Here is a 72,089-nt window from a genome sequence, read left to right on the forward strand (position 1 = left end):
AAGAAACTTTTGTACATTTAAACCTATTAAAAATTATGAAGTTCATCACTCTGTTTTTTTCAAAAACTGTAAAACTTCTTAAACCTATCTCCTCCCACAATTTTTGCTCAGTTGACACCAAACTTGCTACAGAGCATCTTCAGACTGTCCTACAAAAACTTAAAGATTTTTGATTTATCAAAAATTGAGCCTACAGTGCATCAAAATGTTTGACTGTAAACAGTATTGTAAACATATACATGCAAATTCTTGGTAAATAAATCTTCAATGTTCATGAAAAAAAAATGACAAAATTCTAGAGTCATGGTAGATGATGTGTGGCAAATTTTATCTCAAAAACTGAATTTTTGACAGCATTTTGAATTTTGCTCTAATGTGAACAATTGTCAATGTCAATGTAAAAATGGCAATTTTAAACATCAGTTTTTCACTTATGAAGCAAATCAATCATTGTTACAAACAAATTACCAACATCTCCATGCTGTCTAGATGCAATGTGTGTATTTTCAGATTTTTGTTTCGATAACTGAATTTTTTACAGTGGTTTGAAATCTGCTTTTCCATGCATGGACAGCTGCTAAACCTGCACGTCTGGCTTAGTCAATTTGTGAAGCTACACATGAATTGTCACTGACTAATTAGCTCTGTGAGATAGAAATTGATTCTTAGTCTCAGAGGTTGTGAGTTCAAGCCTCAGCTGATGCAAAAGGCAGATTGTGTTGCTAAATTCCTAAATGTCTTCCAATTCTTCTGCTTGTTGCTCAGAATTGCCTAAAAATGCCCGGACCTGACCCATCACTGCGCAGCAGCTATAATTAGTATTAGTATTAGTATTATTACTACTACTAGTAGTACTTAATACATTGACAGCAGTTATGAATTTATATTGAGTAAGAGGCCTTTGATGCACTGTACCACAGAGGACGAGACCGACATACAGTTATCCTTTCATATGGTTCATATGATGGATTTTTGTCACTGACCCATGTAATGGATTTAAATCTGAGAAAGTAGAAGGATTTGGTGCAGCAGGTGTAGAGGGAAAAAAATATTTTGGAGAGTTTTCTAAATAAATTTACTGATACACTCATACAAACGGGCTAAATCTGAATTATATCCATGTATCTCTGTCCAGAATCATAAATAAACTACTTTCAACCTAAGCATTTTATTAAAATAAAATTATAATTACACAGTCTGGTCTTGTTTACAAAGTTGTATTAACTCTGACAGGAATTAAACACCTGATAAAAGGTTCATTATTGTTTACTCTTATGTCTATTCTTATTTGTATGCACACATTTTTATTTTGAGAGCTCACATGAAGTACTTCAGCTCCACAAATTTGTCATTTGTATGCAAGGTATCCATTTGAGAGCATGCATTTGTCATTTGTGCACACAAATAAGGCATTTCCCCCCTCACTTTCCCACTCTCTCTCTCTCTCTCTCTCTCTCTTTTTTTTTTTTTTTTTTAGAAATAAACTTAATTTAGAACAATTAAACATACAAATTTTCGCAGGAATATTGAATCTTGCATTCTTCTAGACAATGTAAACAGATTCAAAACAGATTCAAAACAAAATCAAAGTTTCAAGACTATAATTGAAAATATATATTTTTTAATAAATACATATTTAAAAAATTGAAAATAAAACAATAATACCTGTAGATGGTGAAAAATAAATGTATTTATGGCAATATTCGTGTATCAGTTAATATTTGCATAGGTTAAAACAGTTCTTTCATTTATTTAAAAACTATATTAAAGGGGGTTTCTCATTTTTCCATTTATATGAGTGAATGTGATATTTACCTTTAATTATAATGATATTGACCATATCAGATATTTTTTTGGAGGGGAAAAAAGTCCTCTGGGCAAATGTGTGTAAAACTCTTTGGCCTAAAATACATTCCAGTTAATAATAGTAATAATAATAATAATAATTAACACAATTATTATAATTTTCGACTTTAATCCTAATATGTACACGTTACAGTTGAACATAAACACATGCAGCCCCATATATTATATAATTAATATTTTCCAATGTTGTTTCACTTGAGAAAGTAGTTTGGGGACTGTGTATTTCACTCACGGCTCTGTTCGACTGCAAGAAGGTCTGACCGGGTAATACCGAAGGTCACCGGAAAATACCGAAAGCCGCGGTGCCTGCTGGGAAAGTACTTACTCGACAAGCCGCCATCTTTCTTTGTAGAGAGTTAGTAGGACAAAATAACAACCTGATTTAGATGATTATTTCTCCGAAATACAATCATTGAAGCTGTTCTTTTTGGTCAGTTATTGTAAATAATAAGTTTACAGAAGACCAGGTGGAACAGAAGTCCAGATATTGCCCACAGATCAGACATAAGACTCAGTAGTTTGGTGCAAGCGCTATATTGGTTGAGGTGGTCAACATGGGCCGATCTCGGAGCCGCAGCTCATCCCGGTCAAAACACTCCAAAAGCAGCAAGCACAGCAAGAAACGGAGCCGGTCTCGGTCGCGGTCCAGAGACAGGGAGAGGTCAAAGAAGCGGTCCAAGTCCCGAGAATCGAAAAGGAGCCGTCGCAGAGAATCTCGTTCTCGTTCCCGGTCCACCACAGCCTCTTCCCGCAGAGACAGAGCAGCTTCGCCGCCGGAGCGCATCGACATCTTCGGCAGGACGCTGAGCAAGAGAAATGCTCTGGACGAGAAGCAGAGGAAGGAGGAAGAAGAAAGACGGGTAGAAATGGAAAGGCAAAGGAAGATGTAAGTTTATTTTAATAAGAGACTCGGCACTTACAACGTTACATAACGTTGCCCGTATTGAACCGTAATATATGCTGAGCTAAATGCTAGGCTAACTACATTTAGTTGTATAGGTAGCGTTAGCTCTTGCACAAGCAAGCTAGCCGCCAAAGCATGCTAACGTTAGCTAGGCTCTACTAGGCCCCGGCTAACGTTACACAGGAAGACTATTATCCCTGTCAGAGCAGACAGCTGCACCGCAGGGGTCAGCTCATCATTTCAGCTCGTTTACCTTTAGTACCTTAGTACCTTTAGACCATTTGGGATTTTAAGACTACTGAAATGATATTTTCTTTTTTACTCAGATAATGATTCGTAATGTCAAAGATTTCGCATTTGTGAAGAGGGAGTGATCAGTTTGTTGTTTAGAGTCATTAAAATCTAAAAACAAATTAATCATCCCTGCAGTTCATGCCCATCTGCTATTGTCATTGACTGTCACTGACTGCATTGTCAGTGTAGCAGATACCAAGACAGGTCACTGGTCCTTAATGTAGGCTAATGCATTAAGCTTAGTGCTGTGTTGTGTGTCAACCACTGACTCTGATCAGATGATAATTCACAACAGCCACAGTTCTGTACGTCATATATTGAGCAACTATACCTAACGGTGTAAGGCGTCAGCAAAATAAATAAAATATAAAATCATGCCATAAATTGTACTCTGAGTATGTTCTGGGTGCTTGTCTGATTAAATAAGCACTTTTAAGCTCCTTACCCTCTATTCCTAACTTTTCCATAAGGTAGTTAGTAGATGTTGAATATTAGATCAATGCATAAATTAGTATGGAAATAACAGTTGGAAGCAGTCTTACAGAAGGAGGGGCACATACAACAAAATTACATTGTAGTCATCATATTTCCTAATGAAAACTAGAGCCTGACCGATCTGACTGATTGATCTGTTGGCCGTTATTGGCATAGATATCATATACAGTAGATACCTCGTTGACTGCTTCAGTCCCTTTCAGCGATGCGTCAACGTCGCCGCCATCTTGGGGAGGTCACTGCCGGCTGGCTAGTATTGTTGTGTACGGGGATAAGTCTTCAGCAAACTTGGCGTGCTCACTCAAAAGTCTCAAAGCGTAATTGGGTGCCAGTCCAAAATATTACAGCAAAGCAGAAAAACCAGACACCACTCACTAATAAGCATAATATTTTTTTAATATAGTGAATTGCACAGCAGCAGTCGAACAGACGCCTTTCAGCTCATAGCCGTCCTCAGCATTAGGAAATGGCCACTTTAGAATGAAAATGCAGACAGTACTTACTGACCCTCATGCCGACAAGAAGTCCAGTGTAGTTTTTAATCCACAAAACCTGTTTGGGGTATCGGAGGATAACAGCTAGGAGTGCTGTGTTTATATGGCAACTTGCGCGAGACTAGCTGATGGCTAGTTGTGGTGCTAGTTCTCGAGTCTCGCGCGAGTTGCCATGTGAACACAGCAAGCCTGCAGGGCAGTGAGAAATTGTGCTATGAAAGTGGAGTAAATTATGTCTTTTCAAGTCAATTTTGCATGCCGCGGCTTCAGGGCACTTGGATTACGACGGATGAGCCGTTCTGATGTTTTTGAAATGCATTAGTGGAGTTTTATTACATTTTCAAAATATGGGTTCCGTGCATTTCAAGTGTAGCTGTTATTCCGGCTAGCTGTTATCCTCCGATAGTTTTGTGGATTAAAAACTACACTGGACTTCTTGTCGGCATGAGGGTGAGTAAGTACTGTCTGTATTTTCAATCTAAAGTGGCCATTTCCTAACGCTGAGGACGGCTATGAGCTGAAACGCATCCGTTCGACTGCTGCTGTGCAATACACTATATTAAAAAGTATTATACTTATTAGTGAGTGCTGGGAGGTTTTTCTGCTTTGCTGTAATATATTGGACTGGCACCCAATTACACTTTGAGACTTTTGAGTGAGCACGCCAAGTTTGCTGAAGACTTATCCCCATACACAACAGTATTAGCCAGCCGGCAGTGACCTCCCCAAGATGGTGGCAACGTTGACGCACAGTAGCCACAGGAATGAGTCATCAATGATTATATATATCTATGGTTATTGGTTTATCACAGATATATCAGTATCAGCGTTTATGTTGGCCAATATGCACCGATATGAAAACTTTGTGTTTTAGAGACCATCATGCAAAAAAGATGCGTGGGATAATTTATAATTATTAAATCCCCAATGAAGTTTACTGTTTCAGTGCACTGATGTTATTTTTAACAGTGGAGTTTATTGTTAAACAGTAAAATTTCATGCCCCGTTATCTTTTTCACAAGTGTGTTTGATTCACAAGCCTACACTTGTTGTGAACCTCCTGCATTGAAAATTAAAGTATCCTCTCGAACCTGATTCTCTGGCCGGAATCATTTACTCCATAGTTGTCCTACCCAAACCAGTGTGTCCCTGAGGTCCCCTTCTTCACATTGCCCAAGCCGTGAGTTGCACATGTGCGTGTGTGTGTGCTGCTGATGTTACACAATGTCAATCATGCGGTGCGCTGGGAATTTGACCAGTGTTTTAAATTGGCATATTTTAGACTGACCGGCTTGAAAACCGGCCCAATTCCGAGCGCTGCCGATTAATCGGTGAAAGTGTAATCGTCACACATACAGCATTATCTGTCCCAGCAATGACAGAAAAAATTGTACATAGTTAATTTTCTTGAAGAACAATAAAAAGATTGTTGATAATGTTGGGGTACATTAATTAATATATTGATTTGGGGGAAATGTGGTGTATGGAAGATCGCTTGCCTGGTGTCAGTTAGGTACCTCAGTCCTTCTGAGCGACACTCAGCCTGTGGATGGGATGAGGCTGGTAACAGCCCCATTGCATGGGGGTCTGGTCTTCTCTGAATTGGGTTGTTTGCGTATGCATCCCAAAGTGGGTGGTAAACTCCATCTATGGCTAAATTCTAGGGCTGCATGGTTAATTGAATATGATCACAATTTTGGCTTCACACATTTAGATAATGTATGATAGTCTGCAATATTGATGTTTCAAATGAGTGCTCCGCTCGTAGAAAATTCTGTTGCATATTAAATCAAGCGCTTCCTAAACTAACAACTTCACTTTTGAAGAGCTCTGCACTCTGCAGCGGCAGCCTGTGAAAAACTTTCCCGACTGATGAAAACCATCCATCATCATCTGTTGTTAAGAAGTATTTTGTATTTAGAAGAGAACAAATCATGTGCAAGGAGTGCTCGACACTTGGATTTGCGCCACAAGGCAACTTGTGAAACCAGTAATAAAACCTCCACAATCTGCAGAATGATAAATGTATGAAAGCCAAGAAGAATGTCATCCATAGATATACAGTGATACTTATTCTACTATTCATTATTCTGTTCATTTGTTAATGTTATGTCACTTAACCCCCGTCCTCATCCAGCGACAAGACATCAGACATCCATGGTGGAGACACTGCAGAGAAAAAAAACAGTGGCAGATACTAGGGATGTAATGATATGGAAAATTTGATATCTCGATTATAGTGACCAAATTATCACGGTAAACGATAATATTGCGATATTTTTTTAAGCGCTGTAAAATGTCCAAAAAATAGATACATTGAAATAACTTCACTAAATCTTGTAACTTCCTTATCATACTAAAATGTTAACAGCCAAAATCTTATATTTAAATGAAACTTTCACATTAAAGGGGCAAGGGATTGGCACAGCAACAGAAAATTTTATTTTAAATTAACAAAATATGTAAACACATTGCAGGAGCAAAGCTTATTTGTCTGGTGCATTTTAACAGTCAGCAAAATATGTTAACAGTTTATATATTATTTATTTCTTAGCATGAGAGGAAAAATATATATAAAACAAAACAATGCAAGAGTAGAACAAAAGACATACAATATATAGAATAGATATCACAAATATGCAGGAGAAACCAAAAAAACCCTAAGGGCAATGGTCATCATTACACAGAATAATTCACACATGAGAATTTTGCATGTGAGTCAGAGGATTACCTGTATGACAAAAGGAGTGCATGCTCTTGGTCAAAGGTTAACACGGCAGCGTTTTATGTTGTTTCCTTGAGCTTATGTCAAGAAAGCATAACTGGCCATCTATATCGATTCTAGCTCGCCATACAATAACCATAATCATAGTGATTCAATCATAGTTGATCTCAATTAGCGTAACGTTACGTCGGTTTATATTCTGTCGTCCTGTGTTGTTGTTGTCCTGCGTGCCGCTATTACCACCTTCCGCCATGTTTTCATTCTTTGTGTTTACACATGCTACGCATTCACGCAGCGCCTGCATCGCAAGACTTGAATGAGGCTGTTATTACATATCCTGATAATCCACCGCAATAATGCAATTAATTTAAACATAAACGGTAATTCTTACCGTGTAAAAATTAACCGAAATTTACCGTAATATCGGTAATCGTTACATCCCTAGCAGATACATAGCCTATCCTTACACTGCACTGAATTTAGGTAAAGAAGAACCTTATTTTAAGTCTCACTTTGATGCAAAGATTAGTACATTAGCAAAGATGTGGCACAACAAGGAAGTAAAAGCAGTGCTTTGTTAATTTAAATGTGAGAGTGCAATAAAATGATTTAGTCCCCAAAAACCATTAACAACTGTGACAAAAAAATCATGCTCATGGTGATTATTGTTTTGAACATAGTCGTGCAGCCCAACTAAACTGTCATGAGACTGGCTACTGTTAATGTAAATCACTATCTTCAGCCCTTTATAGATAGTAATTGTGCAAATTTGCAGCAAAGCCCAATCAGTCTTTTTTCAGCATTGGCAGTATAAAAACAAAATCGGGGAGTACGGCAAAATGCTGCCTTCTTACTGTTGTTTATACAGAATTAGCCTTTTTCGGGGCAATGGGGGGTGTGAGCAAGTAACAAAATGTGTAGCTCAGCGTGTGATGTAAACAGTGACGTGGGAGGGAAGCTGCGGCTGGTCAGTCCTTCGGCAATTCTCTCATAAGTTGGCCCGTTCTTCACCATTCCTGTCATCTGACGGTTAATGGCCTCTTTGTTTGCGAGGGCAAGGAGGCTGCGCAACTCCTTGTCTCCTCAGTTGCTCATCTTTACAGTGTCTGTCAGGTTTGTGTTTCCCTCTTGCTACTAGCTGCTTGCTAATTCCCGCTAGCAGCTGTTTCCTGTTTATCCACATGTGGCATAATCAACAGCTCCTCCCACAAGTCATCAACAGCCCGTCCCGTTGTGGAAGGCCGCCTCGGTCTGTTTAAACTAAAAGGCTTCCGCCAATATGACTACCCTACGAGGCAGAAAATTGGGCACCTCAGATCAACTCGCCAGTCTGGCTCTGTGTGTCTAAACGCTTGCAGCTTGCCGGCAAAACGGCCCAACATTCACGGAAAATATGGCGGTGTAAAAGGGGCTTTCGAGAAGTTGCTTCCTAGCTTCCTGTTTTTGCAGTAAACTTAATGCAGAATCAAAAAGGACTATGCAAGCTATTTTGTGGGCACTTTAACTAATTTACATATTGAATGCGTGAAAAGAAGCCATGCTTATAGTATCTAAGTTGGTCGATTAGCCTTTCAGCAATGTGCTCTTCCTCATATCAAAACATTAAAGTGTCTGACTCTGCATCATTGGTTGGAAGAGCTGCTGCAGCAGTGAAGTTGCTGCTACATGAGGTGCTGATAAAAGTGCAACACTGTCACTACTCTGCATCTTAAAACACTGCAGTGGTTGCCACACATAATGACCACAGCCCGTTTATTGTCTGCTGGCAGGTTCTATCTGTTGGACAGGGAAGCAACTATTGTGAAAGTGTGTGTGGTGGCCAGAGGCACGCAGACACCTGAGATCTGAGGTGCTGCACCACACCTGGCCTCCTGAGTGGCTCTTTTTTACTGCTTAATGGCCACAGGGCCACTTAACCAGGTATACAGATGTAAATATCACGACACAGAGAGTTGGTAGATAAGCAGCGACTCAGGCCTGGGTTAAGTAGGGTCTCTGGTTTCCCAGTGGCTGACAGAACGAAATCAGATCTAGGCAGGGTAGGTTGTGTGTTTACAGCTGTGCCAGAAGCAATGTGACAAGACGCCTCCCAACTCCTAATAGCTTCCTGTTCAAAGCGGAGGGAAAAAACAATTTAAAAGCATTTTCAGTAAGTAAAGAGAATGACAGTTGACTTCCATCTGCAGTAAACCATCATTCTGCTGCTGCAGGCTCATTCATCCCAACAGGGTATAGAAAGCTGGTACAGTAAGTCAAATCACACACTTGGAACCCCTGGACTGTGCAAGTAGCCAACCTGTGATTTGGCCATAACATGGGTGGTTTCATTCTTAACACGTTAATGACTTGGTAAAAAATGTTACATACTTATGATGTGTTTTAGGTTGGAGCTTACGTGGTATCAAGATAGCACTGTGAATGGCAGCCTTAGCACTGCATTCTCTTGTATCTTTTCCTAATCTGCAGTAAGCACTGTTCCCCTGCAGCTTTTCATCCACCAGTTCATTGTTACTGCATCTTCTTTCATCATATCACCCTTTTCAACATTTAACAAACTCTAAAAAAGTCGAATTCCATACTATACACTAAAAGTATAGTACATATTAGCTGTGTACTAATTGTTATACAGGTTTCCAGGAACAATATAATCTTGCACTAATCAGTGTCAGTGAGAAGGCTACTTTTGGAGCTCATCACCATCCACATTTTATTTTAATGTTTAGCATTTGTGTTCATATCTTTGTTTTTGGATTGCATTTGTGAGACAACAGTTGCCTGTGTCTAAACTTTTGAATCTGCCCACTCTACTGCGTTTGAGTTGACTGATTCATCTGGCAAAGTGACATGAAACGGCGGTTTCTCTTGAAATTAAAAAAAAAAAGACCAATGAATCTTATTTCAGACTGAAGACATAGTGTAACAAGTTGACAGTTGTGTGTGTGACATCAAGGAAAGACAACCACTGCTTTACCTGACTCAGAATAATGTCAATCGAATCAGATTTGGCCGCTCAGTATGAATAATTGACTTGGTTCCTTTTCTCCATATAGAGATTACGAGTTTGAATGGGCTTTGATGGGTTTTTCAGGGTTACAGTGACATTCATGCAACATAGTAAACACACCAGGTTAGCCCTCTGAGCTAATGCTTGCCAACTATGCTAACAATGGATCAGAAATGTGCAACAGCATTTTTTGCTGGCACTAGATATCAACGAAAAGCCAGAGACTGTATCGCATTAAGTTTCTGTGAGCTGTAAGCTCATCACTTCTGAGCAGAAGATACCTTTTATATCAAGAGTCTGACTGGGTAATGCCTTTCTTCCTAGGCAGCTGCCTATGTCCCACTCAAGTCCTTTTTACACAGAGGTCACACTATAGGGCCACTATGAAGTCCCCTATTTACACCTCTGCTCTAGTATGTGATTTTAGACGGCATGCTGATATTGCAGAAGCAAAAGAGGCATGACAGCTGTGATATGTATCACAACAGTGTCTGCCTCTAATTTAATATATAACATAGGCATCAGTAGCACTTTCTAAATAATAAAAATGGCATAACGTGGCAATAATAATCATTTACCGTCTCTGTTATGGGGCAGCTGATCTCTGCTCGGAGGGTAAGGAGCTCCCGGACCTCATTGTTTTCCCAACTGGGGACATTTTTGGTGGCTGTTCTTCTTTGAGTTAGCTGCTAACTGTGACAAGCTACTTTCTAAATCTTCCATGGTGGTGTGGCATAACAAGTCGTCAAAATGTCACGCCCTGGCTGCCCATGGTCCCGTCCTGCCAGCTGTCCCACTTATATAGAGGTCATTTAAGCACTGTTACTACCTCTGATCCTGGCTTAATGGCGAGACAACACTGTCCCTCCATTCTGCAATTATATCTTTTTTTTTTTTTTTTTTACAGAAAGGCAAGGCGGCATAACAGTGAAATTCTTACCTTGAAAAGGCAGTGTGAAAGGCATTTCACACTCACCCTGGGTCTGGGTCCACAGCTACCTGTAGCAGCATAAAAATGAAGAGCCCTTTTTCTGCAGCTAAATCTGGGGACAAAAACCGGTCCAGTAGTACACTGCACACTGATGTAAAAAAGAACCAAAAATATTGCTGGACTTGAAGAACCTCAGCTGACTGAGACGCCTCTGACTACTGATTGAAGTCTCAGTGCGCAGCCCTAAAGACAACAGTATACATTTACAGCAAAATCAAAAATCATGCATGCATGCAATCTTATTAGTGTGAACACCATATAATCAAGACCTGCTTAGAGTCAGTCTGTAAATATAACGTGATGGACTATTAATCCCACATAACCCACTCTTAGTTTGCAGTCACTGTAATACAGCGACAGACTTGACAATGACCTTGATAGCACAGCAAAAGAGACGAGAGGCATTTAGACTGTTACTGTAAGATGAAAGCAAGAACAAAAATGCAGGAGTGAAGCAAACCTTAATGGAAAACAGTGTTACTTGGGAGCAGCAGATCCACTGATGCCCAAATATCCTGACCGTTTTAAAAAACTGCACTTTCTGTTCAGTTTCTTGCATAAGCACACATACTGAATCAATCTGTTTGTCAAAAGGACAAATCTGGCCCGGCCCTGCTCCTGCACCCTAACCGTGTGCTCTCGCATTCAATGGGGAATGACCACAGTGACCCATAATATTATGGCTCTGTGGGCTGTCCAGCTGTGAGCGCACAGTGAAAACGTGCACACGAAGACAACACAGTTTAAGCATGCTATACCAACCAGTGGAAAAACTACACTGGACTCACTATCAACCAAGGTCAAAAATGTTTATTGCAGTGACACCCCATACACCCCATGTAATTTAAATGACTGTGACAGAGACCACTGATTGAGCTAAATACAGGAAGGAGGAAACAATATTGCGGATAAAGTTTTAATAGAGTGTGTGTCATTGGTATGAGAGCAGATCAGCTTTATGATAAATCAGTTTCATCCCAGATATCCCATAAACCATCCCTCTGCACGTCTGCTCTTATTTCTACTTTCATCTGTTTCTGTCTCCCGTCCTCCAGCCGGCAGCAGGAGATCGAGGAGAAGCTGATCGAAGAGGAGACCGCGCGGCGAGTGGAGGAGCTGGTGGCTAAGCGGGTGGAGGAGGAGCTGGAGAAGCGGAAGGACGAGATCGAGCGGGAGGTGTTGCGGCGCGTTGAGGAGGCAAAGCGCATCATGGAGCGGCAGTTGCTGGAGGAGCTGGAGAGACAGCGACAGGCAGAGTTGGCGGCGCAGAAGGCCAGAGAGGTAACGCTCGGTCGTTTGGAACGCAGCCCCTCCTTTCCCTACATAGTTCCAAAACTCCTTAACCCCTGTTCCCATCTCCCTCCCAGTCACCTCCTCCGGCTGATGCCTTTGTATGGGATGTGGGGACAGTGGAGGTGCAGGGACCTCCCACCTCTCCCAGTTTAATTTTCAGAATGTAATCTAGCCATGGTACAAGTTTCACTGCAGGGAGGGTATATGCAGAGCCTGGAAGTGGTCTAAGTGGTTGTATTTTATGGTAATAGAGGTTTGCCAAGGATTTTTCTGCACATGACTTACAAAACAAAATATATAGAGAATAATGATGCCAGTTTGACAGTCTCTTGACTTATCAAGTCATCCCTGTAGTTCTGTTTATCTATGAAGCTGTGGCAGCGAAGTTAAACTTGGCAGATTTTTTTAAACATTAAGAGTCCCTGTAAATCTTAATATGGTCATTTCTTACAATTTCAGATACGTGAGATGAGAAACTTTGTGCATGAACTTCAGTGCACATTACTCACAAGGGCACAAATTAATCAAAATATTGGAACTTTATACAATGTGCACACGGTCACATTTTCTGCTTCTGCAATTCAAATCCTTTATTTTCTCGCAGCCACTTAACAGATTTTGCACCAAGAAGCTAAAAGTATGGGAATTTGAATTCCTAACAGCTGGAACTGAAGCGGCAATTTAGTCTTTAAGGATGTCAACTGCCTGTTTCATACTTGAAAGGTGAAATGTGACTACAGCCACCATTAATTTTGGCATCTTGAGGGGATTTCCTAACTTGCCAGTGAGAGTTTTGCCATGGCAGGGTTACAACATTTTTTTGTTCTTTTTTTTTCCCTGGTTCGGCTCAATCTTTTACTTTTCATATTTGCTAGCATCTTTGTGTATATATGTAATAAAGAGCTCTCTTTTTTAAGATGACACTACTGTTTACATTCACTGCCTCTGTTCATCACTGGCCATTTCTAAACGTTTCCCAAATTCCTAAAATTAACAACTAGTTTATATCAACTTTTTAGAAAAAGTATAGTTTTTTTTATGCATGGGATTAACCTGGCTGTAGTTTGAGTTCTGATAAGCCCAATTTTTTAACAATTGTTATTATGCACTACTTAGACCTCTTTAAAGAGTAAGGGTAGGCAACTGTCTGACAGCCCCTGTGCACCACCTCCCAAGGCTTCATTAAGAAAAGGGGGTTTGTTTACATTACAGTATTGTTTTGTGAATGAGAAGGCCAGCTCAAGCCTAGTGACCCTGACTAGCATAGGGAGCAGCCAGTGGCTCGGTACTAATAGGGTGAGAAATGTAGTCCGAGCATGCCTCCTTTACCTACGTGGACTTAGTCGGTCACCCCTCTCCTGCCTTCTGCTCTGTCTGTATGCTACCACCCTTTTCTTTCTAAATCTCCCACTCTCAGTCTTACACACTGTTGATTGATGAGACCGGTAAAACTAGCGAGGCCATTTAATAACCAAAAGGTCCAGGTCAGCCCTACAGCATTCAGCTGATGAAGCTTTAGTTAGGTGCCCCCACTGTCGTAACTCTTGTGGAGATTTTCTGTCTCTGTTGCACTGACATTTGAAATCAAACTTGATGTGTAGAAATGTTCATCAGATTTGTTTAATTCACAGACAGTTTGTCCTGTACAGGTTTTCTTTATCACCCCTTACCTTCTCTTTAACAATCCTTGTTTTGAGAATCTTCTGTTTGACAACATCTGCTCTTGGATACATAAAGATGGACCACTACATTTCCTGTTTCCTGTTTGACAAGGTTAACTATCTCTGGTCTAACCTTTGATCTGTTAATATATTTCTAATATTCCTTATTTTATACAGTTAAAAGCTTTTTCTCCCTAGAAAAACAAATGTACTGTGTTTTGTACTCATGACTTGCTTCTCCTATAGGGTTGCTGCTAAGATTGATATTGTTATCTGTAAATACATTTGTGTTGTTTTTATTTTGGAAACACAACTTACCAACTTCCTAACTAGCACTTGACCTGAGCTGGCCTGCAGCCTTTCAGCTCACTCGTGACTTGTGTCCTGTACTGTAAGTGTACCATGGTGCGGTCCTTCCTTGAGCACACACAGACACCACTTTGTACTGTACTCTCCTTCACTCTGCTATGGTCTCAGTGGGGACTGAGCCACTGTAAAGACGAAAGGAAAAAAAACACTAAAAATGAATGGGAGCTGTGGCTGCAGGCTAAGCAGTACAGAGATCAGAGTTATAAAGAGGAATGCTGCCGGCGCGGTATGGCAGAATCCCCCCCATACCTACCCACCCACCCACCCACCCCAGGAGCGCTTCTCTGTCTCTGCAGGGGCCACACAGTCCGGACGAGACAGTAAATATTCAACCGTTAAATGCCGAATGCTTTCACCAGTTGTGTAGGTACACAGGCAAGGAAAATGCGTAGGTATACGTGCATTGGTGAGCCAAAACTATTCCCTCCTTTATTTGTATCCTTTTTTTCTCTTGCTTATAATGATGTTAAAAAAAATCAGCAATTGTATTTTCCTCTAGATTGTATTGTCTGTCATTTATATTTGTCTTCTATTTATGAGTGTGATGAGTGGGTTTCCCCCTTTTTCAATTCTTGTTTAAATTTTAATGTCTTTCACAATAATACCCTAGGTGTGGCTTAGCTTTTAATTTTTCTAGGAGGGTGTTAACGACTGTAGAGGGAGGGAACAAAAACTAGCGGGTTCATTTTTCCCCCAGTTTCTTTATGCTTTTTGCCCCCTCTTTGTATTTTTAAAACAATTCAGGCTGACTGCAAAGAATGCCACAGTGTGGTCATGAGCGAGAGGCTAAACAAACTTCTCTGTGGTGTAATGAGTAAGTTGTGTGTGTGCGTGCGTGCGTACTGGTGGCAAGCGTGTGTGACAATTAGAGGGAAAGCATGTGTATGTATGTACAGAAAGTGCTTTGTGGCTGTAGCCTGTTCATGCGCTAACATGGCACCGTGTCACCCATCTAGGAGGAAGAAAAATCTAAGCGGGAGGAGCTGGAAAAAATCCTGGAGGAGAATAACCGCAAGATCGCCGATGCTCAGGCCAAGCTGGTACGCCCTGCTCTGTGAACAGCACAGCTGCTGCTTTTCTGCCAGCTACTGGACATATTCGTCCCATTTCAGTCAAATGCATAACTTTCCATTTAATTGTAACTTGTTACCTTGATCACATACGAAATGACAAGCACATATTAATTCCCTTTTAACACAGCACTTACACTTAAATGTGAAATGTTTTTGTAACATAATCACACAAGAATGGGGTTTTCTTCCTTGATTCACTTTTAATGTTTGCATCATATCGATACCTACCAATTAGTTTTTTGTTTTGAAATTTAAGTTTCCTTATCACATCCAGTGATAAATAATGTCACTTCTACGAGCGGTAAGAAAAACCGACACACGTCATGTCTGGTTTTAATGTCACTTATGTGTCTTTAATTCCAAATCTCTGATTCACTGATTGAGACCTCAAGGCTTTCACCACACCACACCACAACATGACCGAATAACTTAATAGTCCTTTGGCAATAACCACTTCTATGGAGTGGCTTTGAATTGATGGTTATCAGCCTTGGTTAGAAATCCAGTGGCTTTTCTTTCCTGCTGGCTGTATAATCTTTAGTCTGACTAATTTGTAAAGCAGTGTTTATTTGATTCAGGCTTGATTTGGACAGCCACACCCCCAAAAAAAAAACGAAGAAAGAAAAGTGAGGTGGGCAGTGTGATACTTGATCTTACAGGGGTATAAAGATGATGCCAGCAGTTTGTGGGCACTTGGCCTGAAAAATACAGTTTTGTGTCCTTGTCTGACCTTATTGTTCCTGCTTGCTTTTCATGTCCAACAGGCTGAGGAGCAGTTGCGAATTGTAGAGGAGCAGAGAAAGATTCATGAGGAACGCATGAAGCTGGAGCAGGACCGTCAAAGGCAGCAGAAGGAGGAGCAGAAAATCATCCTCGGCAAGGGCAAGTCCAGGCCCAAGCTCTCCTTCTCCCTCAAGGCCACCGAATGAGACTGCTTACCCCTTCGTCCACACATCACACCCTGCCTTCATCCCCACCCAGCTCTCCCTCCTCATCATTCGACGACCCCCCCCCCCCCCGTGGAACGCTCACTTCGTTTTGGAAGTGCTGAAGGAAGGCCAAGGAATGGGGTGCAACCTGATGTGTAAACTTGCTGGTCTCTGTTAAAGGCCTATGTTGTCCTTCCCGGCCTTGAAGAGGAGGCAGCTATTCAACCTTGAAGGACCTGATTACTTCCCTCCATCCTTCTTCATCCCTACCACACAGATGACTTGTTTGTGCTTTTTTTTTTTTTTTTTTTTTCATTTTTTAGAGAACTTGAACTTTTGATGTAGAATGCTATAACATGTCCCTCACCCTGTAAGTCTTAACTCTGGTGTAACAGCGAGTAACTGTACGCCTGTGCTCTTCTTACATGTCTTCACAGCCAGCAAACAACAATAGAATGCCAGTCCCTGATATAGAAGAGTATGTGTGACTTTGTCTAGTTCAGTCTACTGTAAAAGCTTGTGTGCAGCTTGGGAGTTGGCCTGTGGTTTTCCTGTTTTTTCTTTTTTTTTTTTTTTTTTTATAAAATAAGGTTCCTAAAATGGCTGCCAAGCCTGCCAAGCCTTTAAAAGCACAGTTCACTTCCCGTCCAGCTGACAGGTTTGTGTCTTCCACCTATCTTACTTCCTTTGCCCATAAGCTGCATTCACCATATAAATCCACAGCATCTCTCCTTCTTGCTCCAGCTCTGTCTGCCATCTCCATCATTTTTTTTTTCCTAAATGACAGCAGCATGTTGACCTGAGAGGAAATGTAAAGCTTGCTTTAGATTTGAAGTCACTGCAGTGCAGGGGAGCTCAGCTTCGACTCCTAAGCTGCCCATGACTGAACCACAAACCTACAGTAGAATATGTGTCTCTTCTACAGCAATGGGGCCTGTGGGTAATGGAGGAGAGTGGACATTTTCATGTATGATGTAATTTTATTAGCCTTGCTGTGATGTGCTGAGTCCCACTCCTCCTCCTACCTAAGTTAAGATTGTGTTATAAATTGGATCCACAATTAGAAAACAAAAAGTGACAGTAATGGTAAATACTTGAGTTTTGTTTTATCAGACTCTTAAGTGAAAACAGTGAATGGTATGAAAACACCCAACCACACAGTTGGTGTTCTGTCCCTGAGATTTGTTGTAGTAAATTAACTTGGCAAGGCACCTCACTTGGTAAGTCTTGATTCGTGTAGGATGGACAAGTTCAGGTAAGATAAGGTTTGAGGTCAGCAGCAGTGTGAGTGTGCATGAGTGAATGAGCGAGTGTGTGTGCATGTGTGCCTGCATGCGAAAGTATGTGGTTGTGACTGACGAGCTGACCTCAGGTGGGTATAATGACTTTTTATGTTGTGGGATTTTGAATTTGTCGTGTAATTTTCCCCAATTGTCAAGGGACTGGACAGTTCAATAAATCCATTGAATGCCTCCACCGATGTGTGTGTGTGTGTGTGTCTGGATTTATTCACCAAGGGTTAAACTAAAAAGTGCAGAGTAAACCGATCTGAACTCAGTTTACCAGGATTAACTTTACTTAAAATTGGTTTCATCAAGGGTTCAAGCTCTTCCAAATGAGTTCAGTTTCTCTCTGACATGGCCCTAACTCAAACTGAAGTCACTTCACACAATTGTTTTAAATAAGTAGTCATTTGACCTGGTCAATGACAAACTTTAATGGCATTTCTGGCAGCGTCTTAGGTTTTGTCAGCGGGTTATTGCACACTACGATCCATTTTCTACCCTTGGGCCGTGCGGGACCAATACATCAATGTCAAGTTAACCAAATCCCTGTAATAATAGCGTCTAATGAGTTGGCAGCTCCAGTTTGAGACTTGTGCAGCTGCTGGTTTGTTTCCAGCAAGTGAAGGCTGACGTGACAAAGACTGAGATCACTGCTAACTGACCGTGAGTTCAGCAGGCGCGGCCTCATTATGCTGTTTATTGCATTATTAAAATGGCCAGTGCAAATACACATGGATTTCATCAAGGGAGGAATTATATATTGGGGAATCACTCTACCCCAAGACATTGGTATAACATATATTGCCATGTGATTAAACCACATACTGCCATCCAAAATAGTAATTAGCAGATGTAATCATAATCATAACTAATTAAGTTATTTTGAAAGTGTTTTGTATTTTGTCTTGCAATTAAGAAATATGTCAATATGTCATTTTGCACTTGAAGTGTAATTGTGAAAGTAAATAATATTCTGAAGTTGTTAATGTAAGGGACTGTTCTGTGCTTATGAAGGCAGAGGGTGTGGTGCAAAAAGGGGGGGGGGGGGGGGGGGGCAATACTAAATAATTTCTTGAGGTTATTCTGTCTTAGGGGAGGGGCATACAAATTTAAATTGGTTGTTTGGTTGTAGTTGTCCTAATAGTTGTATTTATTTTTTGCAGATTTGAAAGAAAACAAAGGTATGTTTTCTTTTGAATTGCCAAAATTACACTATTTATCATAGCCAGAAACTGCAAAACAGAAATTAGTGTTGGATTTTCACATTTCTGACGGTTCTTGGACACAGTATGTAAAAAAGAAAAAAAACATCTGATCTTAAAATACTGACATTTCATCAGATTATTATTAAATTATTATCAAATTATTATTCTGCATGTCATTTAAAATTTGGCCAAAGATAAACCATGTGCAAGAACTTACCAGCATGCACAATAACAGTCAAAACTGTTTTCTTTTTTTCAACTCCAGGGTCATACATTCTCTGCCAGTCACTCAGGGAGGTTCAAGGAAAAATATTTGTAGCTTTGGAAGGGTAAAAAAACAAAGTCACACCCCAGCCGCCTCTCTCCTCTGATAAGTGAAGATCAGTACCTATTGGCTGATTAAACTCGGGGCACTAGACTAACTTGTTTACCTAGAACAGAGTAGCAACATTGCTGATTATTTCCATACCTCTCTCATGAAGTTAGATTCATGTCAACATTTGTGACCCGCGTGTGAAGTTGTCTGCAGTTTAGAAAATACACCACCTAGTCCATCACCCGACACCCGTCTGATTATCGGTGAGAGGTGCCCAGCCCAGCCCGCTCCGGTGCACCGCGGAAGAAACAGCTCCACCGTCCCGCGGCCTGTGAGCTCTCTGTCCCGCTCCTGCCGGTCTCTGTCAGCTCCGCGCAGCTCATTGCAGTCAAGTCCAGTTATTATAACAAGGAGGAATTGTAGTTGGTACAAAAACAGCTGGCTTTGAAAAACGTTTTTCGCCTCGAAACAGTTTTAGAGAGAATTCTAAATGGTAGCCTAAACGCACCCCCAGCCCAAATAGTCTACCTCTGTTGGTCGAAGATCAGTTTGAGCTGTTTAATATTAATCTTATGTATATTGCTCAAGTTCTTTTAAGTTTATTTTCAATGCAAACTGAGACCTTCTCAAACTTTTTGCACTGATTTTAAATATTTTTTCATTCTGTCTGTCAGCAGGAAGATTTCCATTTAATCTTCTTTCTTTTGACATTGTTGGAACAATAAAGTCCCGTCCAAACTACTTTGCTGTAAATGTGAAAGATTCACAGTGTGTGTGTGTGTGTGTGTGTGTGTGTGTGTGTGTCCCGGTTGTCGTGTCAGCCGGACTGATCTCCGGGAGAGACGCTCCACAGCCATCACTGCCCGGCGGGTTGACTGACTTGTTTCAGCCCCACAGAGGCAGGAAGGAAGACATTTAAAAATAAAGAAACTCCACACTTCCTCTGCGCTGTCATCCACACTTTTTCCCACTCAAATAATACATTTATGACACAATCAGCCAACTTTACAAGACATTAAAAATAATTAATTTTGAGTTATCACAATTTGCAGTTCAGAAAGTGGAACCTTTTGCCACAGACATTCTACATGAGTACAAGAATAGGCATGTTTTAGGAATATTTTACGGTGAGAAAGAAAACAAACAAACAAACAAACAATAAAAATACATTTTAAGATCAACTTTAAAACTTTTTTAGATGACCAGGTGGAGAAAACAAAACTCAACTTGCCTCAACATCCGGACATTCACATCTGTCTGAAAACGTCTTACACATTATAAATCGTAAAATCATAAAAGAAATAAAATATTCTGCAACTATCTGGGGGATCTTTCCTCCAGGCGTAAAGAAACCGAAACACTTAAATATTTTTTTAAAAAAAAGGTTGGGCAAGGCCATACGCACTGGATCGCGCGTGTCAGTCCTGTTAATCTAATCCATTCGCTGGCCTTTGCTTTAACCTGTCTTTGAATTAAATTAATGTAACGTTCACGCTGCTGCAATAAACATGCAGTCTGTGGTGCAAGCCTGTGCCCCTCTCTGTGTTTATTCCAGGCTGGGGAAACAGAGCAGTGGGATCGGACTCTGCAATTATCTGTCCGGTGTTATATCAGCTTGATTATCAACTAAGCAAACAGCCGCAATCCACAGTGAAAGAAAACGCCCTGATCGAATTAAGTCCTTAAAAAGTGTCAAGACTTCACACGTTACATTCGAGGAGCTGTAAACTGTCAGAGGTGTGTGTGTGTGTGTGTGTGTGTGTGTGTGTGTGTGTGTGTGTGTGTGTGCGTTAAATTAGATGTCATTCACTAAATATTCAGTGTTTGCTTAAAGTGTGCGTGTGGGTCATTTTAATTAGGCTTTGAAGGAACTTTAATGTTTGTTAAAATAATGTTAGCAGTTACACACCACGATACTAGGTCCAATAATGTAACTGATAATTACTGAATATTTTTGTTCACTGGGGAAAGCCTCCAGTAAAAAACAAAAAAACAAACAAACTAACAAACAAACAAACAAACAAAAAAACACCTTTGTGTTAAGAAATAATATCTGTTTTGAGTACTATAATTGTGTATTTTATTTGTTATAAATTAAAACACTAATGTGTGATTTTTTTTAAATTTCATTTTGATGTAAAATGAAACATAATTCAATGGTTTGTGTCTGTCCTCGGCTGTCTCTGGAGCGAATTTTCCGCTAGTGGGCGCTCGTGTCCTTCGGAAAAACTTGAAGTGCAATAAGGCGCTCTCAATGGAGACACATACAGCAGCACTGTGGCTCAATACAGTCGTGTCTATGAGCCTTATGGGAACAAATGTTTTCTCGTTGTATTCATTATGAGACTATCCAAAGAAACTATAAACACGCGAGAAGTGCGCGTGATTCGTTGTGTGGGGGCTGTAAGGCTTTTATGAGGAGTAAAAACGCGATTAATTTACATGAAGTCTGGGCTGTTTGTCAAGCCGTTCTGATCTTTAGAGGTGAGGAGTGTCATATTGTGTTTTAATTGTAGGAGAATTCCCCTTTATAGTCATTTTGTGTCCTATTATTGGACTAATTATATATATTTGTAATAGCCTATGTAATATCAGGCAGGCATGTGACAGTTTTATTGTTATAATTGGAAAAACATAAATGTATGCATTTTCAAGTCATCTACCTGCCTGCTGACAAAAGAAGAATTCAGCTGTAATTTTTCCCCATTTTGCTCACCACTAGTCACCGTACTGAACCAGTTGCCCTCGCTGACTGACAGCAGAGCTCCGATTGACTTCCCCGCCGAGGGACCAATCAGCGGCAGCGGGGGGCGGGGCCTGGGCAAAACCAGCTCCACCAAATATTCCCAGTCGCGGTCCGTTGCAGTTACTTTCCATCCAGGTTTCGGAGCAGCGCAGAGGCATCATCCCTACGTTGTCTGCGGGGCGTTTGGGACGGATCTGCAGGATTCAGCCGCAGCACTTGTTGGGGACCTATAGTATGAGAACTTCCATTCCAGCTCCTTTGATTTCTTTCATTCTCATATTTGATCATTTTCTTAATTTTGACCATCCGATCTCATTGTTTCGCCCTTCTCATTTTTCTGCTGCTGTCACCCACAGTTTGTTGCTCACCACCACCAGCAGCAGCACCACCAGCTGAAAGGGGAATATCTCACCATTCCACCACCAGCCATCACTGTCCTTTTCTCCGCTGCAGATCTGGATTTTTTGGCGTGCACTGCTGGACTATAACGCAGGGGGATTTATATTTATATTGATTTCCATCTGCCGCCCGGCCCACAGCGGACACCAACACTTTTTCTCTCTGAGGGATGTATTACAGCGGGGTGAAGTCTGCGCTCTGAACAGGGGAGAATACAAACCCACTGTGAGCTGAATGAACTACTGCCGTGCGCCTTTTGGTTTTTGGAGCAGGTCTCCCATCTGGAGATGCTCTAGTACGTCTGATCGCGGTTTGTGGTCCATGCGCATCCCCACTGGATCGGGATATAAGGTGAAGAAATTGCCGCGGTCAGCCTTTTCTGGAGCGCTTGTCCCCTGATTTATTTTTTGGACATATTTGGTTATTTTGATAAAGATTGTGCACCCACCCGGAGGCGCGCAGGCTAACCATGGGGGACTCTATGTGGAGATATTATTTTGGAGTTTTGTTTATTGCCTTCAAAGTGGACTTGTGCCGGGCGCTCATCCTGGAGTCCATCTACTGGAACACAACAAATACCAAGTAAGTGGAGCACAAGCCGCGCTGATTACTGGCCCCCGTAGTGCCGTACGCTCTCCCGTGTGGCGACGATTTCATGCCAGACTCCGTTGAAAAATCACACAATTTAATGTTTGCTTTCTTGCCACCCATGGTTTATATGCGTTAAATAACACGAGTTAATATAAGGCAGTTTTACAGAAACAAATCTTGGATTCAGCACACATTGAGTGGAACAAAGAGCTCCCAGAGTAGCGTGATTAAAAATGTTGAATTTATCCTCGCCTGTTTTTCTCGCAGTCCTTTTCCATGACAACACGCCGAGGCGATCTGTTGGAATCGCGTCTCGAAAGTAAGATTTTGTTCTACAATACAGTTTATTTGTCATCTGTATTGTGCCTCTCCCAGAGAACCTTCGTGATCCGTACAAATCTTAAGTCGATCTATACTCGCTCTGTATCTCAACTCAATTTTTGAGCTGAGTTTAGGTTTGTATTACCTACTGAGTATGGGGGTTAACCACACGCCTAAAATGATGAAGCCATCATCCAAAACGCCTGTCAAGATAGAGGAAACTGCATTTAGCTGTGTTTATTGCTTTGCTGCTTAACGGATAGATTTACTGTGTGTCTTGTCGCCTTTGGGGAATATTTACGCGCAGTGGACGGCGAGGGCCCGCTCGGCCGTGCGTTATGATGGCACTTAAACCCACCCGAGAAGGAAACAGCCCAGTAGTTTGTGTGGTTCATGTATAATTTGTTGTTTATTGTCATATTTCTGTGGATTTAGTCACATCTGTGGCTTATTATGATTGTTTGGAGCGAATTATTTTGGAGGTAACTTTACACATCGCTTCCCCGGTCAGTAATAACTTCGTCAAGGCGCATTATAATTCATATCTGACTATAACAGGTCCGAATCAATTAAGAACAGCAGAGGTTTGAAGCTGTATTGAGCTCATTAGCAGGCCCGTTTATTCCCTCGCAGTTGTGTTTCAACGGGATCAAATATTGGATGTTATTTGTTTTATCCTCCGTAATGAAGATAATATTAATGAGAGAGGGAAGGGAAATGAATCCTTGTTGTGCTTAAGGTGACGAGGCGGAGGCTTCATGAAGCTTGTGGGACGCACCGGGCCTCTGATGCTCTACTGCGCTTCCAACACTTTGTGTAGAAATTATTAACTAATTAACTGAGCAATGGGTCCAATTTTAGGGCGGATTATACTGAAAATATGGTTGATGACACAAAAACTTGTAATGGACAGTTGTGCGCCCTAACAACCCCGCTCCAACCATTTACAACCATTTCTGGCTCCTCACAGAGGTAAAAGCGTCACAACAGCGGAGCTGGGTGCGTTCGCATGTGGAATGCCAGGATGTCCCGTACACTTGTGTGTATGTCTTTCAAAAATAGTGTATTAGCTATGACCACTGGTGGGTGATTATCAGGAAATAAGGCGAACAAACACGGGCCCCAGAAGATCCAAATGCCCGTCTTCCTGCCTCTTTGTATATCACATTCACCAATCTGAAATAATCTACACCCTCTATCTGCCTCCTAAATATTCCCAAGAAAGGCGGTTAAACTCTTTTCTGCAAATAAAAAGGTGTCTTTCTCCCCCTCTACACCCCTGGTCTCAGCCCGGCGGGGGGCGCCCCTCTTTGAGGTCGTTTCGTCACGGCCGAACTCCAAGTCGCTCAATAATTCAGCTTTTGGCTCTGATGCAGCTAGAAAGCCCCTCTCCCTCTCTGTCTCCTGTCTATCCTCACTCAAACACACACACACACACACACACACACACACACACACACACACACACACACACACACACACACACACAAAATGGAGACGTTACGATGGTTTAACAGGTGTCTTTTGTTGCGTGGCCTTTAAGTGCTGGACATGAACATTAACTTGTGGTGTGCGCACTCGGGCCTTGTTTGCCTCTTGTCATGCACCTCAGTAGATGTGGAGGATTTGCTGCGGAACAGAGCTCTGGTTTTCTATATGCAGTATGCTTGGCCTTCTAGCCTCTTGGCTGCCACGGCCATCTGTGTTCGATGCGTTAGAATCCTGACTTGATCCAGTGACGCACTCGTTTATACCTTTACCTCATTTTAAAACAGATGCCGCACAAACGACACTTTGCACACCTATATTGCAGCCCCAATGGCACTGTGCTACTGTATGTCTGTTCTAAATGTACTGAGTTACGTTTAGGCCACTGCCTATAGCTTTTTCTTTTTCTTAGTTCCATTTGATGACCATTTGGTCTTATTTGAGAGATGGTGACGACAAAGCACCCCAAAATGCTTATTTTAGTCTGAAACCAATGCAAAGTGACAGCAAATATAAACACTATCAACACATTTATATATATATATATATATATATATATATATATAGCAGTTCAGTTTGCTTGCTTCCTAGCGAAGCTTTGTTTCTATATAGGGATCACCCATCAAGTCATTTTGTTCTTTAAAAATGTCTTTCTTACAGAGCCAGAACATGAAACCTTCTCCATTTTGGAGCTATGGCTCTCCCAAATGAGTGTGTCATTTCACTTGGCCCATCACTTTTGATTTTGAAAAGGAGTGCGGAAAAAAAAGAAAAAAAAGGAGCACGTCCATCCTCAGAGCAAGTATAGGTCTTGGGCTGCCACAAATGCAGCAGGCATTCCGCGGAATTAGTGCGTGCATGTGCGCATTCTTTGCATTCTGTCTGGGTGAGGAGTTCAGAGGTAAAAGGCCAGAGAGTGATATCATTGTGTGACTGCTAACCTCTTTCTCTTTAGGCTAAAGGCCCTTTTGTAAGCTGCCTCTTTTTGGAGCAGAGCGAGAACAATAACTTCAGTTTGGAGTTCAAGTTCTCTGGCTAAAATCAAATGTAAACTGTTTCATGCAGGCTGAACAAATGTGGGTCATTTCACACAAAGGACTTCAGCTTTCTTTTTTTTTCTTATTGATTCTCCTTATTACTCATTACCAAAGGATGAGGAAGAGCAGACAAGTTAGTTAAAGTTTGAGATCAGGATGGAATGCGTACATGTCATTTTCCACGCAGCTAATGTCTGATAAATAACTCTCCTGTGAGTGTATTATCCCCTTTCACAGCTTGTTGAAAGTCCTCATGCCTGTGTGTCACTTATTCCTCCTCGGTAACAGAGAACCCCGAAGCGTGAATATCTTTATGCAGCAGGTCAGCAATATGCTCAACAGCCCAAGTTGTCCCTGCCTCTGCGTCTCTCTTTGAGTTTGTGTTAGTCCTCCTCTTTGACTATTCAAGGAAGGATGAATGTTAGAAATGTGAAGGCTGCGGGCCAGTCTAATGCCTTTGTGTGTGTCGGCCGGGGGAGAGGATAAAGAAACAGCTAGGCTCTCTCTCACTCTCACTGTGTGTGTGTGTGTACCAAAAGTGTGTGCATCTATCAGAAAAAAAATCCCTCCACAGGGCCCATGGCTGTGTCGATTGAACCTCATTGTTTTTTGTGCTTTACTTCTTTACTGCCCTTATGCATGAACCTCCTAAAAAGAGAGAATGACCCCACCAACCCTCCTCATCCTCCCAATCTCCCCAACACACACACACACACAGACACATCACACACACACACACACACACACACACACACACTCCTTCTTCTTTCTTCTGGTAATCCATTTTGTAGTTGGGAGGGAGAAACAAAAGAGAGGCCTACTTAAGATGGTTTATGTAAAAGGAGCGCTCCCTCTCTTCCACTGCAGTTCATTAAGAGATTACATAGAAGCCCAAAGGCCCTTTGTGACCGGGCAGTGATGGGGGCACCTCTGTGGGTCCTTTTGTGAATGTAGGGGGTTAGAGAGAGAGAGAAGGAGCGAGTGTATGTGTGTGTGTGTGTGTGTGTGTGTGTGTGTGGGGCGGGGGGGGGGGGGGGGGGGGGGATATAGAGATGCAAGTCCATCATGAATGACTGACGAGGCCTTGTGCTGAATGTCGTATAACAGCCATCCCTCCTTCCAAAATGCCCCTGCGGTGCCTCTTATTTTGCCTTTTTCCTTGTCTTCCCTTTCTTTGTGGAGCAGAGAGAGAGAAAGATCAGTTGCTTTAATTTAGCCCCATCGATCGGCCGAGGGGGTGAGGGAAAAATACAGGGAGAGAAAGTGAAATCCTGCCATGTTCGACACAGAGTTCATGCTGCCGGGGTTATGGAGGTTGACGTGGCTTTTTAATGATTACTGCCAAGAGAAAAGTTGATGATTAAGATTGTGTAATAAAAGAACAGGGAGTGAGGAGAATAGGAAAAAAGAGAGGGAGAGAAGAGAGCATTAGGGCCCCTTGGGGGCGAGGAAGGTAATTATGTCTAGGCCTGTTCAGAACCCATAGGCCTGGATTACTGGATGAAAGGTACGGCCGAGGGCTCTAAGCACAGACAGAACCAGAGAGAGGATGAGGGGGGATAGGGTGACAGGCGGCGTAAAGACCTCTGTCCCCTCGGCCGACAGAGGGCGAAAGCCGGGGCGTTGTGAAGAAACGCGGGGTGGATTAACCCTCACTGTGCCCCGACTTGGCCTCTTTGTCTGCTGCCTTAATGAATCCTTGCATTGCAGCTGGGATTCAGAGTCAAACAGTTGCTCTCGATCTGCAGTAAATATTCACCCTCCCCTTGTTTCACTTTGTTTTCTCATAACTTTGGGGCCATAGGAAGCGAGTGGAGGGGAGATTCGGACTAGGGATTACACTGGGGCGGCCACCGTGGCTCTGTTATATCACACACAAATCCAACAATCCAGTGGTTTAAATAGAGAGTCTGAAAGAGAGACGCGGGGGAGAGGAATGAAGGGGGTTATATGGAGATGTGCATTGACAGGAGGATGCAGAGAAAAGAGAGAGAGAGAGAGAGAAAGAGCGAGATGGCAGAAGGCTTCAGGGACTCACAGATGACAACTTTTTTGTTGTTTTTACTGGTGACAGATGCAGCAGTCATGACGTCAGGAAGTAAGTCTACAGTCCTCCTCCTACCTTTTTCCTTAGCCTGTTTTACCCCCAAATGTTTCCTCTGCCCACCCCAAACCTCTCCACAAACACTAAAAAAAGACACCAAACAAAGGTGAAGAAGGGTGGTTAGAAGATAAATGAGAAAAACAGATGTCACACAACACTTTCAAATCTCCAGGAATCACCCACTGTGTCACCCAGCTGTGTGTCAGAGTCAGCAGGGTTTGAAAAGTACCCTCAACCTAAAATTTACAACTCCATATTTCACAGAAGATAATTTCATCTCTAAGTGTGTTGCCTTTTTGTGAAAGTTCCAGCCATCACAAAGCAAACCATGGACATACACTAAAGAGCAATCATAGGCACAAGTCACTGCTTTAAAAACCTTTTTTCTCCAAGCAAGGCAGTGAGGGCTTTTTGTTCAAAGAAAATTGCAGCTGTCTGATTTTGCTGTTTCATTATGAAAACCATCTCAGTATAAAGGCCTTTATTTCTAACCCTGACAGAGACGTGGAGATTGTGAGGAGGGAGTTCAGGCACCTGTGGCTGTTCTCACCTTCCCACCAAATGGCCTGACGGTGTGGTTAGAGATGGGAGAAATGAGGCCGGCTGATAGAGCCAACAGCTCCACCACAGCTTCTCTGTTAACTCTTGTGCTGGCTTCGTCAGAGCAGTGGGTGTGTTTGTTTGTAGGGGAGGTGGAGGACGGCAGATAGAGAGATAAACACTGAGAGGAGGAGAGGACTGCTTCTGTGTCTCTGTTGCTTGTTTTCCTTCTTTCTCCCTCACGCTCTCATCACCTCCTGTGATTATACATTCTGTGAGTATGCTTTTCGAGGAGTGTCGCCCTCATTGTGGGTAAGGACAAATTGTTTGTGACATGACAGAAAACTAGCCTGCAATGCACAATGATTTTTACTTTATTTTCAGCGTTTTTATTATCTGTTAATTCTTCTTTTTTCAAGTAATCAATTAATTGTACTAAAATAGTAAAGGATAGAACATTACACATCTTTAAATATCTCGGTTTGTCTGACCAACAGTCCAAAGATACTCATTTTACATGATACAAAACAGACAAGGGCAGCAATCCTCACAACTAGGAAGAGAAACACTTCAACAATTAATCATTTACAAAAGTTGGCTTGGTAAACTAATTGATCAATGGACTATCTGCGTCACCTCTATGCTACAGTGCAACTTACATGAAGTTTTCTGATTGTTATTATGTTTTAAATTAGAAGGAATCAACTTTGGTAAATTTAGTGTTTTTTTTTACACACACACACACCCACACACACACACGGAGCTCAAGTCTAGCACGCACAGTTGATATTTCACCTTCAATAATCTCCCAATCTAAATTTTTTTTTTTTGATTGTGATGTATTTGGACATTTGCTGTTAACAAACTGATAGCACTGTCAGTGTGACATCATGTTTTGTCAAGTACTCTGCCATGTTTTATTTTCGTGACATGAAAATCTTTCTAAAAATGACCATGATGAAAAAAGAAAAGAAATCCTCTATCTATATCAATATTTGTAGGGGAGAGCAGGCTCTGTTGGGAGAGTAGGACAGTTGCGACAGTGACTTTTTTGGCAAGTTAGAAAGCAATTATGCCTATGCTGTTCACCTTGCAGCCACATGCCTGCTGAACCTGCTCTCCTCCCTGGGACAGTTGGGATAGTTACTCGCGGCAGTTTGTAGAGCACTGTTTAATTTCCTATGTTGTTACAAATCAACACAAAGCCGACGAAACAAGACAAAGGCTTTTCCTAATTGAATAGGACCCAGTGTGAAGTCACTGATGTTTACTCAAAGGCAACCAGTCAGAAACCCTACGTTGCCCCCTTTAAAAAACTGCTGCATAGGAGAATTTATGAGAATATAATAATTTTACCAAGGTTTTAATTTTTTTCTTTCTCAAAGAATGTGTGGACAAGTGCCATTATAAATAGAATTTAGGATGCCTTTTTTCCCCTAATTTAAATGATATATTTTTTAGCCCAGAATAAGGTGTCTCAACTGACCATATCCACTGTCCCCAGTCCTTGTACATTTAATAAAATTGTGCCTTTTATATTATGGTTGGGCTCTATAAAAAAAAACTTGATAAACTGATAGCAGATGCCTGTTTTTGTTTAGGGATCGCATTTCTGTCATTACTGTTTGAGTAGTCTGTGAATAATGGTGAATAAGGTTATTTTGTGCTGATAAAAAAGTGTCCCAGTGGATCCCACTCCCCCCATTACACTTTCATTTTCATGTAACTTATCAAGTTCCACAGACTGCTAGTGTCCCACATTGGGTATTAAAAGGTTAACTGTATTTAATTAGGCAACCAATAAGGTAAAAATGACTTGAAGTAAATGAATGTCTTTACATTATGCCACAGTTGTTTACATTCAGCCTTTCGAGCATTTAATGCTGAATCTACAGACTAGCTGCAGACATCTGTGATAAAGTGTGCTCAGCTCTTTGGTTCAGGAATATTTATGGCGGGGGAGTCTGACTAAAGAAGTGTTTTAAGAAGGGGGACAAGAGGGGTGAAGGGCCAAGTGTGCCTTAAAGCAGGGTGGGGGGTGGGGGTCAAATGCATTTACAATCATGAGATGGGGGGAGCTTTTATTTGTTTTGCGCCCCTCCCTCGCCTTTATTCACCCTTGCTATCTCTGCAGTAGCTGTATCTGGCTCCTCAGCCTGTCCATGTGACCTTGTGTACCTGGTGTTTGGTTCTAATTGCTGCCACTGGGCCAGGTGTCTGGTATCTGTCAAACATTCACCCTTTGCAAAACGCAGGCAGGGGAGGAGACAGAGCGCGGGAGGGAGGTGCAGAACTAATGAATGACCGTCCAACTTGACAATCTCCCTGTCTTCATCTCCTCTCTCGTTCCTTGACACCCCCCCCCCCCCCCCCCCCCCCCCCGAGTGTTTTTTTCTAAGAGACAATCCAGAATAGCTCATATTTGCCCTCAATCAGCCTCAAACAATTTTATTCTTCACTGTCAGCATTTATTGAATACTTTCATTATACAGCACTTTGCTGTAAATCAGCTGGCTAAAATACAAGAGTGTAATCGAGAGGATCGTGTGTTAGTCTTGTTTCTTTTGCCCCTGGCTAAGGCAGATCTCAATTTTAAATTGTAAAGGAAATGAAAGAACAGGATACAGCCATTATGATACCGTATCTCATATTCAGTGCGGAAAACACACAGAATAGACACCCAGTGTGTTTGTGTGTGAGAGGAACAGTGACAGAAAGAGACGAGGACGTTTCTTTTAGCTCCTCCATATCTGTGTGTGTGCTGTGTTGTTCAGCTCTCTCTGTGCATTAGCTCTGTGTAGATTTAGTCATGTTTGATCTCCTGCTAATCACCCAGTTCCTCTAGAGATAGCATTCATGCTAGCGGGGTGGGTAGGAGTTCCGACACCCTGATTGATTGGATTGTCACAAAGGTGTTGGTAAAATTTGTCGTCAGAAAAGACCAGAAATGATTCACCTGGGCGCCATTTATGCATGTGCGCAGTAGGTGTGGACCTGTGCCTTTATGTGTGTTTGTGTGAATGTGTTGTCATATTTTGACTTTCTAATTGCCTGAGATTTTAAGACAGTTTTTGTTTTTCTGTTTTAAGGAGAAACTATTTCTTTGTGAAAAACAATTTATCCAGTACTTTTGTTCAGCTATAGAGTGAAAATCACTGGTTTGATAATGATACAATATTGATTTTTTTGGACAGCAATATGATATTTGCCCATATTACACAATCTGCCATGATAGGATTTCGATTTGATGCAATTCAGGGGCCTGTGATAGATACGAGACAATATCATATGATAATTTAACACAGTCTGTTACAGAAGAAGCTGACACCCCTTTCTCTTTTGTTTTTGACCATAAAAATAAAAACAACAAATGAATAATAAGAACAGTGAAGTTTACTTTATATTGACTCCACTCACTCACATAAAACAGCGCATGAGATAAGTAAATCTCCAGAGCTTTCTCCTAAAAATCAGGGTTATCTTGTTTAAAGCCCCAAAGTCAAACTTCTCATAACAGCCATGTGGATTAACAACAACATGATTTAATAGAAATATCAAATTCAGCTCAATAATACCTGTCAAGGTTCAGAGACAAAACAGCTGTTTTTGCATGTCACTCATTGTTAGCTTAAGCACATTTACACTGGATCGCATTAGCCTAGCAGCCATTTTCTATGAAATCAAAAATGCTTCCACACTTCTGGTTTATTCCCGAGTAAATACTGTCATCCTTGTCGTCTTTCTCTTGACTGCTTGTCACTATCTGCCTGCTGCTGTTTGACACAGACTTTCAAAATAAAGGCGTGACCTAAAGATGATGATATGGATTTTAATTTTGCATTGATGATACTGGATTTTTGATCATTGAATTGATATATCGATCCAGATAGATGGATTATTACCCCTCTAGTACCTTTATCTCATAACTGCCCCTAAAACCACACATTTCTCTTGTGTATGGGTAAATAAACAACATCTGAATTGCTGCAGTTTTATTTTTTTAACTGAGAGCCAGCTGACTATTTCCCCATGGCTTCAGCCTTTATGCAAATCCAGGCTAAACCTGTCCTGACTGTAGCATCAAACTAAACACACAGACATGAGACTGGTATCAATTTTAGGGGCACGGAAGCACCAGAATACAAACAACTCTGATACACATGGATCCTGACTAGCTGAGCATGATGGAACAAGGTGATAAGGCTGCGGAGCTGCAGGATAGGGATCTACTGTTGTGTTGTCAGCAGAGTACTGAAGCACTTCTAGATTAACCTCTTTAGATAAATAATGGCCACCACAAGCTACACTACACGCACACACACACACACACACACACACACACACACACACACATTTCAAATAAGCACATGCATGCATGCTTTCACCCCTGTATAAACACACATGCCACGTCGCACGCATGAATGAATGTTTCCAACCATGTTCACACACACGCACGCACGCACACACACACACACACACACACACACACACACACACAAGGTTAATGCATACACCTACAGCTGCACAATGTTTGTGGAGAAGCTCAGCCCCCAAGGCTTTTCTAAGGACCTTTCCTCTCGCACTCTCTCTCGCTGCCCCTCCAACGCCACCCACCCCACCCCACCCCACCCCCCATCCCGACACGCACGCATGCGCGCGCACACACACACACACACACACACACACAAAGATGATGCCAGATGGCGCTGCAATGCATAGACATACATAGCCTTCCTCTCTCTCTCTCTCTCTCTCTCTCTCTCTCTCTCCCCCTGTGTCCGTCACTGGACACACTGTACCACCACTGAGTTTGTCCCCAGGGGGCAGAAAAAATATTCACTCGGCCTAGTTAGCCCCTGCGTGTGCACGTGTGAGCTTGCACATGTGTTAGTGTGCATATCTGTGCGCCCAAGATGATGCATGCTGTTGGAGAAGGAAGGAAAAATAATGTATGTGTCTGCATTTGAACGTTTGAAAGACAAAGAGTGTGTGTGACAGAGATAGAGAGGAGAAGAAGAAAAAATGTTTCTTTGAGAACTAGCAGGCAGTATGTTTATATATATATATATATATATATATATATGTATATGTAAACTGATTATGCGTTGTATTTTCCCCCCACTATTTCATTTAGTGCTCTTTGTTAATTATGAATCGACTGTGCCTTGCCACCCATCCCCTGTGTGAAGGCTCCCCTGCCGCCCTGCGGTGGCTGTCTTTGTAGTCAGAAAAAAAAAAACAGTAAAAGCCTGACGCTGGTAGTCAGGCCTCACTGGGAGAGCAGAAGAGTGTGCTGTTTTCGGTCTCATTGCTTTTGTAATGAGACGATCTCAGGCTCCTCTGTGCTTTCTTCCAGGAAAAGAAGTCAGAGTTCACTTGGAGATGCTGAATGTAGTATACATTTTACATTAGAGCTGCAATGTGAATTGATCAGAGTAATCGCTTAGTCATCTAATTATATATAATTAATTAACTAAGTTGGGTAAAAATTATCTGATTCCAGCTTCCTGGTGTGAATATTTTCTGGTTTCTTTACTCTTGTATTACAGTAAACTGAATATCTTTGGGTTGTGGACAATGAGACATTTAAGGACATCATCTTGGGTTTGGGAAACACTGATCGACATTCGTCACCATTTTCTGTCATTTTATAGACCAAACAACTAATTGATTAATAGAGAAAATAATATTCAGATTATCAACAATGAAAATAATTGTTAGTTGCAGCCCTATTTTACATACATGAATGGGTGTGACTGAAAGATAAAATAACAGGAGAGGATAAAAAGGAACCAACTGGTGCTGAAAAAATAAGTTGATTATCAGAGGTTCATTAATCATTTTGATGACATATCAACAATTAAAGTCACCCATCAAACACGAATGTCAAACATTCGCAATTTACAATGGGGCTGCAACTATCAATTACTTTTATTTTAAATGTATCTGCAGACTATTTTTCATTCCTTCATTTTTCATTTTCTCTGAATCAGTTCATTGTTTGGTTTGTTAAATGTCACAGTTGTAAAAAAAATTGTCATCACAATTCCTGAAAGTTCAGGGTGAAGTAGTCAAACACCTTGTTTAATCTGACCAACCATCTGAAGCCCAAAGATATTCAGTTTACTGTCACATAAAAAAAGCAGCAAATCACTCTTTAGAAGGGAAACTAGGGAATGATTGGTATTTGTGCTTGAAAAATGACTTGCATGATTACTCAGTTATCAAAATAGTTTAGTCTTAATTGACCCTTTTTGCTAGAAACCCATCCTCACGTACATATGATCAACACATTAATACTAAACACTTCCACTAGATATTCCTATCATTTTCAGTGGTCGAATAAGCAATGCATTCCTGTCTATTTATTTGCACCAGTCTTCACAGTATGCCATAAAGGGCCTCCAGGGCATCCATGGTTAACATTTCAAATAGTATTCAAGCGTAGTGCAAATTGGTTTAGCAGATAAATACAAGGTTTCACCTCCAACTCGAGCTCCAACTGTGAATGTGTGTGTGAGTGTGCATGCAATCACAGGAGTGCTGCAGGGGCTCTGTACTCAGAGACTAAATGGCAACATTATTTTACTTTTGGGAAGAATTTAGGGAGATTCAACTACACTCCCAGACAAACCCCTCCAGGCTTTCATTCTATCTGTGTGCATGTTTCTGCTGCTGTTCCTGTTGTTGTGATTTTGCTTCACCAAGCTGGGCTTTTATTGTTTTTTAATTTTCTGTTTTGTATGCCAAAGCTGTTCTGCCCATATCCCTGGCATCCGGGAAGCTCGTTGCCTTTTCCTCATTTATCCGGTTAATTATTCTCTCTTTCCATTGCTGCCACAATGCTGGAGAAAAGCTGTGATTTTATCTTCAGATATGGGGTCACTTTGCACCACATGTGCACACCCATATACACACATCACACATTCCGCCATTATCCTTCATCATCTAAAATTAATGGACCCAATCAGTAATTACCACATCAATAATTAAGCTGACTTCTCTTTTTTTGAAAGATATGGAGAGGCTCAATGGCAAACACTCCAATCCGCAATGCATAATGAATGATTTATCATCTGTTTTTCTGCAGCTAACTAATATTCTTCTTCTTCTTGTTCCCCGCCTCCTTGCGTCTCCTTTTCAGATTCGTGCCAGGCCAAGGAGTGGTATTGTACCCCCAGATCGGGGATAAGTTGGACATTGTGTGCCCCCGCGTGGACGGTGGGGTCGGAGATGGCGTGGAGTATTACAAGGTATATATGGTGCCTAGGGAGCAGCTGGAGAGCTGCACCATCACCAAGGCCGACACGCCGCTCCTCAACTGCGTGAAGCCCGACCAGGACGTCAAGTTCACCCTCAAGTTTCAGGAGTTCAGCCCCAATCTATGGGGTCTGGAGTTCTTCAGGGGGAAAGACTACTACATCATCTGTAAGTACTTGTCTCACCCTGAAGCAATAATAAATTAGGCCCAGCATAATTTAAGGGGGGGACACAGCCTTAAACAGTTTGGCAAGGTTTAAAAACCAGCTGTTGCTGACATACCATGCATTTGTGGACCAAGTTTGTCGTGTGGTTCTGCAGTGTCCTCCAGTCCTCCAGTCAGTAAGTGGTCAAACAGAGGTGTTAATTTGCTATCCTGATAGTAGTTTTGTTTATCATCCTTGTGAGACTCATTTAGTATCATCAGTCAATTGCTTGTTCTTGCTTGTACGTCAGTAATGCATTCACTGTTGGCCTCTCCACCTACATATATTACATTCTTAGATGTTGTTGATGGACATTCTGAGGAAATAAACTGAAGTAAACAAAGCTGAGACTGAGATTGATGGGGAAAGTCACAGATGCTTCATTGGCAGATAACGCAGAGAGCTCCTTAAATGGCATTGAGGTTATCAAAAGGATATTTTTTCCCTAGAGATCCTACAGATATAAACACATAAGTAAACATTTAAAGTCCATCTGAAGTTATGCTAGCAGTCCATTCAAAGGACTCTGTAGTGTTCTTAAATATTCCTCCTGTTGGATTTGCTTCTTGTACGACTCAAGTCTTCAAGTCATCAAGAAGATGGGAATCTTAAAGCCACGGCATTCAAGGTTGTAGGAAAACTTTGCAAGGGGAATTTGTAACGTTTAAAGACTTCTGTATGCTTTAAACAAAGTACCTGTCAGATCGTGAAACAGCATCTGAAACCCCCTTATCCCACACCTTTCCGGTGAATACCTTTATACCCAGTACAAACAGCTTTGAAGCATACTGGTCCTTAGCTATGAGAGCTTTAGTAGCCTCTACTCCTCAGTCTCATGGTGCCGGTGTGGTCACTCTGCTTTGCCTCTGATGTACTAACGCCATCCTGGGAGGAAGTTCTGATGGGGTTTAGCTGCGGCCCCCTGGTTTGAAACATGGGAGGTGGACTGAACCATCTGTGTGACGCTGATGGGGGGTGTGCCACAGATTGGACCATCTGTGAGGCTCTGCCACAGCCATCTGTGAGCTGTCACAGTAGGGGAAGGCCATGTTTCTGACTGAGTAGAAGGAAGGGGAAGAAAGGAGAGTGATGAGAGGAAAAGATGAGCAGGAAATACTGCTTCTTATCCAAACAGTCTATAGTGGTAGAGGAAGTTAAATTTTGCAAAACAAATGTGCAAGGTAACAACTGATTGTACTGTACTGTATAAATCTCACTTTAAACTGCCTGCAGTAGCCGACTCCTGTGAATTATGTTCTTCTGCGCTCCACAGTACCCAGAAGTCCCGCAGAGAGAACCAGCAAGCAGCTGTTTCAGAAAAACAGGTTCACCTACACAATATGCTCATTCAGTTCCACTTAATTTAGTTTAAAAGCAAACATGCAACAGTGGCTGCTCTGTCACTAATGTGTCATAGCTGCAGGATATTTGCATGGTGGGGCATGTCGTACAGTGTTACAGTCTAACAGGTACTTTTGTGGTCTTGCAGGTGAGACACGTTCTCAGGCAAATATTTTGGAGGAAATATAGCAGGTTAAATGCTTGACGACAGCACACAGGCAAAATGACACTACATTTTGGTGGGGAACAAAGCATGTGGGGCTACCTGGTGGATGCACAAATAAATACACATGTACAAGCATGCACTTGCTTGAGCATCCACACCTACAGAGGAGGAACAAACCATTAGATGTGGTTTGTGTGTGTGTGTGTGCTCAAGGACTACAAAGGCTTCTGACTGAAGAGACGCAGACACGATCACCCTCCCTTCGTCTCCTCCTCGACTCCCTCCACCCAAACGCTGCAGTTAATTATTGATGAGCCGATGCTGGTGTTTACTTACCCTGGTTCTCCCGGTGCTCTGCCTCAATGTGATCACATTATGATGGGTCAGAATCAGAAGTGAAGATGGGGATGAGTTTGGGTTAATGCAGAACATGGATAAGAAAATGAAATGTAGACCATCACAGGCTGATACATGCTTGCAAGGGCAAACATACACACATGCTGATAATGCACACACACATCGTCCCTCAAGAGGCTGGAGCTACAGCTTGAAGTGGCTACTCTGTGCACACACAGCTGCGCTGGTATATACGCCCTGTGACCACAACAGTCCTGCTCACTCTATCTATACATCTATGATACGTATGTCTCTCTGTGGCTCTCTATTTCGCCCGGAGTAGACGAGAATATTTAATTTCCCACTGCCTCATGTTAAATACCCTCCTCTTCATCAGCCTGCAGAGTCGACAAGTTGGAACAAAAAGAGCGGTGGGAAAGTTCAATTCAGAACTTTAAAAAGAGGGGTTGGAAAATCCAATTTTGCACTTCTTGCAAATTCCCTTTCCACCGACATCCTCGCTCCTCCATCCCTCTCCCCGTACCGCCGCCATCCTGCCTCCCTTCACAGCTACCCAAAATGCTAATGTGTAGCCTAAAGAGGGGAGAGAGGGAGCTATTTCTCCATTGGAGTGTGTCACGTTTTGCTGTTAATTGCCTCTTCTTGGCTAGCTCTGGCCCCAGTTCTGCAGCTTTAACAGCCCACTGCAGTTGCATTGTGGTGCTACGTTGTGTACTTAGTGCTGTTCCTTTTTTTGTTGAATCGGCCTCTTGGAGAAGCTCCAGCTTTGCATGGGTAAACACCAGGAGTAAAGCACAAACAAACACACACACATACACAAAGAGACAGAATGAGAGAAACACGCAGAGGTGTGCGTAGGTGGAATCAGACTCATGGTTGTTTTTACCTTGCGGTGTTGGAGTGAGCCAATGTGTGAAGCTTTGCCTGTTGGCGTAACTGCGTGTGTCTATGTGTTGGGTGAATAAGCTATGAGAATTAATAGATACATATACTTAAGGCTTGACTTGCCCTGTGTACCTCTTCGTCAAAGCATCTCCATCTTGTTATTTGTGTGTAAGTGTGTGTCCCCGATCCCCGCCTTCCTTCCAACAGTGTTGTCCAAGATCCATCAGAGTGTGACACCGCCTCAGAAAGTTCACCGTGAGGATTTCATTAGTCTTTTGGAGTGAGCACTCGATACGTAATTAATTAACCAGCGTTTAATCCTCCATTTCTTCTCACAATTGCCAAGGCCCCCACATCAATGCTACGGATCTGAGTCTCAACCAATTGGATTAGCGCTGCCTTGTGTTGAGTATTGTGCCAAGGCTAGACTTAGATTAGATGCTCGATCCCCCACCCCCCAACTTGAAAACCACCCATTCAAACAACTCTGACATCAGGCCTCAGCATTTGACTACCTCATCCTGTACTGTGCTGTAGTGGAGACTGACAGGAGGCCGGTGAAAAAAAAACACTTGTGTAAGTCTGCGTGCATTACACGGTCAGCTCATATATGTGTGTGGTTGTGAATTTGCACACTGTGCCCTGTGTTTGCTTGCGTGTGTAGAAAGGGGGCTGCTGTATATCTGCAGATTTCTGTCACCACGCCTACACGTGGGTGCGTTTGTGTTTTTTGTGCATGCACACGTCTGTGTGTGCGCATACTCCTGTGTGCCTTTTTAAAGTGGCCGCGCACAATGCTGCTCCAGTTAAGAGCAGATGAGTTTGATGTGATTGTTTGTGGCAGCATGGCCTGCAGCCGAGAACGTAGTGAGCTGGATGATTACATGAGCTAAAGAGGCAGAGAGAGAGGGGTCGAGGGAGATAGAGGCCAGGAAAGAGAGATGAATAAGGATGGAAAGGGGGCAGAAAGAGTGACGAAAGCGAAAGAGAGCTAATGAGAGAGTGAGAGAAGGAGGGGATAGAGAGAGAGAGAGAGAGAGAGGAGAAGTAGAGCCAAAGGGAATGGGGGTATAGCAAGAGACAGAAAGAGAGAGAGATGATGAGCTAAAGAGGGCAGAAGAAGGACAAGGCTGAATTTACAGTCAGAGCAGACATGCACAGTGAAATTTCATCAAGACTTTAATCACCTTTTGCCTCAGTCACAACAGAAAATAGTCCCGTCACCTCCCTGCTACTCTGATTGTCGTCTGAATCTAACGTGAGCTCTGAAGGGGAAAATTCCTCTCATTAAATTTGAATTTAAAATGCACTCTCAGGTTTTTGTCTGATTTGTCTGATTGAAACTATCAGTTCTTTATTCACCCTAATACATCCAGGTTTGTTGTATTAGATTGGTGGTGACATTATTATCACATTATGATAATGGAGTTGCAACAGTCGCTGCTGCTATGTGTTTGCTTGGCTGAAAACTTTTTGCCACAGCTCTCAGTTGAACTGTGCATTTTCCACCCAAAATTGTAATTAAACCACTTATCGCTGCTGTAATAATTGAGTGTTTATTTAAACTTAAGTGGATTTCAATAATGGATTAGAAATGTTTGTGTTTTGAGAAAACAGAATTGAGATTGGTAGTGGTGACAGCTTTGGGTATTTGCGGCGACCCAGCTTTGCCCTGGCCTGTTTCTGAGGGTCACCGGGGGTCCCTAAACACCGAGGCGCCCCCTGTCATGGGCGATTAGGGCACACTGTGGTGACGGGTATTAACCAGCTTGTGACCCCAGCACTGTGATGATGGCTTCACGCTCCACAGCAACCCGACGAATGGCAATTACGCTCGGCATTTACATCATAGCCACCTTTGTCTCTCTTCTTCTTCCTCTTCTCTTTCTGGGACACTTCCTCACTCCGTCCATCCATTCCTTCTCAGATCCTCTTGCTCTGTGCGATACACTTCGTCTTCCCTCCTGTCTGTCTCTGTGAGATGCCTCTTCAGTCTCCTGTTGCCATGCCTTTGCTCTATTCCACTATTTATCAGTGGCCAAGCATTGCCTGTTTGCGGTGCACTGTGTATCAATTATACTGACAGTATCTGACAGTATCAGTATCTGTGTTAGCAAAACACCTTCAGAAGTGTGTTTTTTCTTTTTTTATAATATAATTTTTGATTTATTTAAACATACACAAACAGACAATATTTTTAATTTAAGTTATATAAAAGCCAAATGTGTGTGATAAATGCACATATGTAACAGCCAAAATGAACATTTAGCATTAATAAAAATACAATCAGTATCACAGTGCCCCAGCAATGCTATGAGTAAAAAGGCAGTCACATGACCTCTTAAAGTTCTCACTTTCTCTAACTAGCATCTGTTCATATGATATCTGACATAGATTCCATCCATTATCTTTAAGATCTGGAGAGGAAGGACTTTCCCATAAACTTTAGGCAGCAGTGACAAGCCTCACCTTTATCACTGCAAGTAATTTTTGACAATTCTAATTGGCCCCCTAGCAGGCATATGCTCTTTTTACACAGAAATTGCACTATAGGGCTGCTATAACGTCCATTCTTTATGCTGTTTTTCTCTGCGTTTTTACATGGAACATCATGCCATTCCAGTATGTGATTTTAGACAGCATGCAGGCATCCCGCAAATGACAAAGGCATGACAGCACATGAAACACAACAGCATGGGCCTCTATTGTGACATACAACAGACGCGTCAGCAGCGCTTTCTTAACAATAACAATGGCATAACGTGGCAATAACAATCATTTATTGTCCCTGGTATATGGCGGCTGATCTCCTAATCATCTCGGAGGGTAAGGAGCTCCTGGACCTTATTGTTTTCCCAATTTGTGCACATTTTTGGCTGCTGCTCTCCTTCTTCTTTCAGTGAGCTGCTAACTGCTATCAGCTACTTTTTAAATCTTCTAGCAATGGTTTGCACACATAATATGACATCAAAATGTCACACCCTTCCTGTCTGTGATCTCAGCCTGCCAGCTGTCCCTTTTACACAGACATCATTGTGGTGTCTTTCTGACATTTCAGAGCTCAGAGGTAGAGTGGTTCGTCTGAATGTTGAAGTATCCTTGGGAAAGATACTGAACTCCAAATTGCTCCTGATGGTAATCATGCATGGTAGCCTCAGCTTCATCAGTTTCTTTCTGTAACTTATTAAAGGTTTTCAAAAAAAGTGCCATCACTGGACTCTTGCCTTGAATGAATCGGCCCTTAGTGATACATTGTGTAATTTATAAGTACTTCTACAAGTTACCTTTACTGTCCAAATCATTAATTGACAAGTTCAGAAAAAGATACAAACACTCCATCCAAGTACAGGGAAACTTTACAAGGCTCAAGATACTGGACTGCAAATAGTTACCAGAGTATTTGTAAAAATGCTCAACTCCTTAATTCTCTCTTAATTGCCATAAAAAATGACATTATGTCGTTCCCAAAAAATTCTATGAACCACTCACACCACTCTGACTGTTACATTAAACTAGCTCTAAATGCCATCACAGTTAGGAAATGTAGTATTGGGGTTTTTTTCTTGCTATTTGCGAGTTCCATCAGTAGGAAGCAGGAAATGGAGCTCACAGTCTTTGTCTGGATCGCAGCTCACAATTGACTGTCTCGTTAAACACAGGATGATTTTCCACTCTCTTGATTTGATAAACAGGCGAAAATTAAGTTAAGGAGGTTAAATTAAGTTTAGGAGGGTGAGGACGGGTGGGGCGACATGGTGTGTTTACGACGCGGTGATGGGGTGAGATTGTGGTTGGAGTGTGTGTTGTATACGCCAGCGCTAATTTTACAGGTGGCTCTGACACAGGCAGACACTCAAAGTGAGGACACTTCTTTGGCACACTTTTGCCATTTGTTTGAGACCACATGCAACATGTGTGTGGCTGCAGGTGTGTGTGTGTGTGTGTGTGTGTGTGTGTGTGTGTGCTGGAAATTTTTTTACAGACCCACTCAAGCTGTCACTTTGGTTTCAAGCAGTACTTTGTCACAGCCAGTGAGTGATTTTTCCTGATGGCCTTTTTCCCCTGTTGTGGAGCCTGTTGTTGCATTTGTGTATGTGTATGTGTCTGTGTGTATGGGACCAGTCTTCTTCAGCCCCAAAACACCCATCTTAACCACACTGTCAGTTGGATAGCAGTGAGAAAATATACTCTGTAATTCACAGTCACAGTCAAGATGGAGTGAATGGTGAAAGAAAATCAGACAGAGCTTTTCCTTTTTTTCCCTCCTTGTTTCTCTCTCACTGTTTCTTTCTGGGTCCCTACAGAAAGTCACACACAAGTTGAAGTGGTGGGTTAATCTTTCTCACTATTTTTTCTCCTTTTTCCTTCTTCTACTCCCCTACCTCTCTCCCCCCGTCCCAGTCTGCGAGTCTTATCTGGGTGCTGTAATGCCAGTTAGCTGCTGATGAAATCCATTTGTGAGGGCCTTGTATGAACCAGGTCTATCCCCCTCCCTCCTCCCCCTCCAACGTGTTCCCCCCAGCATCATGGATTTGCTGGTTAACTCTAGCCAGCTAGTGTGTCAGCCAGTCCAGCCTGGCCTTGTCTGCTTGGGCCGAGGAGGGCCAAGTCATTCAGCCAGCCTTAGCCGATTCAACAATCACATTCTGTTTAAATCCAAGTCAGGCTTACCGGGACTGCAGCCTTGGCATAGTGAGTGTGTGTTTTACTTAGCATTTAAAAGAGAAGAAGAATTAAGTTTAAAATGACACCAGACCAAAGGATTTTTTTGACGTCTCTTAAATGTCAAGGAAATGTTATGGCCAAGTTAAAAAAAGATCTGTTTTTGGAGGCTTGACAAGGAGGATTTTTCTGTTTCATTTTTGTTTCAGTGTGGATGGATGTTGATGTGTTAAATGATTAAATAGAGGGAAAGGGGAGTGAATGAAGAAAGGAGGTGTGTCAAACCTAATTTTTTTGCAGTTCAGGGCCCTCCACACCTTGTGAACTCTGACCTCTCAGGAACAAATGCCTCGAACACTACTGCACACCATCATCATGCCAATCACTCCACAAAGTTAACACTGTCAAAATGGTTAATGACATCCTGCAGGATTGTAAAATTTATGTGTGTTGTGCTAACAGGTTTCTGAAATAAACACACATGCGGGTACAGGCACAGGGGCGCAAGCCTTTAAGGAGCTTTGTCTGTAATGTGCTTTTCGGTCTCCACTGGAAAGCCATAGGTCAGCTAGAGAAGGAGACAGGGGGAGAGAGGAGGCGAGATAGAGGGTGGGAAGGAGGGAGGGAGAGAGGGAGGGAGTCCTTGTTAACATGCTCTTTGTGTCCGCTCCCATCACCGTCTTATTGAAGCAAGGGGATTCGGATCAAAATGATTGGTAGCTGGGCGGGTGGAAAAGGAAGGAAAAAAGGAAAAAGGGGCAACTGGGAGGAGGAGGAAGACTATGCAGAGCTTCATTTTTCAAAGCTGTTTCAATTGGGATCTCAGCACCTGCCTTTCAGTTCACACGCGGTTGATGAAAAAGCTTTGCATGCTGCAGGAATGGTAACATGTTGCAGGGAGTGTGTTCAGGGGTAAAGGGGTTTAGGGAAGAAGGTGATAGCTACAAGGTGGCCGCCCTAGAGTGGAGGAAACTGGGGATGATGGGGTGTTGTGCAAGGGAGGGGAAAGACGAGGAGAGGCTGGAGAGGAAGCAGAGGGGAGGTGGTAGGGGTCAGTGTGGTGATGGGGGCAGTCGTAGTGAATGCGGGCCACTGCACGCTGGCGGGAAGCCAAGCTGCTAAGCCCTGGCAGCTCGTTAGCCTCTGTGTTACTGACCTGATAGACCACAAGCCATACTACCCCCACCTCCCTATTTTCCTCCCTCCTGTCTTGCCTGTTCCCTGTCCGACTCATGGTCGCAGCAGTTCTGCCCAGCAGCCTCCAGGGGCAGCACAGATAAATAACAGACCAACAGGAAGACGGAGCGGCAGCTAATGGGCTTGAAAGCATCCATCTGATTGAGCTTTGGCAGGGCGGCCTTTGCATTTTGTCTGCGTGTGTGTGGGCCGCATGTGTACAAGTTTGACACAAGTAGAGATGTCTTTTATCACAAGTGCTGTTTCCATTTTAAAAGGCCCTTACAGCATCTGCTTGCAGGGCCCATTTTGTTCCTTTTGTCTCATGTGGGACATCTTGCACCACCCCTCCAGATTCCTCTCCAAACATCTGCTGCTGTCACTTAAACATAGTGTTTAGCAGTGCACTTTTGTTTTCTGCTGTGTTTAAATGTTTTTTAGATCCTTTAAGCTGTTTTCATCTAAGGGCCATTGAGGTATTTATCACCTCCTTCTGTTCCCTTAATTTCACTACCTGGAAAAGTGCCCTATTTTTTTAAACTATTCCTCATCCCCTCCTGTTTACATCCCAGAATATTTTTTTTTCATGTTGTCAGCAGGTCTCTCCTTCTTCTTAAGCCTGGCAGCAAGTTTGGCTTTTAGATCTGAGCATTTGAGGCCTTTTAAAATCCAAAAGTGTGTTCTTTAATAACGGGCTACCTCTCTCTGGAGGGTCGTTAGTGCTAATGCACGATAAGCCGCCGAATTTCCTGCGGCCTGCCAAGATGGCCGCTGTTGTGGCAGCCATCGTTGTTTCCCTCTCTCTCCCCTCTCCTCACCTCCCTTTACTGCCTTCTTCATGAGGCCCATCAGCACAGTTAGAGATATTACAGTCACAATTACTCAAGCTAATTGACTTTGGGGATGTGAAATATTCCTCTGGAGTGGAGCGTCTGAGGTGATGAACAGGTGAATTGTGATTTTATTAAAGGGGATATGACTCATATCCTTTCTCAGCGGAAAGCTTTCAGTGCCTCTGTTGTCTTTGGAAACTGTCTGTTTTTCTGAGATAGGCTTAAGGCATATACGACAACACAGTTTCCCAAACGCATCTGTCCTGTACCAGATGCTCGCAGTGACAGCTAATTCTAACCTTGTCCCTCTCTCTCTGCACCTTCTGTAGCTACATCTAACGGCACCATGGAGGGCATCGACAACCAGGAGGGGGGAGTGTGCAAGACCAAGTCCATGAAGATAATCATGAAAGTGGGACAAAGTGAGTATTGTATTATTGAATTACGGCCGTGAGTGCCTACAGGCATGAGCAGGCAGCCACAATGCAGAGCTAGTACATTGTACAAAACTGTGTGAGAGTCTGAAAATGCCCTAATAAGGTCATAGGAGGCTGTGCAGCATACAGCTCCATTGTCTCCATGACACCTGGGGTTGCGAGGGGGCAGGAGATGTAATATAGCGAAAGCCTAATGTGCTGAAACATACACACACACTATCATGTATGCTTGCATGCACACATGCACTGAAAGCATCTGCTGTTATACACTCTTTTAACTAGAAGGCTTCTACACATGTAAATCTAGTTTAGAGGCACACTAACACATACAGTGATTTTCATATATATGAGTGACATCCACACACTCACTGACCACTGAGTGGGCATTCTACACACTGCATCTGAATCACACTTGCACAGTAAGCCCCCCTCACAGACAGATAGGACCCTATTCTTAATCATAGCGATAGTTATACATAAATCAATGGCCCGGCTGCCACCCAAAGTGGTAATTTCCGGGGGTTGGCCCTCTCGTCAACACCAACTCCAGTGCTATTGAAAATCGCTGAAGGTCAGGGAATTAATCGAAGCCCCTGCACTCAGAGGAAGAAAAGAACAGGTGCTGAACAGGCCTGGAAATTGGCTCTGCAGCTTAATAGTACTGAAAATCAGCTCGTGTCAAGAGTTGCTTACAAATCAGTGACTTCGTTAAATGAAATGTACTATTAAGTGTGGTTTTAGTACAGCTGAGCTTGACGGTGCACAAAGTTTAACCAGAGAGTGATTATAACATCAGATGCACAGTGAATTACTCCACAATTCAGCATGACTTTTTTGAGTCTGCTCAGCGTTAGAACACATAAACTGACAGACATTTAAGGATCATTTAGAACCAAATGGACTCATAGCAGAACCACAAACACCCATTAGCTTCTCTTTATAGTTGATTACAGTGATATCTAGGTCATGAAGAGCCTTGTGTACAAAAGAAGAAAATGTGGCTGCTATGTGCGCTGGTGAAGCATTTAGAGGTTCAGATTTTTGTAAAAAAAAAATAATTTTTTTTTAAAAAGTAGGAAATTTCTTCTTTGTGTTTCCATGGTATTCACATGTAGTTTGTTACTAAGACAAAACACCAACAGGGATGAAGATACGACCTGATTGACATGAAACAAAAAAAGGGCATAACCTAGAATATGACTGGACCATGTATGAAATGATTTTAATTTGTAACAGGAAGCGAAAACATTCATTCAGTCACAGACTTAAAAAGGTATAATACATGTTAAAATCAGTACACTTCAGTTACACAGCAGAAGAGACCTGCTTTCTTTGAAACTGTAGAAAATGGTCATTTCACGCAATCCTCTTCTCTTTAGCTACGGTCACTGATGTAGCCTATGTCCTTATGGGACTGGTGGAGGCTGCACAGCTATCAGCCAGCATCAGAGCCAAGTTCTGCTGATAATAATAGTTTGTAAAACGTCCTATGGGGGGCTGAATTTTCAGCCAGTAGCTGCACCATTTCTGACATCTTATATCTACTTTTTTCTCAGAATGGTGGTGGCACCTGCTCCTGCATAGTAACATGTAATGCTCAATAACGCTATTCATACATTTTAAGACTTGTTTCATAAAGACATGGCTGTTCCTCAAACAAATTAATGAGGTAATCCTCTCTTTCCTCCTACCAAAACTGCCATTTTGACTGTTGCTTGCTAGTTAGCTAGCTAGCTTGTTAATTTCACCATGCTATCATGCTTACCTTACAGTGTGGATGTAAAATGAGCTGAACAAATCTGACAACAGCAATGTTATTTTCTACGCTGTGACAAGAGAATGCAGATGAAATATTTATTTGTTAAATTTTACCAGCAGTGTTTCTAGGATTTGAGAACGAACCTCTGTAGGGGGTTCCATGGGGATCCTTTCCTGGGAAATGTTTTTGATGAACAAGCCCTATTTTAATGCGTTTTAATGCTATTATAAAAAATGTATTTATTAGAGTTGGAAAATTAAATGTATATAAGTTAAATGTACATATCTTTAAAGTGGTGGGATGTAGCTAAGTACATTTATTCAAGTATGAATGAAGACAGATTATTACATCTGGGGCCTTTTATTATTATGAGGCCTTTTCTTATTTTTTAGAAAAAAAAAACAAAAAAAACTACATATTTAGATGCAGGGCTATGTATAAAATGTTTGGGTCTGAAGACTCTGACACAAGGGTCTAACAATGCCATTGAATTTTACTCACTATCTGGTTATCTAGGTTGCTAATTCCACCATGCTATCATGCTACACTGGTTACAGAAAATGAGGAATACAGTAATACAGCACTTTCAGCGTTCGCAGGTCTGTCAGCCAGTCAGTGCCTATTCATTTCGAAAGAGCAACAGCCAGTGAGGAAACACCAAAACTTACATCATCACTAACTTCGACCAATGGTGTGACTTCATAACTCACTCACTGACAGACTTTAATGTATTTAGGGCTGGCCTTGCATTCTGCAATCCAGCCAAAAATTCTGAGCATGAACAACATAGACATACACTAAAGTGAAAAATACTTCCCCATTAATTTTTGTGCATCTTATTTGCATTTTTTTCAGATCCCTCTGACCCTATTTCACCCAAAGACAACCCCACCAGAGTACCCTACTCTCCTAAGCACTCAGATGGCAAGGAGGCCTACAACCCAAATGATGTGCTGGAGAAACCAGGTGAGATCAACTATTTGCAGCTTAAATCCTGGGAAATAGGTAATAGAATGGAGGATTTATCGAAACAATTTGGCATTTGGGTGAGCGATTGTTGGACCAGCTAAGAGCAGATAGCGCTAAGTAAGTAAGTAAGTGTGTGTTTGCGGGAGTCACTGAGGTGTGTGTGTGAAAGTGAACGAAAGAAAGGTCAGCGATTCATCAGCCAGTAATTGAATGTTGCCCATAAAACTGATAGGCATCTCCGGCCTCTCAAGGACTTATAAGGTATCTCCACGCTGGCCCCATTCCAGCTTTAACCCAACATTTTCAAGAAAATGATCTGATTGCTGTCTCCCATCTCTTTAAAGACCCGCTCTTAGTACAGACACACACTTGTTTCTGCACCGAATCACAACTCAGACAGACGTGCGGCTACGTGCAGGCCACTCTTATCTCTGATATTATATTGCAGTTAAAAATCTCTTCAAGAAGAAAATCAGACTTGCAATTTCCGCAGTGAGCTGTTTTTAGAAAAGAAGAAGCTGGAATAGCCCAAGAACAAAAACAAGCTGGCCTATATTAACAGTCCTCCATTCTTGGCTTATTGAGGGCGTGGCCTCATATGACTCTTTGTGTTTTCTCTCGTTGAGCATGCAGATCTGTCATTCCGCTTGTTAAATCCACGCTGACACCAATCTCTGCAGACATCAGGACCTTGCTCTCTCTGTTTTCCTGTCCCCTTCCCTGCTTTTTTATGTCTCATCCTTCCATCCTGCCAGCCATCAGGAGCATATGGGCGTCAGAGTGCTATGGGCAGAGTCTGAGGCAGCATAATCCCCGTGTAAAACAACGGAAGGGTCCTTGCTTTGGGCTTCCTGCCATCCTGTATCCACTCCCCCTACCACTGCAAAAACACGTTTAGGCCCACAGGAGAACAGTGGAAGACAGGGACACACAGTAATCCTGCTTGCTCAGGGAACACGCTCCTGTCTCGGGGAGAATGGAACACACCCGCCCTCGAGGTGCTGGATGTGAACCAGAATGTCCATCGCTGGGAGTCAGAGAACAGCTTGGCTTTCATAATTGATGTCTCACAATGACATCAAATCTTTCTTTCTTATTTTCTTCCCTCTGGGGCTGTTAGTTAGAAAATTAAGTTATTTTTTATGTCTTTCAAAATGTAATTTATCTAAGTGCCATTTGCCCAAATCTACCCCAGCCATTGTATATCTCCTATCAGGCTGCACGTCGCCCTAGTTTCAAGGTTGCAGTCTTCACCAGCTGAATTTGAATAGCCACTGATCGAATGTGACCTTTATACAAAAGCTCTCTATAGGCAAGCCTCACTCTCTGCCCACTGTGCTGCTGGCCTGTTCCCTACACCTTTACTGTGACACGATGAAAAGATTGTAAAGAATGAAAGGGAAAGGCAGGAAAAGACTGTTAAAAACACTGCTTCTGCTTCCCTCTCTTTCCTGCTTCAGTAAGCTTCAAGTGTTTTTAGATCCTCAAACAGCATCTGAGACCCCCTTCCCCTGCACTTTCCTGATGTCAGAATTGTGCATCAGAATACATTATTGTAACTTGCTAAAACCGACAATCCCTGTCTAGAATCGGTTCGGTCCGGTGATAGCTGGGGCCAGAGGCATTATGTTTTAAGGTTGTCTGTCCATCCATCCCATTCTCATAAACACAATATCTCAAGAATGTCTTGAGGGACTTTTTTTTTTTTTTTCTTGGACTAACTGATTAGAATTTGGTGGTCAAAGGTCAAGATCACTGTGATCTTGTTCATCGCATTCTCATGAATGCGTTATCTCAAAGACACCTTCAGGGAACTTCTTCAAATTTGGCATAAATGTCCACTTGGACTTAAGAATGAACTGATTAGGCTTTGGTGGTCAAAGGTCAAGGTCAGTTTGACCTGACAAAGCATGTTTTTGGCCATAACAATCTGAAGTGATGGTATTTTATACCCAAAAGGTCAGCTTCACTGTGACATCATAATGTTCTGCATAAAACACTTTTCTGGCCATTATTCAACATGATATCTCAAGAACAGAAGGGGAGACATTTGGTCAGATACTGAATTGGTGACACTAGTCTTTGGTGTCCACCTTGAAACTGTGTTGATTGTATAGATCTTCTGTGCTGCTGGGGGGGAGATGTGTGTGAGGCATCCATGTTTTCACAGACATGGATGTAAACTTCAACTGCAACTTGGTGGTTTGCAGAGGCATACAACCGCAAAGCAGTAATTCTAGTTTATTCTTGACACAATGACTTTAATCACTTTTTGTGTGCATGATACAGTGCTATATCGGTGCTATACCATATACCTTTGTGGAAAGAGGGTGTATGCCTATTTAAACAAGTACCGTGTTTCAGCTGTCTCTGTAATGGCTTTTCAGTCCACCTGTAAAAGAATACTTCACCCATAAAATGACCATGAGTAAATCAGTTAGTCATGCCACGTTACCTTGCATTCATGAAGGCAAATGTTGTTTTCCTCCCATGCCTCCACAGGAAATGGCAAACATATTGATTTATTGATTGGGGCAATGTTTAACAACAGCAAAACTATATCAAAGCTTCTGTTAACAAACTCTCACACAACTCATGCAGTATAATCCAAGTCTCATTTATCCATTCATATGTTCAGTACTTCCCAAACATGCAGCATTTTCCCTCAAATCTTTCCCTCAAACTATCAAAATTTAAAACCTGACCATTTTCTTTGTGAATTCAACATAACAGGGCATGACTAATTGATATACAAATGGTCATGTTGTGGGTGAAGTTTTTCTTCAGGTGTGACCATGTAAAACAGGTATAAACTCCACTGTATAACTAAAGCACAAAAGCTGATCAAGTCATTTTACTCACTTTTGCTTCTCTCTGTCTCCCAGGTGTAGCACCCAGAGAAAGCAACGACAATGACAACGGTGGAAAGTCCTCCAGCGTCATCGGTTCTGAGGTGGCCATCTTCGTCGGCATCGCTTCAGGCAGCGTCATTTTCATCATCATCATCATCATGCTGGTACTGCTGTTACTCAAGTACCGGCGGCGGCACCGCAAGCACTCACCGCAGCATGCAGCCACACTTTCTCTAAGCACCCTAGCCACACCTAAACGGAGCGGAGGCAGTGGGAACAATAATGGTTCAGAGCCCAGTGACATCATCATCCCGCTCAGGACTGCTGACAGCGTCTTCTGCCCACACTACGAGAAGGTCAGCGGTGACTACGGCCACCCGGTCTACATAGTTCAGGAGATGCCGCCTCAGAGCCCGGCCAACATCTATTACAAGGTCTGAGGGGGAACTTTTAAAAGCAAGAGACAAACTGGAGCAATCCCGGGCAGAGTGGGTTTTTAGTTTCGGCTGGCGGCGCCAGCACGCCCGCTGTCACTCTCGCTCTTTCTCTCTCTGTCTCTCTCTGTCGACTCCTCCTCCTCACCTCTGATGTTTTGTCACTACTTTTTCTTTATCAAAGTTTTGCGGATACCTTGTCGCTCTGGTTTGGTCCCAGTCAGTGCAGACGGGATGGGTGGAGGGCCAGAGAGAAGGCTACTGCTGCCACTGCTGCTGCTCCCTGGGGCTTTTGGGAAAAAGAGAGGACGATCTCTAGTTTCTCCAGTGTTGCTCCTTGTCTTGTTTTGTGCACTGCAGCCAGCATTTTGGGGGAACTGAGTGTTGTGGGATCAGAAAGTTAGACAGATGCACAGCGTGTTTTTTTCATTTTCTCGGATGGAATGGACAGATGTATGGATGAATGGACGTGAAGGTTTACTGGCATGGGAGGAGGGGAAAGAATTTTTTGCCTCACCTGAAGAGAGACTACTGCTTGGAAAAAGAGAGGGAAAGAGACAAAAACGAGTGAGGAGGAGATGTAAAGGAGAATACAGGCTGACCATGAACTCACAAAATGGCTGCCCTCACTTGATGCTGACTAGCCAGAGAGACTCTGTGGATTTTCCAGTCAGACAAGGGAATAGGAGAGAGATTCTCACACCGATCCTCTTCGGGACTTTCCTGACTGACTCACAGAGATCACCCATTCACCCTGCCACCCACATGCTCACCATCACATATACACACATTCACCCACACGCGCAGACACACTGTCTCACCAGTCAATGTGAACTGTTTGGGTTTAAGTGTGGATTACACCATTTCTCCTCATTGCCAGATTTTCAGCAAATCACTTCTCTCAGATGTTACTTGAAGGTTCTAAGAAAAAAAAATAGATTCCCTTTTTTTTGTACTGTCAACATTTACTGATCTTGCTTTTGGTCTTATCTGGTTTTCATATCCTGGCATAGCTCAAACGCAGATTTTCTTTTCCGTTAGTGACATGTCATATTGTATGTGACGTTCAAACACAAGTGACCCAACAGTGGCTAGGAGTGGCAAGACCGTGAAAAGAAAGAGTGAGTTTCTTTGTGTTTTTTTTTTTTCTTTCAATTTTGCGCCCTCTCGCATGTCAGGTCTGCCCAGGAGGCTCCTGGGAAGAGTGGAGGACTTTCATACACATAGAGCAGCACTTTTAACCCCTTCTTGGTACCTCCACTCTTCGCAGCAGTCAGAGACACAGTGATAGCTAGAGATGGGAGAGCAGCTGTATCCCGTCAGATTTAGTAGTGAGGGCTCACCTCAACTTCTCTAGAACCTGGGCTTTGCAAACGGGAATGTGTCAGAGGCAATAAAAAATCCAATTCGCCTTACTGCCGTTTTTTTTTTTTCTCTCTCGCAGCAGAAGAAGAAGAGGCCCCAGATGTAGTTGAGGTTAGCATAGCTGGTTAAAACAGCTCTAGGTACTGTAATGTTTACTCCTGGGGCTCCAATGATGATTAAGGGTGCTCTAAGGGCCCAAAATCAGTGTGACTGGTGCTCTCCTATTCTTGTTTTTTAAAAAAAGCACAGGGACATCCTCTTACATTGTCACTGTTTCTCAATCTCCATTAGCATTTCCATATTGTGAGTTTTTGATTTACTTCTTCTTTTTTTTACAAAATAGATGTACATTTAAAAAAGGACATTACGAAGATGAAAAAAAATGAAATAAAAAGCAGAATTTATTTATGATAGACACATAGAGCACAGGTGTTGTCAGGCAGTATGGAGAAGAAGTAATGTTAATATATTATGGTATAAGTGCACATTATGCAATCTAGGTTTTTGATTATTTGATATCTCTCGACCCACTGAGTCCCACATATTCATGAGCTCTGGTCTAGAGACACAGGACTCCTGGGAAAAATGACCAGGGGAGGGCAGCCTGGGCCTCGGCCTTGAGGGGAGTAGAGTTGTCTGACCCAAAATAGCTCACATTGGTGTACGCAAGGGCAGAGTAGCTGTTTCTCCCACACTCACTCAGTGTAGCATCTCCCAAAGGAAAATTATCATCAACACCCAGTGCCCCCGATTCTCCTCATACACACCTTTCATGTTCTCTGTGCATGTGTATGTGCGTGTGTGCGTGTTGAGCAAGTCTGTATTTCAGTAACATCACATTCATTAATATCTTAGGCCTAGGATCATAATGGTGACTTAAACTGCTCCCGGAGCAAGTTGTCAGCCCATCGTCAACATAATCATTTGTTCATAAAGAACATCAAATTTCACCGAAAAGCCAAGCCTTGTATGATCTGAGGTTTGTGCCTCTAAGAGGCTACAAAATCTGCAAATATGCAATTCTTATTTATTTTTTTAATCAATTCTGAGGAAAAAAAACACCTATGGAAAAGTGTTCTTAACCACTGAAAGATGTAACAACAAACAAATGACACAAAACTAGCAAAGTATGTCACACAAGCCTGCTGTTAGTTTTTATTTCCTGCATTATTTGTAGTATTATTTTAACCTTTTCTGTTTTAACTATGTGCCGTAGTACAAAAGGTAAACTGTGAAAAATGAAACCATTAAAAGCATATATATCACACCTGAACAGGTATTTAGAAGAAGATGAAAAAAGACACACATACAACAAAGAAATGGCTGTTTAGTTGCTGTCTGTCTGCGGCAGAATATGACAATCTTATTAGTTTCTTTGAATCTGACGTCCTTTTCTTAGCCGCCACTTGACTAATGCTCTCACAGCATTGACCAGGTTTGGTCCATCCTGTTATGAAATGACGTAACGATGCTGTGAGAGTCTTAGCACAAAGGCTAGGAGAAGCACCTCAGGCTACTGTAAAATGCCTTGCTCGTATGGTCAGCCCTTGGTCACTTGACTCAGTAATTTTGCACCGTACTTCTGTAGGTAAGAAACTGTAAATACATTAATGTTTGTATTGTATATGGATCCTGGGTTGTTACAATAGCCTTATTCACCTTTTTAGGAAAGTAAATGGAAAAAAAAGTACAGAAAAAATGGAATACACTTAAGTAAAACAGAGCATACTACTTTTTTGGGAAATAGCTTATGTAAATATTGACCAGAACCCAATAAAAACATTTTTTTATGAACTCTTAAAGTAAGATGTTTTGTATAAAATTTGAATTTTTTGCTATGTATTTTAGCTAGCGCTCAATGGAAAGCCCGTGTCCTCCCCACTCCCTCCCCTTTTGCACTGTTTCCATGGTAATTTGGTTTTTAAAAAATGAGAGAAAAGTTGCCAAACCGACTGCTGCATATTTGTGCCATAAGTGTGTACCATAAATATTTATTGAATTAGTTTCTTTTTTTTTTCTTTTGTTCTGTTTATGATTTAACTTCAGTCCAGTTTGTAAGTAACACAGTATTATATTTGCATCGTTTGTTCGTCTACCCCTGGTTTTCTTCAGTCATGTCATGGTTACCAGGTGGCTGTAGCCCTATTCTCCCCTTCCTTGCAGTATGAGATGGCCAGGCTGTGAAAAAATGGTTTTAACATTCAAAAATTTAAAACAAGTTCAAAGTGAGGATAAATGACACACATTCCACCAGTCTGTTACAAACTGAAAATGTTTTTCAATAAAATGTTTTTCCTATGGACACGCCGTCTGTTTGTGATGCTTTGTTCTGTTTTCAGACTGCATGAATAAATAATGTCTACATTTTATTGTTTCACAAAACTTGACAGTAAAACAGTTATGACAGTTCCATTTACTTATTTTGGATGTTATTTATCTGAGTGTAGAATCACTCCTGTAGAGAGGCTTCATACAATCCAACACCTCAGTCCCATTGTGGCTGTGCTGTCATTTACAGAAAATATTTAAAATCACATTTGCACATAAAACAGTTTACTTTTATAAGAACTGAAATAAGACACCAGATCTAATATACCACATGGTTAAACATGTATAGACACTCAAATATTTTTTCATGGCAAAACCATGGGCAATAATGTGCTGCTTCAACAGCCTCCACTCTTCTGGTTTCAGTCTTTTCACCGGATATTGGAACCTGCTGTAGGGATTTGTTTCCATTCAGCAGAGGTGTGGACTCAAGTCCCATGACTTGGGCTTGAGTCAGACTTGACTTGACAAAATCAAAAAAGATATGCAACTCAACTTGGACTTTAACAACAATGGCTCATGACTTCACTTAGACTTGGGCCTTTTGACTTAAAAATACTTGATACCTTGCCCCAAAGTTTTTAAAAGTATGTTATTTAAAAAGTGTGCTAAAAATCAGTTCATTCCCCTTTATTTCCTGAATCAATTAATGTTAACTCTATTTATTCCCAGCAAGTCAACACTTAATTCTCCAGATCCATTTTGTTTGAACAAGTCAACAGCATCCAGTCAGACTGCAGGAGAGAACCATGAAGAACTAACATTATGTGACTGAGTGCCAGTTTCTGAGAAAAAAAAAAATAAATTATTTAAAAATTATAATGATTAAGATAAATGTGGGGCAGCATGGTGGTGTGGTGGTTAGCACTGTTGCCTCACAGCAAGAGGGTTGCCGGTTCGATCCCGCGTGTGGGAGCCCTTCTGTGCGGAGTTTGCATGTTCTTCCCGTGTCAGCATGGGTTCTCTCCAGGCACCCCGGCTTCCTCCCACAGTCCAAAGACATGCAGATTGGGGATTAGGTTAATTGATAACTCTAAATTGTGAATGGTTGTCTGTCTCTGTGTCAGCCCTGGCGACCTGTCCAGGGTGTACCCTGCCTCTCGCCCAATGTCAGCTGTAGCATTAGAGAGATATTGCTGCAATTTAATATAGCAACTCCATAAAGTAAGGGGAGTTGTGAAAGAAAGATCTGACAATTTTTGATGGTTAAAATTGATGGAGAAGAAAAAGAAAAAATGAGGGAAGCCACTGTGAAGCAAAGAACACATCTTTTAATGGCTCAAATCTGCAGCAAACAGCGCTAGGCAGGCCAAAAAAAATATACGGGCTTAAACATGTAGTCCACTCTGCTAATCTGCGATGCGTTTCGAGTCAAACTCTTCTTCAGGCAGCAATGGTGTATGTGTGCAGTCCTGTCAACTATATAGGAAGGGGGGAGGATGCAATTAGTGATCACTTCATCTTAGGCAGGTGTGGATAGGGTGTGGTCTGCAACACAGCTGAATCAACTGAGACAAACCAAAAAAAAAATGCTGGAGCACAGGATGAGATATCCTGATTTTAATTCCCTAAAATGGGGGTCACTGGATATGCTATTCTGGTGCACTGTTAATATGTTTTCCTGCATAATGCACCAAAATTTGTACATATTCCACCTAATGATGAGCCAGTAATTTGTGCATAACCATGTGACCAATGTGCTGATGGGAGTAAACAAGGAAGCTGTCCAAAGCGTTCTAGTTAGGAGGCAGGTTGGGGTGGTGGATGGTCTCAAAACACAGGACTTTTTACAGAGACTTTACCCAGGAGACTGGTGTTTGGAAACAGCATGAACTTGAATAATTTTAAGGTATGTCCTCAACATATGTCTTTTCCTAAACCTAACCACAGTAACTTTACTTGCCCAAACCTAACCTAAGTAACTGCAGGTTAATTACCTAACTTTATGTTAAGGATGTAACGTCATTTGTTTGCCATTAATTTGTTGGATATCATACAAATTGGCTTGTGTGCATTTTCGTGGAATATCACATAAACTGTTGTATAAGGATGTGTTGGCTACACACTTTCATTTCATCGCACCTTGTATAGTAAATATCCATCATCAAACTCCATGCCCCAAATTTGTAATAACGTTCTGGTACCTGACTCAAACCTGATGAATCTCAACAAACTGTTTAGGCCATTTTTTGCATTAAACTTTACGTTAAAGGGTTTGGAGTCAGGTCAGGATTTTTGTTATTTCTAAATGTAATTTCTAAAACAAATTTCGGTCTTTCTTTCTGACTGTGCCGATTATTGGTGTCCATATGGGTCATGTGTTGGATACATGTATAGATGCTCTTTGGGAAGCGTGGACAAGTCAACTATTTGTCATTGATGAAATAAAGCAAAACAGCAGCGGCTGTCAGGGTTTTAAAGACACAGGTATACAATGCCCTTCTAACCTAAGAGTTTAAAATGTTGACCATCTTATCCACATTGGGGCTTTTGTTGCATGTTATTCTTCATTTCCTGTCAAGTATACGATAAAAAAGACAATGCCTAGAAATGCAGGGTTTGGTTCTCAGTCAGAGAACCAGTTTCTAATGCAATTAAAAATGTGTCATCTCCAAGAAAACCTCAATGACAACAAAACATATTATGTTCTACAGGCTGAGTAGTACTACCCATGGCAAGTGAATTGAATTCATACGAAAAATCCGTGGAATGCCCTTTGAAGATTTTTCTCGATTGAAACTAAGGGGCCCAGTTGAAACCATTCAAACAGCCTCAGACCAAGGGAAGTGGCGGGTGGTGTCCACATAGTTTAGACCATGTATTGTACAGCACAAGGGATTAATGAAGTCTTGCAGCACAGTAAGAATGGGGGACACACAGTAGTGAAGTTGTGTCTGCTCTGTGTTGATGTAATATGGAGGCAGTGATTAAGGGATCCTGTTTCCTATCAGTGGGATGATGGTTGCTCTCTGAAACAGAACCAGCACAGGGCCAAATTATCTCTAAGCCGGTGAGTCAGTCTTGTTTCATTGGCCAATTCATATCCAGGCAACTAGCCTGTATAACCAGCCAGGCTGCCAGTGAGTCAGGAGAAGAATCTGCCAAAACATAGCCAGGCAGAGACACAGCCATAGCAGGCCAGACATCCTTTTCACTATAGCTAACTACTGCCAGTCAACCAGCCACCAAATAAGCTCTTATAGCCCATCAGCTCGCCGTCATAACTCTCTGTTCAGCCAAAGAGTCTGCAGGCCAGGGAATCCAAAAACAGACAAGATTATAGCTGTGAGAGCCAAGTATCCAATAGGCCAGCTTTACTAACCAAGTCTAAATTACGACTTTATTTTAGCATCAACACTTTGCCTCGGTCAGTATTTTCTTTCTGAAACAGGCTGAACCACTGAAATTAAAACTTTGCAACAAGGTTGGAGGTATCAGGCTATCAGAAGAGGTTCTTCATACTGTGGCTAGAAAGTCTTCTTTGGCTGTTAACTCTGCCCTTCGGCTATACCACTCCATTGCTACTATGCCTGTGATCAGTGTTGAATGATTTGGATGGGAGCACTGTAATCTCCACAATTTTAAGGATGAATAAACTGAACCTGATAACTAATTATTCACTAGTTACAGTTCATAGTAATTTGACATTTTGAGAAATACTGAAATGCCTTTCAATATCTGCACAATAGAGTGGTGCAGGGAGGAATTTATTTTGTAGGCTGATAAGGAAGTTAGTGTTGCCCCGGTCCTTCGTCAAAAATCCAATTCGATTTTTCCATTAGATTTTGGATTATTATGGAAAATAAGCTCTGTGGCAAACAAAAGGCTAATGTTAGGCTATAAACTAACTACACATCTTATGACTTCATCACCACCACAACAAGGCTATAAAGCCATGTTCATCGTTATGACATTCTGTACTATTATTTACCCAGTTGTTAGCAAACACATTTTCTTAAGAAACAAAAAAGCTTCAGAATTCACAAGTTGGTTATTTACTGATGTATTTTATGTCATAGGACAAAACATCAAAATATCTTAAGCTTGTGTTAACCACAGCCTTATTTCAGACAACTAACCAAAAATTCATTCTAAAAACTAGGGCTGCCTCTTGAAAGTTGGAGATTTGAATCAGTCACCAGTCGGGGATGTCTTAAGGCCAAAACACACTGGCGGCGTCAAATTGACGCGAGTCAAGTGCCGCCCCAAGACACACAAAAAGCGTCGCACTGTGGGGCGTCAACCGGATTTCTATTGCACGCTCCAGTCCGCGGGAGCTGGGAAGTACAAAATAGCGCTTTTTCAAGGGCGGCGATGCTGGAAAAATAGGACAATAGCGTAAAGTGCCGCGGCGTGGCAAGTCAACGCGCGTCGAGCCACTGCCGGTGTGGGTTTGTAAATACAAAATAATGGGGGCGGCTGTTTTGACGTGCGTCGTACAGCGCCGGTGTGTTTTGGCCTTAAGTCCATTTTTTTTCTTCTTCTTTTTTGCTCGTCAGTGTGCTGTGTAGTGTACTTTTGGGGACATTTTGGTCCCCAGATTTTGCTGCAAAGGGAGCACTCTTGACTTTCATGCTATTCTTTGGTACAGTCAACCATGGACGTGATGCAGCAGCACAGAGGACTAAGACTCCAAGGTAATCGTCTCTCTTTTGTGTGGAAGTGGTGAATTTACAGCTCACAGACACTTAATATGACACAGTCTCTGGCTTTTGTTTAATAATAGTATCAGCAAAAAATGTTGTTGCACATTTCTGATCCATTGTTAGGACTGTTAATTTGTTTACTATTTCACACGAATGCCACTGTCACACTGAATGTCCCACTGAGCCTGTTCAAACTTCAAAACTCTCTATGAAAAAAAAAAAAAAAAAAAAAGAATTATCAGATATTTGTATTAAATGGCCGAGTCGACTGACATAATTCTGAGTCGGGTACAGCCCTACTAAAAACCCTTTGACTTCTGGACGGGAAACCCGAAGTGCAAAACTGAAACTGCTAACTCATTTTGGGTTGAAGGACTCATTCCTTGGGCACAAATATGAAGCTACGGCTAGCAGCTGGTTAACTCAAAGTAGGGAGAAACAACTAGTGTCACTCTGTCTAAAGTAACACAATTTGCACAATTAACACAATGTAACCAGCCGGTTATCTCTTGTCTTTTTTATTCATACACTTTTTGGAAGGATTGGCATAAGTCAAGTCAAGTCAAGTCAAAATTTATTATAGCCCAAAATCACAAAAAATGCCTCAATGGGCTGTACATAAAAACACATAAGCAAATTACAAACAACACAATCAATAAAATATATAAAAACAAGTGAAATGACTATGTAGAACAAAATAAACAAAACAAAATGAAAACAAAGCAAAAACAAAAATAATGTTGGCTCTTGTATATATATGAAAACTAGACATAAATTGATGCACACAATGACTGAGTAGTAGCAGATAACCATGATGTAGTATGTAAGGACAGAGACTATGTGATGTTAAAGGCAGATGCAAAAAAGTGTGTTTTGAGTTTACTTTTGAAGAAATCGACTGTGTTGGCTTCACAGATTTGAATGGGAAGACAGTGCCAGAGGAGAGGGGCTCGGTATGAGAGGGCTCTACCACCTGCTGATGATTTATTAATTTTGGGGATGGATAGGAGACCGACATTATGGGATCGTGGAGGCCTGATTGATAAACGTGGAGTTAGTAGAGATGATAAGTAGGATGGTGCAAGTTGGTGTAATATTTTATAAGTTAAAAGCAGAATCTTGAAGTCCGATCTAGTGTGTACAGGGAGCCAGTGTAATGAAATGAGAACAGGGGTGATATGGTCAGATTTTCTGGTTCTGGTTAATATCCTGGCAGCAGCATTCTGAACGAGTTGTAGTTTCCTAATGGTTGAATTTTGTAAGCCGGAGAAAAGTGTATTGCAATAATCTATGAGACAAATGCGTGAACCAGTGTTTCTGCATCAGTCATGGAGAGAATGGGACGAATCTTGACAATATTGCGTAGGTGAAAATATGTTGTTTTTGTTATATTATTAATATGGTCTTCAAAGGAGAGATTAGGATCGAATAAAATACTGAGATTTCTAACACGGGGGCTTTGTGAAATGATAGAACCAGCTAAGTTTAAGGTGAGATTGCAAAATTTGTTTCTGATGTGCTTTGGACCTAGGATTAACATTTCAGTTTTTTCAGTATTTAAGAGAAGGAAGTTTGACGACATCCATTGTTTGATTTCTTGTGTGCACTGTTCTAGATGAATCAGTTGATGAGAGGTGTCAGGCTTGATGGATATGTAGAGCTGAGTATCATCTGCGTAAAAGTGGGAACCTAATTTGTATTTATTGATTAATGAACCGAGGGGTAGCATGTAAATAGTAAAGAGAATGGGACCAAGCACAGACTCTTGTGGTACACCATAATTGACCTTTTTGCGTTCTGAAGAGCAGTTATTATGAAAAACAAAGTGAGACCTGTCGGTAAGGTAGGATTTGAACCAGGCGAGAGCAGAGTCAGTGAGTCCTATGTAGTTTTCTAGACGGTGAAGTAGAATATGGTGATCAAGTGTATCAAACACTGCGCTGAGGTCTAGTAGCAGCAATACTGAAGCTGAGTCGGAATCGGAGGCGAGTAGTAAATCATTGACCACTTTTGTCAGTGCGGTTTCTGTACTATGGAATTTTCTGAAACCGGATTGATGAGGGTCGTATAGATTATTGAAGGAGAGGTGATCAGTAGGTTGTTGGGCTACTGCTTTTTCTAGGATTTTTAAAAGAAAGGGGAGATTTGTAATTGGTCTGTAATTATTAATCACATCAGGGTCCAGGTTATGTTTCTTGAGTAGTGGCTTGATCACGCCTGTTTTAAAAGATGCAGGTACTGTTTCAGTGGTCGAGAGGATATTGCTATTCTGATGTTGTCGATTTTAGTGGTGAAAAATTCTATGAAATCAGAAGTGGTATGAGGAATATTACACATAGGGGATGGTTTACATGTTAATTTAGCTACAGTGTCAAAGAGAATGAGTTATTTTTATTATTTTAAGTTCAGAAAAGTAAGCTGTTCTAGCGGCACGAAGAGTGTGTTTATATTCACGGAGGCTTTTTGACCATTCAAGCCGAAAATTATTTAGCTTGGTTGATCTCCATTTATGCTCGAGCTTTCTTCATTTTTGTTTCATAAGCCGAGTGTTTTGATTGTACCAGGGGGATGGTTTTGGTCTAATTTTTCTGTTATAGAGAGGGGCGACTCTCTCGAGTTAGAAGTATCCAATAGTGCAAAATTTAAATTTTCCGTGAATTCATTTAGGCAACAGGACTGATCCATGGTGGTGATAGTTGATTTGAGTTTCTCAGCAAGTTTATGAACAGTGGATGAGTTGGTGCGTCGGGTAGTATAGATTTTAGAGTGGCCAATATGACGGTTAGAGATGAATGTAATTTTAAAGGTAAAGAAATAGTGATCTGAAAGGGCAGGTAGGTGTGGTGAGATAGCAAGATCTGTGAAAAAGAGGCCACATGTAAGGATCAGGTCAAGTGTGTGACCATAGAAGTGAGTGGATTCATTGATTTATTGTGTCAAACCAGTAGAATCGATCAGATCTATAAAAGTTTTACTGAATGGTTCAGATTTATCGTTAATATGGATATTAAAATCTCCCATAATTAAAAGATTATCAGATCGTGTCAGCATGTCACAAAGAAAGGTAGAAAACTCTGATAAAAACTGTGAGTAGTGTCCTGGTGGTTGATATAAAATTGCTATATAAAATGACTGTAGCTTGGAATGCATAACAAGTACTTCAAAGGATGTAAAAACAGTGATGTTTCTTGGATTTAACTGAAGAGAACTGGAGTTTTATATAGCAGCAACGCCCTCACCTCATCTTGATTCACGTGACACTTGTAAGCTTGTGTAATTTGGGGGTGATGCCTCATTCAGACTTACAAAGTCATTTGGTTTTAGCCATGTTTCACAAAGGCCCATTAGATCTATGTTATGGTTATTGATCATGTCTTGAATTTAGAGGACAGTGATCGAATGTTAATGAAGCCTATATTCAAAGTAACACTTTGCAAAGTGGCAGAGGATGAAGAAGAGGAGGGCTTAATGTGGATAATGTTGTGATGATTTATAGCGTTGTTACTCTTGTTTAATATCCCGGTTTTTACTGATTATAACAGGGATATGACTGTTATAATGAGGTGGGTGAATATCCATGTTGCAGGGATGCACAGGGATATGACAACTGTCATTGGTGATCTTGTCATTTGAATGAATTAAAACAAATGATGAGCCAGCAGGATCCTCACTATCCAGACTGGGTAAATTTGGAGTTAAAGTGAGGTTATTAGGATCATGCTGGGATGAAAGTTAGGAGTTAAACACTATGTGATTAATGAAATTTGACACAAGTGTCTTGGTCCCTTTCCAGTTTGGGTGTAAATTGTCGGTTTTATAGGCTATAAGTCACCCTTGGTCCAAAAAGTGTCGAAATGCTGATGAAATCATAACCTGTTGCTGTACAGAAATTGTTTAACCACTGGTGGAGTCCAAAAAGTAGCCATTCTCATTTTTTTTGTGCTAATGTAAGCTAACTAGTTGCTGGCTGAAGTTTTACATTTAATGTACTAATGTACTTAAAGGACAACTTCGGTATTTTTCAACCTGGGCTCTATTTCAATTTCAATTTTCAATTTTATTTATAAAGCCCAATATCACAAATCACAATTTGCCTCACAGGGCTTTACAGCATACGACATCCCTCTGTCCTTATGACCCTCGCAGCAGATAAGGAAAAACTCCCCAAAAAAACCCCTTTAATGGGGAAAAAAACGGTAGAAACCTCAGGAAGAGCAACTGAGGAGGGATCCCTCTTCCAGGACAGACAGACGTGCAATAGATGTCGTACAGAACAGATCAGCATAATAAATTAACAGTAATCCATATGACACAATGAGACAGAGAGAGAGAGAGAGAAAGAGAGAGAGAGAGAGAGAGAGAGAGAGAGAGAGAGAGAGATGCGGGTAATGACAGTAGCTTACAACAACATTTTTGAAAGTAATAATGTTATAGTTATAGTTCTGGCTACTGTGGTACAATATGTTGAAAGTATGTATTAATATCTGGCAGTATACATGTGTGACAATAGTCATATGTGTATAATAACAGTAGAAGTATGACTAATGACTAATGATGGCAGCAGCAGGAGGCATCTGGCAGGACCACGGCAGCAGCACAACCACACACATCACGCTGTCCAGGCACCGCTGCGATATGAGTTAACCTGAGAGACAGTGGAGCACAAAGGCTCCGGAGAAGAAGCCGAGTTAGTGACATCCAGAATGGCCGAGTTAGCAAGATGCAGTAATACACACACATACTCATTTACAGTACCAAGCGGGGCCGCCCTCCACCTCTCTGCTCCAACACTGACTGACAGCTGACCCCACTCATTCACAGTCACCACTGCCCCAGGGCTGCTACAATATGCTATCTACAGAGATAACACTGGCGATCTGAACCGGTCAGTGGCGAAAAAAAACACTTTTATACGGGACGAATTTGTCCCCATTACCGTTTTAGCTCGTTTCGCGGCTCAATACTGAACCAATTTTAGAACGAGTGGTACCCATGAATCATACGCACACATACACATGGGGAAATAGAGCCCAGGTTGAAAAATACCGAAGTTGTCCTTTAATGGCCTTCTCATCCTACTTTCAGTAAGAAATAAGTTAAAAATTCCTAATGGAGCGCAAAACCTCAGAGCTGAAAAGCACTCGCCCTGTTTTTTCTTCTGTTTCATCATTATCTAATACCCTGCTCTATCCTTTGTCACTTCCGCAGCAAGTATTAGAAATATTAAAGCCACTGGCTATATATTTGTCATTTCTAACCACATTGTCTTCACAGCTCGCTGTTTATGAGGCTGCAGCTGAAGAAGGAAATATCTTCACGGTGCTGGATCTCAGCTCTTGACTGTTAATCAGAAAAAAGAAAAAAAACTTCCTAAGAAGCCAAGATGAAAAAAAGCAGGAAACAAAAAGAGAAAACAAATTGTGAGGCTCCCATCACTTTCTCTCTCTCATGGTGGTCCGTCATCTCTTCACATCTCGTTCACACACTTTGATGAGGAAGAGAAAAAGGGGGGAGGGAGGGTGCTGGGAAATAAAATTCTGATGTTTTTCCTATTTAACGTTTCCGTTTTATCTCCCTCGCTTTCATGCCTCGGACCGCGAAGCGCTGTTGAGAGGCGACGAGGCATTGTGGGTGTTTAATGGCTTTTTTCATTTTGAGGAGGCTGAAGAGTTTATCGTCAAGGAGTAGTCAGTTTTTGGGCCCTTAACCTCTCTCCACATGTTTGTAATTTAACATTGTTCAGAACCAGAGGACCAGTGTCTTAAATGCCCAGGAGGTTCCTGTCTCAATGTTGATTATGTTTAGGAGACAACCGCTGGGACTTTGTTGGAGTTGTTTGAGTAGGATGAAATCTCTCCTAGGCTGCTTTGAATGCAGACCTGTGTGATGGCATACTGTGCATATCTTGTTTTGGGGGTGTGAAATAAAACAAGAAAAAAAATCTGAGAACGCACTGAACACTTTTTGCATACTAACATAACTACTTCAAAATACTATGCACTTATGTCGATCAGTGAAGATAACTCCTGTGTGATCTGAGATGCACACTGGGTTGGATATTCCTCTGCAGCATTTGTGGGCAGGCAGAAGCAATGCAAGAGAAGCACTGGACTAATCAGCGCAGATCCACTCCACTGAGTAAGTTAATAATCCAGTCATGCATATGGTTGTGCCATGTGAATGTGTAATTCCATCCCAGTTTCTCATATGCTGAGGGAGTAAACAGATAAGTCATATGGGTGCATCAGCCTTACAATAAGAAGATAATCCATGCAAAGCTTGATTCCTGGTGTGTGACTCATATACGTATTCTGCTTATGGGTGTGCTGACAAGGGAGATATTCATCATACCAATGAGGATTTAACATAAAGAGCAGACTGTTGTAGGGTTCTCATATTACAGATATATTAGCAACCCAAGGGTCAGAAAAAACAGTGTTGGCATTTATGTATCTGCAAACCATGGATATGTTACATTTGCATGTTATTATGTAGCTGATATGTTGAAACTTTACATTTCAACAATACTGAGGTTAATATGTGATTAGGTATAGACAGAAAAACCACTTGGTTATAATTAGGAAAAGATCATGTCTGGACTTAAAATACCCGGTTTTGGGGCACAATCCTGGCAGGACAAGCAGCAATGTCTCGGTAATAAACAACTGCTTTTCATGCATCTATTCTGGCAGGAAATGCAGCAATGTCTCTGTAAAAACAATTGTGTCTGGTACCTCTATCCCAGCAGGAAACACAGCAATGTCTTGGTAATAAACACCCATGTTTGGTGTCTAAAAAGCTGCTGTAAAAACAGTGACAGGTAACTGTCCATCCCACTTAGGTGTCTCACTTAAGTGCGATGCCACCCACCATCCCCTCCTTCCTCAGATGACAAAGTCAGCTTATACACTACATCACTTTAAAAACAGTTGATAAAATATGTATGAAATGTGCAGATATAACATGTTTGTGATTTGCAGAAATTTGTAATGCCAACATTTCATCTGGCAAGTGGGCTGAAATCAGCCACATTTTTCTACATTCTTTCATGTTTCTGCATGTTAGCTGGGCAGCAGCTTTTAGAGGGGCTGAGGATAATGTTTTGCATCTTTAAGGCAGCATTAATTGATTTTTGGAAACTTGGGGTCAGCAGGACAAGCTGCTGAACACACAACCTTGTAAGTTGATACAATAAATTCATTAGCAAACAATTTACACATCCAGCAGACACTCAGCAACATTAGCATTTGTTGAGAGTGGTGTTTGTGTCCCCCTGATGAATAAGCATCACTGGTCTTTTTTGAATAAAATATATAATGGTGAGTGAGCTCAGCTTAAAGGGATAGTGCACCCAAAAATGAAAATTCAGCCATTATCTACTTACCCGTATGCCGACGGAGGCTCAGGTGAAGTTTTAGAGTCCTCACATCCCTTGTGGAGATCGGCGGGTGGAGCGGCTAGTGCACCTAATGGTAGACGGCGCCCCAGACTAACGTCCAAGAACACAAAATTGAATCCACAAAGTATCTCCATACTGCTCATCCATAGTGATCCAAGTGTGCTGCAGCCACAACATAAAAAGTTGTTTCGAAAAACATCATATGAACTCTGTTTTTAGCCTCATTGTAGCCTGTAGCTCTGACTGCTTCTCTGTGCTCCACGTTCACGTGTGCGCGCTCAGGGTGATCAGTGATCTCTGAAGAGCAGCAGTCTTGTCAGTACTGATGTCCAGATTCTCAAGTGCAAGCATTGCCAATTCCCAGTCTGAGCAGCAAAGACTTTCCTCATCCGTTGGCATTGCTTTGCATTTGAAACAGCTACACCACCAGGTTTCCAGTGCTCGACTCCGGTATTCTGCGGCTGGCTGAGGGTTAGGCTCATGAGCTGCGGCGGCTGCTTCGTCCAGGAGCCTGAGTTCTGTCCGTATACTCGGGCTCAAACAAATAGGGCTCAACAAAGAAATGCTGTTCCTCCTCAATTTCAAAGTCTTCAGACATGTTGGGCTGTCCTTTGCTAAAAGACCGTAGTGCAAATTATCTTTTAGCTACTGTGGTTACTGTTGTCTCTCCCTGCGGCGCACATGTCACGTGATGTAAACACGGGTGAGCAAAGCTCATGCTTTTGCTGGTCTCGCGCAAGCGCGCACACGTGAGCACGGAGCACAGAGAAGCAGTCAGAGCTACAGGCTACAGTGAGGCTAAAAACAGAGTTCATATGTGTTTTTCGAAACAACTTTTTATGTCGCGGCTGCAGCACACTTGGATCACTACGGATGAGCAGTATGGAGATACTTTGTGGATTCAATTTTGTGTTCATGGACGTTAGTCTGGGGCGCTGTCTACCATTAGGTGTGCTAGCCGCTCCACCCGCCGATCTTCGCAAGGGATGTGAGCACTCTAAAACTTCACCAGGGCCTCCGTCAGCATATGGGTGAGTAGATAATGGCTGAATTTTCATTTTTGGGTGCACTATCCCTTTAAGCTCACCATTAAGTAAAGTACAACTGTACATCTTTAAGTTCTCAAAGTCACCTGGCGGTGTTTATTAAGCACTATAATGCATACATTACAAACATAGAGTTTCAGTTTCAGTTTAAGATGCTGGACTAAACAAACCCAAATGTTCTCATGAACTTTTGGGTGGTGACTTTGCTGACATGCTGCAGAGGTATGTAATTACAGCCAACACCTTCAACTAATAGGAGAGCAGCCCAACCACACGTGTACACACACTTCTCAAAAATGTATTTCATTCCCTGCATGGGGAGCCTCCCTCACCTGTTGTTCCGCCTCTGGTATTGTACAGACAGACAGCTCCACCCCTCTCCTTTGTGTGGATGAATACAAGGTGTTAGCATTTGTGGCTCATAGTGTTACGTGTAGAAAAAGGAACAAAACATGAATCTCTGAAATCACTTAATCCTCTCACTATGACCTAGCCTCTAATTTAATTTTCTCCGTCACCCTCCCACATTTCTGTCAGTTGGATCACATGCTGCAATCCAAAATCATCATCCCTCTATCAGTTATACAACATGTGTCTGACACAGTGAAACTCTACAAGGAGGAACACTCCCAGATTTCTGTATGTTTTATTATAGTCCCTGTCCCACTGGACAAAAAAACCCACTAATATCCGGCTTTTGTTTTTAATGGGAAAGGTTACAATTGGCATTCACTCTTGGGACAAATGACTCTGTGGTAGTCACAGGTATTTATTGGCTCTAGCTCCGATCGGCTCTGATTGGCAGTGATGGAAAAACAAAACCTGGGTGGATTTTGTAATTTTAGCCCCTTTGCCAGTGTGATGCAATGATGTGCTGTCAGAGAATGCTGTCTCCGTCCAAACAGCACTGAGACATTGTTCAAAATTTAGTCGGCAGCAAGTCTGAAGGTGAAAGACTGAATATGTTAGAGAGATAAAAAAAAGAAGTAACAATCATGACATTCTCACTGGCCTCCATGCTGCTGTCCACTGTTCACTAACCTTACAAGCTCAGTGGCCTAGTGGTAGAGTGTTCGCCCTGAGACTGGGAGGTCATGGGTTCGATCCCCAGCCGGGTCATACCAAAGACTATAAAAATGGGACCCATTGCCTCCCTGCTTGGCACTCAGCATCAGGGGTTGGAAATGGGGGGTTAGATCACCACATGATTCCCGAGCGAGGCACCGCTGTTGCTCACCGCTCCCTCAGGGGATGGGTCAAATGCGGAGAACAAATTTCACACACTCAGGTGTGTGACAATCAGTGGAACTTTACCTTTACTTTACCAAACCTTTGAAAAAGAAAGTAGTCTGCTGCAGAGTCATGTACTTGGCAATGAAAAGCTCTCTATTCAAATACACCGGCTAACTGTGGTGGAAAAAGGGTATATGTGTGACAGTGTTGGGCAGTACTGTAATAATATTACATTTTTCAATACAGAGTAGTATGACTAATTACTGATAAAATTTCAGTAATAATATTACACTTATACCTAAACCAAATAACTTGGTAACAACATAACCTTTATCACCCCACTATTGACTTGAAAAAAAAAAAAAACAGTGAATCAGCAGATTCATTTTCGTAATCGTCATGCTGCATATGTACATTAAAAAGCAGCAAGCTAGTTTGGAAGATGGAAATACTTACCGTAAGCACATGTAAATATTCCCATCACTTTGATTTTGTAGGGAGGAAAGATGACAAAAACATCATTTGAACTCTTTCCACTGAAGAAAACATGACCCCAAATATCTGGTCTGAATTGCCTACTATAACTGACGGTACAATAACAGAACAGTCTAGGAAATACACCCCACCAAAAGTGAGCCCTCCCAGTAAATAACTAATACGCTTATGGTTTGGTGTGTGGTCTCCACAACTGAATGTACATCTTTCAGACAGATCCTTGGGAAAATACTGGTTCTTACATTGTTGGCTACATCTTTATAATTGTCCATGTTTCCAGATGATTCTGGTAATCCATGGTTCCTGACTGTGGAATGGTTTAACTGTCCACACATCCCGACCTCAACAAGACAACTGTATTGTCACCTCTACCAAACATGGGCAGTGCAGCAGGAATTTGAAAGCATCTCATATTCCTACCGACATACCAGTTCTTATTCACCATAAAGTACACGCCTTCTCTCCCTCACATAGAAAAGGAGCTTCCTGGTTGAATGGTGCTGTCCAGGATATAGCCAAGTTTCAGTGAATCAAGGAATATTACAGTTCCTGATATCCTGTAGGAAACCGATGCATCATGTAGGTCATCAAGTTCATTTTCCAACACCTGTACAATGGCTAGCAGGTTGCTAGTTATTTTCCTTCAATATTTACTGTGTTTACAGTAGAATACCTACAGTATATATACCTAGTGCAGCAAAATGCACGCTAACGTGTAGCTTAGCGTGTGACGTAAACATTGATGTGGGAGGGAAGCCGCAGCTAGTCAGTCCTTTGGCGATTCTCTCGTAAGTCGGCCCATTCTTCACCATTCCTGTTATCTGACAGTTAATGGCCTCTTCGTTTGTGAGGGCAAGGAGGGCGCGCAATTCCTTGTCCCCCCAGTTGTTGTCTCGCAGCATTCGCGGAAAGTCTGGCAGTGTACAAGGGGCTACATTCGCGGAAAGTCTGGCAGTGTAAAAGGGGCTACAGTCACACACCACCGCTGTCCAAAGCCAAACACGAAAAGCACCACCAACACTTGCAATATAGACATAAGGAATACATTTTGCACAAATTTAACGTAGTTGACAGAAAGACAACTGGAAACGTTGTCGACGTGCCCATCCCTTGTCAGATAAATGTGAACATTAATTGTTTCAGACAATTAAATCTGTTCTGATGATACTACAAGCTGAGGGTTAAACTCTAAAATGAACTGAGCTGAAGCCATGTCCCCATCACATGTCAATCAAGCTCACAAATCAAGGGGTGCATCGATGCAGGAGTCCCTCCTTCCTGCTGTCCATGATGACCCGGGAGCTGTCAGTCATCCTGTTATCATGGGATTCTCCCTGCCTTGAACTGCTCAGCTACCTTTGTTGCCACACTAACACCAGCATCATTAGAACCATGTCAGTGCCATCATAATGGACTCCGAGGAGCCACTGCACTGTTTGAAGTTTGCTGTGCTCTGCTGCTGTCCCAGTGGTGGAATGCACATAAACACAGAGGACACTCACACTCACATTGCTGTTGCTGTTTTGGAGATTTTTGTGTTTTTGTTGCAGGGGTGAGATTTTCATCATGTTGCACTGAGAAAACTCTGTAGAGGTTTCCAAAAAATCTTATGTTCCCCAAATCCTACTGTGACTTTACAAACTGCTCACAAATATATAGTTCTATTTTTCAAGAGATGAAGTCATTTCCTAAAACCGCTGGACAGTAGTTTTTACCAAACATTAAACTCAAACATAAGGACATTTGTTGGGGACTATTTTCAGCAGTGGATGAATCCATATTTGGTGTTGTACACCATATTTATGAAAGTAGAATGGTGTATGTACGGAGTGAAAATGTGTGTTAATGATAATGAAACCCAGTGCAAAAGTGTGGCTCACTGATGCACATAGGAATAATCAGGCTTTGATATACACACACAATACTTGTTTTTAGTGTAAGCTAACTGTCTAGCTTCATATTCAGCATTCAGGCATGAGAGTGTCATCAGTCCTCTCATTTGACTCTGAGCAAGAAAGTAAACTGACATGTTTTCCAAAATTTCAAAAATATTCTATCAAAACTAGATTTTTACAGAGTCCTCTTATGCTGGACTCACACCAACAACTT

At 41.9% G+C, this 72,089-nt stretch overlaps 2 protein-coding genes across 3 annotated transcripts; both read left to right on the forward strand.

The window, feature by feature from the left end:
• Positions 1–2,214: 2,214 nt before the first annotated feature.
• arglu1a (arginine and glutamate rich 1a) lies at positions 2,215–17,574 on the forward strand. Its single transcript, XM_033617358.2, has 4 exons — positions 2,215–2,752; positions 11,829–12,054; positions 15,053–15,136; positions 15,934–17,574. Exons 1-4 carry the CDS (start codon positions 2,421–2,423, stop codon positions 16,096–16,098), a joined length of 807 nt encoding a protein of 268 aa, XP_033473249.1. The 5' UTR covers positions 2,215–2,420; the 3' UTR covers positions 16,099–17,574.
• Positions 17,575–21,770: 4,196 nt separating this feature from the next.
• Positions 21,771–55,135, forward strand: efnb2a (ephrin-B2a). 2 transcript variants are annotated; one of them, XM_033617536.2, is made up of 6 exons: positions 21,771–21,883; positions 22,008–22,632; positions 35,276–35,559; positions 45,347–45,439; positions 48,069–48,179; positions 51,068–55,135. In XM_033617536.2, exons 2-6 carry the CDS (start codon positions 22,520–22,522, stop codon positions 51,472–51,474), a joined length of 1,008 nt encoding a protein of 335 aa, XP_033473427.2. In that variant the 5' UTR covers positions 21,771–21,883; positions 22,008–22,519; the 3' UTR covers positions 51,475–55,135. The 2 variants fall into 2 exon arrangements, with proteins under 2 accessions (XP_033473427.2, XP_033473426.2); XM_033617535.2 differs by having other exon boundaries at positions 21,789–22,632.
• The last annotated feature ends 16,954 nt before the right edge of the window (positions 55,136–72,089 follow it).

The sequence above is a fragment of the Epinephelus lanceolatus genome, chromosome 14 (assembly GCF_041903045.1).
Source record: "Epinephelus lanceolatus isolate andai-2023 chromosome 14, ASM4190304v1, whole genome shotgun sequence".
NCBI classification, from domain to species: Eukaryota; Metazoa; Chordata; class Actinopteri; order Perciformes; family Serranidae; genus Epinephelus; species Epinephelus lanceolatus.

Bases quoted from the DNA above. Each gene is read 5' to 3' on its own strand.
- arglu1a (XM_033617358.2), top strand. From the start codon at position 2,421: ATGGGCCGATCTCGGAGCCGCAGCTCATCCCGGTCAAAACACTCCAAA. The intron at 2,753-11,828 runs GTAAGTTTATTT...CCCGTCCTCCAG, and splicing joins ATGGAAAGGCAAAGGAAGAT to CCGGCAGCAGGAGATCGAGG. The intron at 12,055-15,052 runs GTAACGCTCGGT...TCACCCATCTAG, and splicing joins CGGCGCAGAAGGCCAGAGAG to GAGGAAGAAAAATCTAAGCG.
- efnb2a (XM_033617536.2), top strand. From the start codon at position 22,520: ATGGGGGACTCTATGTGGAGATATTATTTTGGAGTTTTGTTTATTGCC. The intron at 22,633-35,275 runs GTAAGTGGAGCA...TCTCCTTTTCAG, and splicing joins TGGAACACAACAAATACCAA to ATTCGTGCCAGGCCAAGGAG. The intron at 45,440-48,068 runs GTGAGTATTGTA...CATTTTTTTCAG, and splicing joins AATCATGAAAGTGGGACAAA to ATCCCTCTGACCCTATTTCA.